Below are 72,089 nucleotides of genomic sequence, written 5' to 3'. Positions count from 1 at the left end.
ACTAAGCAACCTACGGCAAATGAATGAGGTCTCTCTCTCTCTCTCTCTCTCTCTCTCTCTCTCTCTCTCTTTGTTTCTTCATTTATGCATGTAAATGTGTGTGTGTGTGTGCATGCGTGTTTGTATGTGCGTGTGTATGGAGTAGAAGCCATTAGGGAAAAGGGGGGGGGGGGGGGGGGGTTCCAATCACCGAGCAAAAAAAAAAATGAGTGAAGAAAAATCTGCAAATTGATCCAATAGCAACAATGGTGAAAGGCAAAAAAATATGCCATGCCCATTACTTTTACTACCACAAATTTGACACAATCAATCGACAAAAAATGAGATTGTAGAACATTTATGTGAAAATTGAATACTCGAGAGACAAGCAATCTCTTCATACTTGAAACATATATAATTCAATTCCATGTGGCATACCTCCTCTCAAAAATAGCCCACCAAAAATCTGGCACCTAGATTTTGCAAAAATGTCAACACACAATCTTGTAAGCCTACGATGCTATCTGGGAACCTTCTAAAGCCTGAAACAACTCCACTTTTGTAAACAAGCAAAAACAAGTGCCTAAAGAAACAAGCTCTCTCTCTCTCTCTCTCTCTCTCTCTCTCAGCTTTGCAATGCAGTACCCTTGAGCTACCCTCCCTTCCCCTTGTTGGTAGCTCGACACTAAATGCTGGAGGAAATGAGAGCAGCAAGCTGTGGATGCACCCGCTGCAACTGCATTGATGGCATATGCATTGGCAATGATGAAATGATGTGCCCAATGCATGATGAGCTCAAGCATACCCAACTGTCTCATGACCATCTCAACGAGATTCTTGAGGTATGCTTTGTCTAATGCTTTTTACTAGATTTGACCAATACTTAATCCAGGATAAGATTTGCTAAGAACACAAGAGGTCCCATTCTATGAGGCTCATGTAAACTAGGTAGATGTTTAGTTGTTGCTTTGCTGAGTTGTTACAAATTTAATGATAAAATAAAGCTTGAAGAGGTGCCTTGAAGGGACAACCAAAAGGCTGCTTTATCTGATCATTTTGCTTATGGGACCACTTTCCTTGAGGACAATTTCTTGCCTAACAAGCAGAATGCAAGTTCTTCTACACAAGAAAGGCCCAAGTCTCAGGTGCATTTGCCTACTGGATGTAGAGATAAATTCATGAAGCAAAAATATCTTAAAAGATTCTATATTGTGAGTGTTCTCACAGCTGAAAAACGCAAAGGTCATGGCATAGCTAGACTCTTTCATTATCGTACATGTGTACCCCATTCAATTGTAGGTCAAAAATATTTAGGGTGATACAAGCACCAACATGCTTACTCTTCATTACTAGAAGTGGTCTCAACACCTTGAGAGACTTTCCAAGATAGTGTCCACAAAGGGCAAATACTCCATGAACACTACTGTCTTGTCCTTTAATACCCCATCACACATTCTTGTAAACCAAAATGACTTTCCCAATTTCACTATTTGCAACACTACAAGCTCACTATGTACAGTCAGTAAAAGATGGAAGAAATTACACGAAACAAGTGAGAAGATGTGTGTGCATAAACGGCACTAAAGGGATCATCTAGTAGGGAAATGTCTGCATCATTGTACATTGCTCTTGCCAATTAGATCTGTTGTTTCTGCCTTCCACTTAAATTTGTTCCTCTCTCTAAAATTTTGTAAGATCACCATGGCTAAGGCTCTTCATGTCTTCTTCTAGTACACAAGCACGCACCACCCCTTTATATCACAATCCTTCCATTAATTCTCCAAACAAGATGTTGTCACAAATTGACATTGACTGGATCCAAGCATCTTGGGAGACGCTTGCTAGTGTTCTGTAGATGCGCACTTGTAACAAGAACATCCTTGCTTACTAATAAGGCACAAAACACCATGATTAAAATTAGTTCATGCTCCATGTCGTTGAGACACACATCCCAACATATCTAGGCCAACATTGAAAGTACCTTATCTGTGTTGCGGCAAGGCTGTGGAGCCCGTGTTCTCTCTCTCTCTCTCTCTCTCTCTCTCTCTCTGGATAATTTATATATTCCATTGCCTGAAAAGGGATGCGAAGGGGGAGCCAAGCGTGAGTGCAACCAACTATTTGCAAAGGTAGTTTCCAAGCTTGCAAAGCCATAGTGGTAAATGCCATTGCAATGTTTGCTAAGATACACACACATGCAATAGCGACTGTCGTTCGCCCTCCTTGCCATCTCAATCCGTTCAATCCCTTCAAAGTGTCACAAAATTGTCGTCTGGCCTCCTTGCCAACATCCACCCATGAGGCACGCATAGCTCCCTGGTCTGATGTTGCAACCATTCCGCGCCGGTGCGGACTGGTTGTAGCAGCAGATTGGAGAGCTACTGGAGCACGTGGTGCCACAGGCAGAGGAATTAGCGGGCATTTTTGGGTAGGGTCCGAGTTTGAAAAAATCAATTTCACAAACATACTTTAATGTAGATTCGAAGAGGTAATTTATTTTTTGTAGTTTAAGTACTCTATTTTCTAAAAATTTCAAGCGGAATTTTCTCCTTCTCCCCCTCCCTTCAACCCGCTAATTTGGTTTCTCAATAGGCTCAAGGATAAGCTAAGGGCACTTTGCCCGAGGGTCCATTTTTATGAAAAATTTGTCAAATGATATGCATTGTCGCCCACATGCTGTTAAAAAATGGAATTTGGCTAGATTACTTTGACCTTCAAGCTCAAGAAATCATACAGCTTACAAAATTCTTTAATCCAGCTTGCCCGCAAACGACAAGGGAAGCTCTCAAATGCTAGGTACTCTTGACTACTAATTGATTACGTTTCATTCATTAATGCTTAGGCGGCCAGGGCTAGAAAAATACATTGCACCCCAGGTATTTTTCTAACACTCTTAGGCCCTTGGTTGGTGTCAAATGAGTTTATAGATAGAGGCTATGGAAGGATTGAAAAGCTTCAATTTTCTTTTATAATGATATTGTTGATATAGAATCTTCAATATTTAGAGGCGTTTTGAAATTAATTAGTTCTTCATGATTACAAAGCCACTAGCTCAAACAATGTCATGTAGTTGCATTGTGTGATTAAACGTATTTTTTTGTGTGACATAAAGGCGTCCTAATCTAAAATGTTTTTAATGCTATAATAACGCAACTTCACTTTAGTATGTATCTCCTCATAAGAATCAAGATATGCTATTGTTTTGTTATCACAGCTTGCTCATAGCTAGACTTTACCTCATGCTTGGCTTTCAACATAGAATGAGTGTGTTGATTACAATGAGTGTATTGAATACATGATAAATGTGTAAAATACAATTGTCATTAGTGATTGAAGGGGTTGTTTATATTTTTGAAAACTTGGGTGTAGTCCAACAATTAGGAGAGCCTCTCAAAGAAAAGGAAGATGATCTGGGGCTCATGATCCTCTATGTAATGATTAAGTGAGCTCTATGTCATGAGAGTGAAAGCACAGACATTGGCTTGGGGTCATTGAATGAAGCAGCTGCTCACATAGCTAGCCAAGATGCCACCTTGAAATTGGCTGTAATTTCAGTTCCATGGGATTAGTTATCATAAGATTTGAGTTTGGTCGTGGGACTAGTTTTCAACAATGAAAAACCCTCTTGTACTTCTGCAATTCACTCTAAGTAATAAAGAATTTCTGAAGGGACTTGCTCAATTTTTTCGTTGCTCGAAAATACTCGCTCGCCAATTTATATAACCCGGGCGGGGGGGGGGGGGGGAGGTTTGATTACCTTAGGTTGTAGAAAGGTTGCCTGATAGGTTGAGCTTCCAAAGACAAACGCGGTAAACCTCCTTTGATGAAGTCATCACAAACGAACCAACGCTCCTCTTTGAACCAAATGTGTGTGTGTGTGTGTGTGTGTGTGTGTGTGTGTGTGTGTGCGCGTGCGCACGCGTGTGCGCGTGTTGTTGTGTTTGTGGGGGAGGGGGAGAGAGAGAGAGAGAGAGAGAGAGAGAGAGAGAGAGAGAGAGAGAGAGAGAGAGAGAGAGAGAGAGAGAGTGGGAGGTGTAGGAGGGGGGAGGGAGCTTAAGCAGGAGTGATGGCGGAGAGGAAGAAGGCAGGGTATACCGCAAAAACGCGGAATACTTTGCCCTTCTTCTTTTTTTAGGCGCCAAGCACCGTGACTATTACCGCGGATATTACCGCGATCATTATCGCAATTATTACCGCTATCATTTTCGTGCAACGTCATTTCAACAGATACAGATGTATCCGAGGTTGCAAGGGGGGGAGGGGGGGGGGGGTTTACAAACCACCCCCCTCTACCGTTAGAAATCAATAATTTTCTTTTTAGCCTTTTGAGTTGTTTGATGAAAACTTTTAATTTTTTTATGAGTACTTATTTTTTTAGTACTTTTATTTATTTTTTAAGTGCATTTTTAAAGCACTTTTAGATATTTGCGATTAAAAAATTAACCCATTTAGTGCGCATATCGATTGTAGTTTATTTAAAAAAAATAAAGACACTCATTGCACTTTATTCTCTTTGACTATATAGTCATTTTTAAAATATATCTATTTATTAATTAATTGTTTATTTTTAGAACACATATGACTAAATAAAATTTTTTTGTTGTGTGTGGGATGATCGTGGCCCCCCTGGAGGCCCTGAACGCGATCGGTGGCTCAAGGAAAAACTTCCTTATTCTTGCACTAAGTACAAAAGGGCAATCCCTCGCTTGAGACGCATTGCATTGAAACACGTGGAGAACGAAAGGCTTTGGCATCCTTGAAAAAAAGCACTCGGAGAGATGAGAGCACCACTCACCCCTTGCTTGAGGAGGTGCCCCATTAGTCTGTGTTCAGTGGTGGTGCGTCGGCGCGCAAAGCCAAACGACAGAGGTAAGAGCTATTGCATGAATTGGGTGCACCACATGGTGATCCTCCCATTAGCTCTACTTCAACAACTCCTTTTCCCTCTCAGTCGCACTTTGAGGCAGAGGATGAGCACATGTTTGACATGTGTGATGAGTTATTGGCTAATGAACGTGACGTGTGCGAGGAGGATTGCCAGCCATGCACTCAATGGGTAGCGGCAACGGAGAATAGATTGATGACGAGTGCCCGAACACCTCTTTACGGCGGTGCATAGTACTCGGTGCTCTGGACATCATTGGAAGTCCTCAACTTGCAAGTGAAATTTAGTTGGAGCAATGCAAGTGTCGATGCACTCCTTGGGTAAGTTTGAAATATGACTTTTTATACATCTCTCTCGCTTTATGGTATCGCCTACTTGCAATTGTATTAATTCGTATGTTTGTTGTAGTTGATGGGCAAAATGTTGCCATAAGATCACCACATCCCTCTAGATCATGGATGAGCTAGATCGTATGCCACTGCACTTGGAATAGAGTATGAGTGCATTCAGGCATGCGTCAACGATTGCATGCTATACCGTAATGAGCACACACATGCTAGCTCATGTCCCGTTTGCATGGAAGTACGATACAAGACCGACGTGAGCGAGCCGTACCTACCCCACAAGGTATTAAGACATTTTCCTTTAATTCCTTACATTCAACACATGTTTAAAAGCAGGTCTACCATGGAGCTTCTCGCGTGGCACGCCAACCACCACTCAAATGATGGAATGATGTGTGTCCCTTCCGATACACCTGCATGGAGGCACAACGAAACTGAATGGCCAGAGTTTGGGTTGGAGTCAACACTTGAGGCTTTGGTTAGCAAGTGATGGTATAATCCCTTCAGAATTAAGTCTACTTCATGGAGCACTTGACCTGTGGTGATAGTCAATTACAATATTCCACCATGGGAGACAACCAAGAAGGCAAAATACTTCTTTTCTTGCTTGTGCCAGGGAAGTACAAAGTGTGACTCTACCTCGAGCCCCTCATGGAGGAGTTGGAGGAGTTATGGAGAGGCATTCCTGTTGTAGATGCCTCACTTGCAAAGGGGGGGAGAGAAGCCATTGTGAGGGGAATCCTTATGTGGACTATGCATGACTATCTTGGTCTTGAAGAGATTTCTGGTTATCCTTTCTCATCTCTCTTTCCCTATCTCTCTCTCCCTCTAGCCATTCATCTCTCTAATGACATGATATGTATGCAGGGCTGTCCACATCGGATCACAATGCATGTCCTACTTACGGGCCATCATTGGTGATAGAGAGGCCTGATGCCTTGCACAAGGTAATTTATCCAAACAACCATCATTTCTTACCCCAATGTCATAGCAAGCACAAGGCTCCAACAAATGGGAAGACACCTCTAAAGTTCACGATGGAAAATTGGGCAACCATTTGGGAAGAGCACTACAACAACAATCCGGCTCCGTGTGCTCCACCAAAAGGTATGTCAAGGTATTCTATATTTTTAAGGCTTCCATATTGGAAGGACTTAAAAATACACCTCTTGGATCCCATGCACATATTCAAGAATGTAGCCCAAACACTATGGGACCACATTATTGGCAAGAAGGACTCTTTGGGTGCAAGGGAGGATTTGAGGCTTTTGAAATGTCTCCCCATCTCTGCTACTCCACGCCATGTCCCCAATGGAAATATTGTGCTTCCTAAAGCACCATGGATGCTAGCCAAAGAAGAATTAGACAAAGTGAAGGGCACCATTGCTTCTATTCACACACCAACAAGATACATGAGGTCGCTAAAGGGAGATTTCAGAAAATCGAAGAAGAGTGGAATCATTCAATTCTATGGTTGAATTCCCATGATTGGCACAAGATGCTTCTCTCCTTATTCTATCTATAGTTTGTGTGTATGAATTTTTCTCACTTTCCCTTCCCCTAATTTACATTGTAGTTCATTCTGCCGGTGGGTATGTGTATATGTCACGACAAGAAAGTCAGGGATGCTATTTTCAAACTTGGAGAGCTAGTAAGGTACACCACAAGACTCCACTCAACTACACTTTTTTTATGTACACAATAATCTCAAATAGAACTTATTGTATCCTTGTGTGTTTTCTTGCAGATTTGTGAGCTCCAAGGAAATTGAAATAGATGTTATCCCTGTTGATCAAACACTTGCAACAGAAATTGTGTATGTCATTGAGGATGCATTTCCTCGGTCGGTCCTTCTTAGTCAGATCCACTCTTGGTTCATGTGGTGGAGGAGATCACTATATGTGGAGTAGTGCATGTACGATGGATGTTTTGCTTAGAGAGGTTTTTAAAGACTCTCAAAGCTTTACGATCTCAACCAGAGGTATGTATGGCCGTAGGATGGACCCTGCAAGAGGCATTTGTTTACATCTCATAGTATTTTTCACAAGTTGATCCTTCAATGCCTCGCATGTGGTCAAACGAGGAAGATGCAAGGATGACTTTACACTTGCCAAGTGGAAAGGGAAAACTACTTAACATGGATATGAATCTATCCCGAGTGGTCAATAACTTTTGTATTCTCAATGCAAAGGTTATGAACAAGTGGGTGGACTTGTGGACAGTGGCAAAGGCAAGGCATTTGCAAGAGAGAGAAGCATGGAAACAAGCACATGGAGGAAGGAGGGCACCCCTAGTGCCTAGACACCTTGCATGTTTCCCATATCTCATTAGTGTAGAATGGATTCATCAGAGAATGACCGAAGCAAAAGTGCATGGAGAAGACATCACCAACAAAGAATGGGAATATGCACGAGGCTATGTACCAAAGGTAGAGTACTCATATACCTAAACCATATTGTAAATGTTTTTTTTTATTTTATATTTGTATTCGATAAAAGATTTTTTCCTATTTTGTAGTGTCTTTCCTTTAACTCTATGTGGTCAAAGGGTCGTCATTTTTGTACGCGCCACATTGATGAGCGTAGAACCACCATGGATTGTGACATCATGGGCAACTTTGACATAGACGCGGTGATGAAGCCAGGTACTGTGAAACTATTGAAAGGATACTAAAGGTTAGTTTTACCTTTCATACCTCCGTCTTCAAGTGCAAGTGGTTTGCAAATGTGTTTAGACGACATGAGAATGGCCTCTACATGGTGGACTCTAGTGTGCATCACACAGGGAGGTATGACAATTTAGTTTTACTGCACAATTGTGAGCAGGTGAGGGACTACCTTTTTTATTCTTATTTGCTTGTAACATTAATCATACCAATGTTACTCACTTTGAGCTTCTCTTCTACAGGTCATCTATATCCCATCAATCCACCAACCAAAACTTTGGTTCGTAATTCCCATAACACCTCGGGGGAGAACCATTTTTTCCACTAATGAAGTGGAGGCCATCTTCGACCCTCTTCCACCTCCTACTTTGGATGAGGTGGAGACAGAGGACAGGGAGGTCGATGAATCAAGTCCGACGGCGGCAAGTCTTAGTGAGGATGATTGTCATGATGATGAAGATGATGAGATAGAGGATGGCGAATTCAAAGATGATGAAACCAACGCATCCACAAACGACAATTTCGTTTGTCTCTTTATTGATTTAGGAGCCATGGGCTTAGAATTGGATGATGCTTCATGTAGGGATCTTTTGGAAGATGATTCATAAACATTTTGCATACTTTGTAAGTTATGAAGATTTTTGGTCGTGTAATCCATTCATCTCTCTCTCCACCCTCTTCCTCTCTCTAATTTTGTGAACATGCTCAATTATGTTAATCAAGTGACATTGATTAGTTTAGCTGTAACCAAGTGTAATCTTAAATAGCTAGCTATTGTTACATGTTTCCATATCGTTTCTTTTTTAAATTTTAAAGTTTAATATATTATTCTTTAATTTTTATTGAGAGGAGGAAAACACCAAAATTTGAGAAGGGGGGACCGGGGAGGATATTTAACCCAGAATTTGAAAGTTTAGGCGCTACATCTCCTCATGAAAATAAACACGGTAATAATAGCAGCAATAACTGAGGTAATAAATGCGATAATAATAGCAAAAATACTCGCAATAATAGTTAAAATTAAAAAAAACCCAGTCCTCTCTCTTCACTCTCCATCTAAATTTGGACCTTCTCTCTACAAAACGCGGTAAAAGAGTGCGATAAACAATCAGAGATTTTCATAGTGTTCTTTGTCGACCACCAAGTTCTACTTTTTCTCGTCAACAAACCATGTAAGAATAGGAGAATAGTAAGATGATTTATCATCTTACTGAAGTTTGATTCTACGGTGGTCGGTTAAAAGGGCACCATGCATTAGAGAGATAATTACTTATCAAGAACCACCTCAGGGAACCTCCCAAGGAGTTTGATGATGATTTGTCAGATGCATATCTATTCTTAGTCAAGATGATTTCTAGATGGTCAAAAGATCTCGCTACTCTTATGATGATAGCACAATAACCTAATTGTAAGACATAGGGGATTGGACCATGCTAATCTTCACCCAACCATGCCACATATAGGCTCGTAGTCGTCTAAATATTGCACACCCCTTGACCACATGTCCATCCTGGCCGCCTTTGGCCTAACATTACTTCCCCCTTGGAGAAGCGTTTTTGTCCTCAAAAACAAAAGTGGTGATGTCTTTGTAAGAACAATAAGGTTTTCCATAGTGGCATCCCTGACTTGGGCCAACTGACTATTTGACCGATACATGGTTCAGTAGGAGGTTTAATGAAACCAAGAGAAACATCTTGATTGTCCACATTGTTGTCCGTTTGCAACCACTTGTATCCAAAACTAGATGGATATGATAGTGTGTATACTCAATATAACTCACTTAAGTACTTAAAATGAGTTATCACAACTAAGAGGTTTCCTAAATGAATGACCAAGTTGTCAGACTTTTTGAAGATACTGGAACAATGTGCAATAATATTTCTTCTCAACTTTCCATACATGTGACATGTTGATGTAGCTCAGTAGCACCAACCAAGTCCTTGGCTTGCTGTTGTTTCTCATCAGTGAACAACCTCATCAAAACTGACGATCAAGGTTGACCACGTGATAATAACATGCATGGACTAAACTAGTCGTGCAATATGCTTGCATTATGAGAAACAAACTCCAACCTAAAAAGGTAATCATTTTAGTTGTATCGCTTCTTGCTAACATATTCTCTTAGCATATCCTTTAGTGCTTCTCACTAACATATGATCTTAGCATATCCTTTAGCACTAGATTAATACTTACCTACCTATCCCTCTCTAGACGAGTGGTAGTATGTATTACTGTATCTCCCCAATCATTTACAAACAGGCCCAAAAAAGGATTGATAAACGTGAGTTCACAATTACTCACCAAAATGTGGTTGAATCCATATAATCTATATGGTTGGGATGTTAGGACAATGGCAAGGCCGGGCTAGGCAGTGTGGAAAGGGAGTCCAACTAGGGCAAAGGGCTAGGATCCATGCTACATAGTGGGACTCCTAGGTGGACTCCTAGGTTCTAGTTCCCCTTGTCTAACATTGGTATCAAGAGCAAGGTTTCTAATTTTGGGAAGTCACAGTCGTGGTGTTGGAGAGCCACACAACTCCTTGCATGCTTTTTGCATGTCGGGGTCACTGAGGCCGTGGAGCTCACCCCCTATGAGGAGGACGATGAAGTCGGCAGGGTGGGCAACACCTCTTGCGAGGGGAATCAACCGACAGGAGACCTGCACGAAATTGCGTCCTCTCGGGCTTGACGGCATCGCGCAGGTGCGAGGAGCAAATCCCTTGCCTATAGGCAGGCGCCCTTGACCACCATACGAGGTGGGGTGAGCAAACGCTCCCTCCTCGCGCTGTTTGCAAGCCGCCATAGCCGATGAACAACGTTTTTTTCACAGCCGATGGGCGCCCAACCCAATTGGGGTTAGTGGCCACGAATTTTTTTCACAAACTAAGGGACGGTACCCACAGTGGGGCACCCCCCCTCCCTCTTGTGAAGCTTCGGGCGAAGCTAGGCATCCCGACAGGGCCGGCAAGTACATACACCCACACAAATTTTCTGCGTACTATCTGCAGAAAATCAGAGATTTCATAAAGCATCTCAAGGGGAGTCAGAAGTGATGTTATCTCTCAAAATCAATTGCGGTCGAAAGCAATTCTACTCATACTCGATTCAGCTACAATGGGTAAGGATTTCCCTACACGACTGCCATTTGGGATTACTTTCGACTTGGACAATATCGATTTTGCAAGGATTAGCAAGGCTAATTAACCTTTGCAGTGCTCATCAATATCATGTATTTTTTCTGACTATTACTTTCATTGCACTGTATCGCCATGGATTCAGATATCAATATGACTTTTGATTTCGAGAAAAATACGCCTGATCCTGCCCATGATGGCTCGCGGCCGAATGCTCTGATGGAGAGTGTCCGCGATGCTACGGTAGGTGACGACGCCTATAAATTTCTTGACATTCAAGAATTTCATGCACTTCAGACACGCATATCAGTCATGGAAGGAAATTTTAAATCTTTAAATGAAAACGTCACTAAATTATCCACATTAGTGGTCCAATTAATGTAACAGCAGTCCAAGGGTCCTGCTGACACTTACATGCATGAGCATGTTGCTACACAGGGGCAAGGCCCTTCTAATCAAGGACAAGGTCCAACTAGTGATACTTTGCACACTCTCACTGCAAAAGAGGTGGATGAGTTGTTGAAAAACACCAAACCACCAACTTTTAAGGGAGAAGACCGCGATCGCAATAAGGATGCAGTGAATATCTTTCTCAGTAAGTGGGATGGAATTCACGCCTTACGGTGTACTCCGGACACAGGTAGAGCAGTGCAAACAAGCTTAACTCTGGAAGGCAAGGCCTAGAAATGGTGGATGTATCTCAAGGAAAAGAATATCATACCATAGAGTTGGGCCGCTTTTGAAGCTATGTTTCGCAAAGAATTTTTGCCTACAAATGAGGTAAATCAGAAGTGGACGGCTTGGGACACGTGTTCCATGCGCGAATACCCATCATTACTTGAATATATATCTCACTATCGGGATGTTATCCTCAAGTTGGAAGGCTTAGATAACTTTCAGCAAGTACGGGGATTTATACGTGGTTTGACACCAGAACTTAAGAAGCACGTCAAGACCCGAGACCCTAAAACACTTGAGGAAGCCATAGTGAAAGTATATATTCACGATGATCTAGATGAAAAGAAATCACATAATAATCACATGCCTGCTAATACACATGGTAATACACGCACACAATATGGGCATAATAAAAGGAAATTTTATAGTAGCCAAGCATCTAAAAAACCCAAGGGGTCTAGAGGTCCTCTCTCTCCCGAGGACTTTGATAAAGCTAAGAAAGAGAAATTATGTTTTCAATGTTTAGGAAGCGGTCATGGCAAAAAGTATTGTCCCAAGGGAAAATCTGATGCTCATGGTAAGGAGAAAGTAGTGCACATGGTGCAACTGCTGCCTCTTGATTCTTCCTCATGATTCTCTACAGTGGAAGTGACACACACCGAGGTGGTGCATGAATGTTGTCTCACAGCTTCCATGTGGCAACAAACCTTCGGACCACATGAGTTAGTACGTATGCACGGATCTCTGCAAGGGCACAAGGTGTGCATCTTAGTAGATGACGGTGCTACTCACAATTTTATCAATTATGGATTGGTGACAAAACTCAAATTGCCTCAAACTCCGAGTACCCACCGCTACAAGGTAGCAATGATGAATGGACATGATACTGAAATCTGGGATACTCCACATCCTTGGATTTTTAGGTTATGAACATGGAGAGGGCAGACTTGGTCCTTGGTAGGGAATGGTTGGATAGCCTAGGACCATCACTGAAGCTTAGCTATGAGCACAACATCTTGATGTTTGAATCCCATGGTGCACATGTGTTGTTGTTAGGAGAGAAGAATGTACCTTCTTCACCATTGATATGTACAGCTGAGCTTATGGAGCTTGTTTTTATAATGAAATAGATCAAGTTTTCTTGTGTTACTCACTGTCTCATTTTCTCTCTAACATTGAATCTGTTGAACATTCCTCAATACCGCATGATTCTCTCTCATCTCTTCCACCAATGGCTACTTCCAAACAAACAAACGTTGCTAGTGAGTTACAAAAATTATTAAAGGAATTTCAAGATGTTTTTCCTAATGATTTGCCACCAATATTACCGCCGACACGATCGGCGCACCATAGCATCGATGTGGTTGCAGGCAGTAAACCTGTCAATAAACCGTTCTTCCGTATGAGTTACTCTGAAGCTGCTGAGGTGGAATGCCAGCTTGCTGACTACCTTAGCAGAGGGTTTATACAACCCAATTCTTCGCCATGGGCTTCTCCTATCCTATTGGTGAAGAAAAAAGACGGCAGTATGCGCATGTACGTAGACTACCGTGGCTTAAATACGGTTACGGTTAAGAATAAGTACCCATTGCCACGAGTGGATGAGTTGTTCGACAAACTCACTCATGCTCATATTTTTACGAAAATAGACTTGGGGACTTGGGATCACGTTATCACCAAGTCCGTATTCGACTTGCTGATATACCCAAAACTACATTTTGAACAAGGTTTGGACACTACGAGTTCTTGGTGATGCCCTTTGGGTTAACCAATGTGCCCGCAACATTCATGACACTTATGGATAGTGTCTTGAAGCTGTACTTGGGCAAATTTGTCATCGTTTTTCTTGATGACATTCTAGTCTACAGTGTTTCTGAAGAAGAACACTTACAACATCTAAGGTAGGTGTTCGAATTGTTACGAACAAATAAATTATATGCCAAGGAATCTAAGCGTGATTTTTTGAAAGAAGAAATTCACTATTTGGGGCATGTTATTTCAGCTAATGGGCTATATATGGATCAATCCAAAGTGGATACAATCCGGCAATGGTCTTCTTCTAAAAATCTGGGAGAGTTACACATTTTTAAAGGATTTGCAGGTTTTTACCAAAGGTTCGTTAAAAACTGTACTAATATTGTTGTTCCCATGACGTATCAACTGAAAGGCAAAGGCAAAGATTTTCAGTGGGGACCCGCTCAACAACACATTTCACTACGTTCAAGGATGCATTAGCTATAGCTCCCATACTAGCTATTGTAGATCCTTTGAAACCATTTGTTTTGGAAACGGAATCCAGTGACCGTGCTATTGGAGCAGTCCTGTTACAAGCCGGACGGCCAATTGCATTTGAAAGCAAGAAGCTTGATGCAGCTCAACAGAACTACTCTGTTTATGAGTGTGAACTCTATGCAATAGTGTCTGCCTTAAAAACATGGCGGCATTATTTGTATGGTGCTCAATTTGAGATTGTGTTTGACCATGAAAGCATCAAATGGTTTACACAACAAGCAGATTTGAAGGGTCGGAAAGCCAGGTGGGCGGAGATTCTTCAGGAATATGATGCCAAGCTTCGGTATCATAAAGGTCGATACAATGTGGTGGCTGACGCTCTAAGTCGTTGACGAAGGAAATTTGGAATGGCGGCCTCTACACCAAAACAAACTCCATTGCGCCACAAGGGAAATGAGATGAGGGCACCACCTAGTCTTGGAAGCGTGGACTAGGACTGCTACGCAAAGAGAGAGAGAGAGAGAGAGAGAGAGAGAGAGAGAGAGAGAGAGAGAGAGAGAGAGAGAGAGAGAGAGAGCTATCACTATGAATGAAGCATTAACCTCAATGTGTGTACAAGGAATGGATAACTTCAAGCACTCCCAACACCAACAGCATGTAGATTACTAAACAACAATTCAAGATTTAGCCAAAATCACATCAAGCACTCTCACACACACATAAAAGATCTCTCTTAATTAACATAAGTGAGAAGAGGGGGGGTTACTAGCATAAAACAATTTGCACTCTAGAATGTGAAAGAATAGAGTGAATGAATGAGCTTTATGGGCTCATGATGAGTGATACAAAGACTCAATGAGGCTGGGGGAGACTTGAAATTACAAAGGGGGGGGGCTCTTTATATAGGCAAGAGAGTGATTAGGAGTGAGGTTAAGATCCAAGTGCAATTTGTACAAATGAAGCTTGATAAGGGACATTCCACCAATGAAGAAGCTCCTTCCAAGTGATTTGTTGACCAATTTGCAACTAATTGGCTCCATCATCACTTGTGTTGTCTTCACTCCTTCCTCCATAGCTTGAGTCCAAGAGCTTCCTTATTTTAAAATGTAAAGAATCTACATAAAATCAATGCATATCTGGTAATAATAGGAAGGGGTTGAATGACAACTTATGAATTACAACAAGATTAAGCATGATTTGAGAGGTGATTAGAAGAGGAATTTGTGATGGTTTTATAAGCTTGAGAGAGAGGAGAAAGGAGGGGAGGGTGAGGAGACTAATGGCTGATTTTTAGAGAAGGGCTCAATGTGGAAAAGGAAGGGTGTGTGTGTAAAGGTAGAGAGGGTGGTCTCCACCACAGTTGGAAAAACTGGCGTCCACCATTTTTGCCATATTTCCTAGACCGTAGTTGCAAAAATTATTTTAAAAAATGGTCAGAATCTCCAGCTCATAAACTACAACTTTGATGAAGACAACTTTTCTTGGATCGGAGTGGACGTATTTTTAAAAAATCCAACAAAATCATGTGTCTGTTTCCTTCCTTCACCAAGTCTTCTACCTGGGTCCCATCTGTTTGAATCATCATATGGCTCCAAAGCCATGATGATATGAACCCCTCATGACCCTTGAATCATGGGTGCATGGCTCCACAAACACATCATATCTTTTCTTTTCACATTTACATATTTTCCCTTCCCTTTACCACTAGGTACTACCTTTCACCTCCGGTGAACTAGTCAAGGAAAAATTCCCATCCAGTCATTTTTTGAATTTTTCCAAGAGGTTGTTCTCACTCTTTCTTTTATTGTAAATCTCTAGAAGCAAGGAAAACCAAAAAAATATAGTAAATAAAAAATTTGTGATAGGCTCGGATCATCGTATGCCGGAGATCAATTATCTCTTGTTCACGGAACTTCGTAGTGAATTTTTGGATTCTCTCAAAGGCAAATATGAGCATATTCCAAAGTGTGGAGCCATGTACAAATGAGGGATCCTTCTCACTCCAATGATGGTAGTGTAATGTTAACCTCCACACCTAGTTCTCCTCTATCGAGTGATGAACTACAGTGATGGAAGCATTTCACCATCGACAATGGGTACCTACTCCATAAGGGGAGAGTTTGTGTATCGACGGACACGGACATTCGGCGCCAAATTCTTTATGAATGTCATGATAGTCCAAGTACAGGGCACCCGGGTATTAGAAATACTTATGCTCTCGTACGACGATAGTTTAACTAACCAGGTATACATGGCTTTGTTCAAGCTTATGTCTTGCATTGCCAAAAATGTCAAGTTAACAAAGCAGAGCGCCTGAAAGCAGGAGGACTTTTACATCCTTTGGAGATTCCTAATGGAAAATGAGAAAGTATCTCTATGGACTTTATTATGGGTTTACCAACCACTATACGAGGTCATGACTCGGTGTGGGTGGTCGTAGACCGGTTGATTAAACTATGGAAGTTTATTCCAACCAAATCAACGGTTAAGACACCAAAACTAGCCAAGTTATTTATGGACAATCTATACAAGTTGTATGGTTTGCCAAGTAACATCCTCAGTGATCGTGATCCCAAGTTTAACAGTCATTTTTGGAGGGTTGTCTTCAAACGATTGGGTACACAACTAAACCTCAGTACAGCCGATCATCCAAAACGAGTTAACCATGTGCTTAGAGGATATGCTGAGAGCATACGTCAGCAAAAAACAGTCAGACTGGACGAGTTAACCATGTGCTAGAGGATATGCTAAGAGCATACGGCAGCAAAAAACAGTCAGACTGGGAAGAATACTTACCTATTCTCGAGTTTGCCTACAATAGTGCTAAGCATGTCACAACTGGATTTAGTCCTTTCATGCTCATGTACGGGTTTCAACCTAGGTCACCTGTTACGGTGGGGTTGGTAACCAAAAAGCTCCAACAGGTTAAGGATTTTCTCCAAGACCACATGGATATGCGGAAACTCACTCGTCAGAATGTCCGACAAGCGCAGGATCGGTATAAGAAGTATGGTGATGAGAAATGTCGGCAAGTTATCTTCGAGGAAGGGAAGGAAGTATTTTTATGTGTGCCAGAATATTTAGAAAGTCTGAAAATTGGACCAACACCTAAATTATCTCCCCGATATTGTGGGCCTTTCAAAATACTCAAGCGAGTAGGTGATCGTGCCTACAAATTATTGCCTACACATTCTCGTATTCATCCGGTGTTTCATGTAAGCCGTTTACATAAGCGGTTACATGGGGACGACAATGTCATTGACCAACAGATTTTGGTTGATTTCGTTGAACCTCCTACCTTACCGCATGAACCTGAACGTATTCTCGACTATCATGAGTTACGTACATGTCATCATGTACGTCAACAAGCCTTAATCAAGTGGAAAGATCGACCTGAGGAAGGTGCCACTTGGGAAAACATTAGTGTTCTTAAGAAGAAGTCCCCCACTTTTGTTTTTGAGGAAGAAAACTCTTCTTTAAGGGGGGAGTAATGTCAGGACAATGGCAAGGCCGAACTAGACAAGGGCAAGGCCGGGCTAGGCAGTGTGGAAAGGGAGTCCAACTAGGGCAAAGGGCTAGGAGCCATACTATATAGTGGGTGGTTGGGTGGTGGACTCCTAGGTTCTAGTTCCCCTTGCCTAACATGGGATCAAAGAGCTTGATTGGAATCTCGGGGGGTGCACTATATAATCATGTTAATGTATAACATGAGTTTAAAAGGGGGGGTTTTAAAAATGTAAAGATTTTAGGCAATTTAACAGAGATACATAAAAATTAGGGGTTTTTATATTCAGTTTTAAAAAAATTCCTAAAGTAAGGGGTCATTTTATTCATTCAAACATGTTAAAAGAGGAGTTTTTTTAATACCCCACGAACACACGTTATATAGGGTGATACTGAATGGTGAACCCCCTAAGATTGGAATAAACTTACATAGTTTAAACCATTTATCTACAAACACCCATACCAAGTTCTCCCCTCGTATGGTAGTTGGTAGATCCACATAAATGTCATAGAAATATTGCACATGTAGTGCAATATGCTTCCAAAGCTATCATGTCCATGAATTTGTATGTTGGTCCAAACAAAAAACATGTGTTTAAACCTGTGTTAAATACTAAAGCCCATAACACCTAGCGTGCACGCATTCAACACAAACTTATTCGAACTTGCATTTTCATGATGAGACTTTCCATAGTACTTACGTGAAAGCCTTGCAACAAAATCTGGACCATAATAGAATGTGAAAACTCAATCACACCTAAGTTTTAACAATGAAACATTTTCAACAACAAAACATAGCCTTGCTATGTATGTAAACAACCGTCTATCAATGTTGTTTACTGTACTTGCAACTTCGGCAAGTTACCCGGCCCCACTGAAATTGTTCCTGGTATTTTGATGGTCTAACAAAAAAATTTGACCAGCACTTAGGGACTCTATCACAACACATCATTAAGAAACGGGCGCCAATGTCAATCCTAGAGGCTCATATTCTCCACATGTGGAATATGTCTCAAAAAAACAATGTTAGGAAAAGTGACATTTAACAAGTACGAGATTTACTTGTGTTACTTGTGTGTGGAGGTAATTGCAAACACTCAAAAACATGAGTGAGAGGGAACGAACTTCATGAGTTCCTAGGCCATGTTGCACACCGTGTGACTAAAAACATGTGCCAAACAAACCCTACTATATAGGTCTGTAAAATTGTTGCAATAGGGAATGAAACCATGATGATATCCTAATGAATAGTGAAGAGAGAAAGTGATAGGTTGCCAAAGTGGTTCCTAAACTACTTTCCCAAAATGCAATGCTCTTACGTGACCTTGTCATATGGCTGAGAAGAAAATTGGATGAAATCCTTCTAGCTTATGCATCCCTCTTGCAAAGCGTAAGCAAACTTGTGCGAAAATAAACTTGAACCAAAAACATATACTTATGATGAGGTGGAAAATACCTTATACTTACCCGGGGGTCAAGTTCGTATTTCAACATGTAAGGATATGTAATAGAAATGGCCTATGAACTTTGAGAATAGCGGAATTAAGAGAATTAGAGTGAGCAATTTTGTGAGATTACTTTGAGAACATGGAGGGTGAACTTAATGGATGGTAGCAACATAAACATAGTACTTAATTAACTTGGCATGAACAATACTTTTGCAAAAGAGAGAGTATTAGAGAACATGACAATAGTTGAGGACCGGATTTACTTGGAGCCAGTCCCCCCTCCAAAAGGCGTTTGTATTATGGATTCTCCCATCAAGAGAGACTTGTTACAATACAATCTTTGCATTCCTTGTGACCTTGGTGATGCTATGAAGATGGAAAGCTTCATGCATCACGAGCTTAGCATAAACTTTGCAAAAATCATTAACTATCCCAAGCCTCAGTCCTAAGGCCTCAAACACCTTTGAAGGGGAGAGAGCTAGCAGGGAATGAGGGTAGGAAAGAGGAAGAAGAATCATCCATATGAGAAAGAAATAGTTTCTCACTTATCATCACTCTTCTTGCTTAGCATAGCATAATAGCATAGTAATGAAGATGACAAAAATGGCAAGCTTAAGCATTGAAGCATGGCTGTTGGTTGGATTTGCGTTCTTAGCCAAGAGTGTTGGTGTAGGCTCTCCATTTCTCAACAAGCTTGGAGAAGGAGATGGAGCTCTTGCATTTTGCACTCCACACAATGAGAGAATGTGTGTGTGTGTGTGGGAGAATATACCCCCCCTCTCATGCTTGGTCCACCTCTCTCTCTCTCTCTCTCTCGTATTATTTTATTATTTCATTTGGACATGTGTCCTCTTTTTCCTCTTTGAGAGAAAGAACTTAATTATTTATTTTTATGTATCTAAATTCTCATTGGACCCCTTTAAAATCTATCCAATAGCATTCACGCACATCATGAGGGCCACATGTGGAGGATCATTTGAACATGTGTCTTTTATGCTTATTAAGTCATTTGGTTGAATTGGATACTTCAAGGACTTAGTCAATCAAGTATGGAAACGTTGAGGCCTCTTGAGAGTTATCTTGGAATTAAATACTTCAAGACATTTAGTCATTTAAGTGTGTAAGAAACACCTCAAGAATTTTGGGTAAGGTTCCCACCAACACTTAGCAAGCCAACAAGCACCTCATGCTTGGGTAGTATTCTCACCTCAAGGTCAGCCCTAGCTTGCCTAAGGTCAAAGTACTTTTGAACACTAACTTTTAAAGATCTTTAATGTAGCTAACCCTACAGTATTTAAGCTCCATTAGGTAACATTGCTCTTTAACATACCATCTCTCATCTGGACCCCTTTTAACATTGGCCCCGTGTTGAGGTAGATCCATAAGCACATGTCTATATTCTAACCCTTTTTCTCGTTTATTCTCCCACATTAAATGATCAGTTTAATATGAGAAAATCATTGGGTTGGTTAAATAGTAAATTTTATGACATTACCTCTCTCTTGAAATCATAGTCGTCCTCAACTGTGAGGTAGAAGAGATAAAGTCTTAGTCATTAGTCTACGTTTCTTAGCGGGTAAAGGATCCCTTTTCACCCAAAAACATCATTCCAGAATGGATGACTAGTCCATTTGGTGCTTGGGAGACATAGATGCCGCAAGCATGTCTGCTCTTTAGTCCATATCATACTCCCACATTAGAGTGACAAATTCTACTTGGTGTTTGAGTGACATCGTCATCACAAACACGATTCTAAGCATGCATACTATTTAAATTTGTGCACAAAAGAGGATTAGTCTTATAAGACAAAAACATTGTCCAATTAGAAAGCATTTACATTTGCTTACTCTAGTGTAACATTTGTAAGCATTGACAAGGTTCATACTATCCTTAAGCTGCATTCCTTTCATACATCTAGCATCTTCAAATGCATAATTTTTGAACTTAATAATATACCATCGGATAATCTTACCATGCCGTAGTACCTTCTCTTCATGCCAAAGGATAGCTTCGGGTTGTAGCACCTCTTCTTGGTCTTCGATTTCTGGAGGGTCTTCAATAATTGGTTCTATTGGTGGCTCTCCTTTGTAGGGCTTAAGTAGGCTCACGTAAAAAGCATTGTGGACCATAGTATCTTTTTGCTAATTTAGTATAATACTTTTGATGGCCCGAAGGATTTTGCTCGTCGTTTGCCTCAATTGAGCCTTGGGAAACTTAAGTAAGACCCAATCATTTCTTTGAACGTTAAGGCCCTTCTGTGCTTGTAAGCAGCAGCTTTTTGCCTTTGTGGAGAGATGGATATAGCCTCTTTAATTTTTTGCAAAGATTCTTGTAGGTCACGGCTATACTCATCAGCAACGAAGATCTTCCCATGTACTTTAAGTAGCAAGGGACTTTTAGGTCCTCCCTCTATGATTCCAAAAGGTGCTTTTCCTGTAGTAGTATGGACAATATTATTGTACGCATACTCTACAAGGGGTAAGTACTTCTCCCATTGTGATCGTTGATCTACTTCTGTGACAGAAGTCTTTAGTAGATCGAGTATCATAAGATTGGCTGTCTCACTTTGGCCATCCGTTTGTGGGTGGTAGGCTGAAGTGAAATTCATCTTGTACCTAGATTTTTAAAGAGACCTTTCCAAAAATTACTGGTCATTCTAGGATCTCTATCTGACACGATGGATGTTGGTAATCCATGGTGTTTGAAAATCTGAGATATGAAGATGGTTGCCATTTGGTGTGCCTTAATAATCTTTTTGACAGGAATAAAGTATGCTTGATTGCTAAACCTGTCGACTATTGTCCGTATTTCCGTATTCCCATGGATAGACTTGGATAATCCATGGATATACTCTCCCATTGTGAATTAGGGATTGGCAATGGCTGGAGTAATCCAGGTTTCTTTGCTCTATCATACTTAATCTTTTGGCATACCACACATTTTGAAACATACTCTTGTATTTCCACTTTCATGGTAGGCCAATAGAAGTATGTCTCTACTCCTCGAAGAGTAGGTTGAATGCCTCTAGGCCCCGCATAGGGAGGAGCATGGGATTCATACATGGGTTTCTCACGAAGGGAATGGGTAACACATAGCCTTTTTCCATGGAGAAGATAACCATCCTGTAAGGTGAATGGTTCCCCTTTCTTCCCCTTTCTTCCCCAAAGCAAGGGCTGACATTACATCTTTGAAGTCAGGGTCAATAGCATACTCATCTATCATGGAAGATAGATCATTGTGATTTGCTATAGACACGGCATTGACTTTTGGTTGTCGTGACAGTGCATCGGCCACTTGATTGTGCTTACCAGCAATGTGAGCAATATAAAAATTAAATTGCAAAAGAAAATTTTCCCACCTCATTTGCTTGTCGGAAAGCTTTGTTTGCGTCATGAAGTACTTGAGATTTTGATGGTCTCTTTGTAAAAGGAATGGAATCTACAATAAATAGTGCTTCCATGTGTCTAGGGCATGTAGAAAAACTAAAAGATCTTTCTCATAAATGCCCAAGACCTGTTCATCCGTATTGAGCCTTCGGCTCTCATATGCTATGGCATGCCCTTCTTGAAGCAAGACTGCTCCAAGGCAATCACCACAAGCATCACATTGGACCTCAAATGGCTTTGAAAGATCCGAAAGCATGAGGACTAGTTGAGAGGTAAGCTTCTCTTTGAGCTTGTCAAAATCTTTTTGCTCCTTAGCAGTCCATGAATACTTAACGTTCTTCTTTGTTAAGTCATGTCATGGTCCTGCTATTTGAGAATTTTTTGCTATGAAGCGTCTATAGTATGCACACATACCAATAAAGCTTCTTAGCTCATGTAGATTCCTTGGATTAGGCCATGCTATTGATAGCCGTTTTTCGGCTCTTTGTAATTGCCACAGTGAGTTACCTCACCCTACCAAAATCACCCAAACACTGTGGCTATCCCTACCATTTCACTGTACATAGGCGTACGTGAGTCACGGGACTTTTCCCATATCTTCTTAAAAAACCCTCAATTAGCTAGTCATTGGGCTAGTTGAGCCAAAAAAATAAAAAAATAAAATAAAAAATAAGTATATTATGGCCCATGCGTATGAAAATATTTCTTTGTATATAGGGCCTAAATAAAATATTTTTTCATAATTATTTTGATATTTATTTAAATATTTCTACCTAAGTGTGTGTTATTTATGCTCTGTACATTGCCTCACCATTACCACAATTTTTCTTACCATTTTTCATACTCTTTATTCCATATAGAAATATTTTCATGTAAGCTTCTCTTATATTTGGTGTAACTCCACCCCAACAAAAATCCAAAAAAACTACTTTTATTTATGTGTATATTTTTTCACTATTGTGATTTTTTCCTTCCTACATCTATTTTGTTTTTTTCTAAAAAATTAGAACACCAAAAATATTTATCTTTTTATGGTAGCCTCATAATGAGAGAGATTTCTTTTGACCCCTTTATATTTTTTCCACTTATATTATTTATATTTGACATGTACATATTTTTTAGACCCCTCAATATTTGATTTTCTTAGTTGTACTATTCACTTATATCACAATCTCAACAATATCTTCAATTATAAACCTGCCAAATAAGGTCAAGGGTAGGTGGCATGCATACATGCACTATGGAGGGCTCACTCTTGGAGGTATTCAAAAGAATCATCCAAAGAAGGACCCCACAAGGACCTTGTGCAGTGGAAAAAAACGATCGATTTTGTTGAATTTTTAAAGTTCACTTGCTCTCCGAATTTGAAAAGGTGATACAAACAAAAGTTATAGCTCGTGGGCTGAACTTTTGCCTCAAATTTTTTCATATTTTTTTGAGCTACTGAGCTATGATTTTATTAGTGGACCCCAGTTTTCCCATGCTATGCAGCCACACTCTCTCTTCCACTTTATCATTTTCCTCTTTCACACACACTTCTCCACTCATCATCCCCACCTCTCTCACCACTCCTCTCTGCACCCTACTCACCTTCTCCTCAACCTTGAAGAATAAGAGAAACCATGGTGAACTCATACCTCCCACACACAATTCCATTCCAAAATTGACCACCTAGTCTCATTTTTCCTCCTCCAAATTACCCATATCTATAAAAAAACCCACAAATTCAGCCTCTTCTCTTAAAAGACAGCATCATGGTGGTTGATTACTCAGCTTCAATTACCTTGTCTCTCAAGGAAGGTCAAGAGTGGAGAAAAAATGTATCGTCAAAGCTAGTGGACCGTCAACAAGCGTCAAAATTTGCCCTACTCAAGACACTTGGAGCATCAACCTTGTAAGAAATCCACCTTTTCTTACCTCTTAAGAGTTTTTCTTCCTTATTTGTATCCTACATGGATACTCCCATTGTAAATATCCAATTCCATTTGTAAATTAATACTAACTCTACTAACACTAACCCACTATGAAAAGTCCTATCACCTCCATTTCTCTCCTCTCTCTTTCCCCACCAACTTCTTGATAATTCCAAGCAAAAGAAATTAGATAAATTGCTGAAAATCTAACCCAACCATGGTTAAAGGAGTAACCCTAGCCTTCAAAATTGCTATAAAAGGAGGGTGTAGCTAGCACAAAAAGGGAGGAGCCATAAGCAAGAGCACTATGCTATAGCTTGAGAAGCCAAGCTCAACCTCTTTAGAAGGAGCTCTTGAGTGGAAGCTCATTGTCTTATGCATGTGCATGTGTTGTAATAGGGGATTAGCAAGGGAACTCTATGCCATTGTAAGAGAGAGAGTGATCATTCAATTGAGAGTAGGAAATCTATCATTTCTCCTACTAGTGTAAGCCCAACATTCGCTGAATCAAGGAGGGTGGATTTGGACTAAGCTTGGATACTTTGTCTCCCTTCCAACGTGAAGTAATGGACAACAATGATGCGTAAGTGTCTTCGTGTTTTTTGTTAAGTTCATGATAGCTTGTCTCTGGTGTTGTCATCAATCTAGCCATAAATCCCACATACTGTAAGAGGGCGACAGGGTGGAGAGGACTCCCCTGGCCTTAAGACAGTGATTGGGGTGGCTTTTCTTGTGATGTGTTGTGGTGAAATTTACGCAAGCTATGTCTAACAAATACTAATCTCACTTTGATTTGTCGTGACAGATTTGTAAGAAGGTATTAATGCAACAAGCACCCCCTCCCCCTTTCTCTCTCTTTCTTAAATATATAGTTGTGTTTGCTTGATCATTGCCGATACGTTTCAAAGCAGCCCGAGCACTATCTCTCTCTCTCTCTCTCTCTCTCTCTCTCTCTCTCTCTCTCTCTCTCTCTCTCGTGTTTTAGTGTGTGAGAGTGTTCCATTGGTGTTAGGGTTAGTGTAAATTCCTTGCTTGTTTGTGGGTTGATCTAACGATTCTCCTCTTTTGCGTCCTAGTTCGCTCTTAAACTAGGTGGTGCCCCTTGTGTAGTTGGGATTTGGCTGTGGGTTTGTTGTTTTGGTTTGTGTTGTGTTGTGCCTCAGCCCCATTGAGCAGCACGGGAGCCTTGAAGGGTGTCTAGAGGTTGCTCTTCTTGTTGCCCGCCCCGGACCGCCTCACTATTATTACCTAACTTTGATGGATCCATACAGATACCATCTTGAGAGATAATATGACCTAAGTATTGAATCTCTTGAAGGACTTGGATTAGATGATGATATCATCAAAGAAAACTCCAGTGAGCTTGCGGTAGGGTCTAAATATTTCTCCATCAAACGATTGAATGTGGCAGGTACATTGGTCAAACCAAAAGGCATGACTAGATATTCATAAAGACCAAACGTTGTACGAAACACAGTCTTTAGGATATCTTCCTCCACTATCTTTATTTGATGATAGCCACTTTTAAGGTCAATCCTACTGAAGTAGGTAGAGCCTTGTAGCTTATCAAACATATCTTCTACCCGAGGTATGGGAAATCTGTTTTTGATAGTGATATGGTTTAGTGCATGATAGTCCACACACATGTGGTATGTACCATCTTTCTTTTGCACTAAAATGATTGGAGAACAAAAGGGAGAGGAGCTAGGCCTCACCATCCCTTTGTCTACCAATCCTTGTACTTGCCTCATAATCTCCTCTTGTTCTTGGGAAACTCGATAAGGAGGCTTGTTAGGCGGTGAGCTTCCTGATAGGAGCTCAATTCGATGGTCATCATCCCCTCATTTTGGAGCTAAGTCCATAGGGATATCATCAATGAACACATTTTGGAATCCTTGCAAAAAGCTTCAAGCTCTTCATGAGAGAGTTTGTTTTTACCTTTGTAAACTCCCTTCTCCTTGGACCTATTGTTGTTGTTGTAGGAAGTGCCTTGGGAAGAATTTTGGGCATTGGTTTTCCTCTTTGCATCATTTTTTTCTTTGTTTTCCATGGGTTTGATATTCCGTCTATCCCCTTGTTGGAAATTGATGCGGGAAGCAACCATGGTGTGGTGGATTACTTCGGTGATAGAACCAAGCCATTGGGAGTTGACATACTCGGCCATTTCTTCAGGTAATCCCCCACAAATATTTTGCTTTTGCTCGGCGAAGTCTATCTTTTGGAAGATAGTAGCATTGAGATGTAAATCCCAAAACTTGTCCACATATTTGTGAATAGACTATGGGAGAGAAGCTTCAAACTGTGCCATTCGGTAAGTACTTTTTCCTTTGCATCGCTTGCAAGGAATTGCTTCATGATGGAAACTCCTAGAGTTTTCCATGTCTTTGGCGCTTCACCGTTGCCACAAAGGCTAGCGCACCATTGGCGAGCCGTTTTTTGGAAGTGCATAGCTACATGACGTAGCTTGGAGGACACCGTGAAGCCCTCGTCTCCAAAGGCCGCATCAAATTGTTGGATGAAGGCCAATACTTTGTCGGTGTGAAAGGGAGACCTCTTTCTTGACCTTTTCTTCCTTTGTTTCCTCTCTTCCCTTTTGGAGTGACAAGGAGAAGGACTGTGTGTTGACCATTTCCTCTTGGGAGGAGTTGGCGATCGTCTAAACCGCCGTCTTCGTGGAGCCACATCTTTAGAGGAACTTAGGGATTCATTACTTTCTTGTTCTTTGGATTCCTCCTGTCGTATGGGAGAGAGTCTTCTTTTGGGGTCTCATCAAGAGGCCTCCTAAGCTCTCTCTCCTCTTAGAGAGGAAGGAAAATCCCATAAGAAAGAAGTTGTTGAGTAACTTCAGCTTGCAAAGTAGGGTTGCCCATAGCTTGATGCAACCTAGTAACAAGATAATTGATAAACATGGGAGCATCATCATTAGCACCTTCATGTGAAAAATCAAAGTTATCAATGTTCATTGTACTCTCTTGGTTATTGTCAGCCGTGCTAATTAAACTTATGTGTTTACTTATTGTATTCTTTGGCAACTCAAAAACTTCGTTGCTACTCCTCTTAGCCTTTGAAAATAAGCACTTAAGTATCTACACCCACGGCTCGAATTGGTTAATTATAGAGAGTAGTGGGGTGGGTCTAACATAGCAGAATTGCCGAGGGATAGCTCCTTTCAGACTTCTTATGACTCAATAATGGTAAAGCCGTAGGCAAGTCTAAAAAGACCCCATTATTAAGACCAAAGCTCCCGAGGTGTGCACCATATTCCACATAGTGGGCTCAACAAAATCGAGAATAGATCCTAGTCCCACTTACCCTAATATATTTAACAAAATCAACCATTTATAGGCTACTTAAGGAAATCTCTTCTTAAGCAAGAAAAGAGAAACCAAATTCTTTGATACCAGTGTAATGGAAATGGCCTATGAACTTTGAGAATAGCGGAATTAAGAGAATTAGAGTGAGCATTTTTGTGATATTACTTTGAGACCATGGAGGGTGAACTTAATTGATCGTAGCAACATAAACATAGTACTTAATTAACTTGGCATGAACAATACTTTTGCAAGAGAGAGAGTATTAGAGAACATGACTATAGTTGAGGATCGGATTTACGTGGAGCCGGTCTCCCCTCCAAAAGGCGTTTGTATTATAGATTCTCCCCTCAAGAGAGACTTGTTACAATACAATCTTTGTGTTCCTTGTGACCTTGGTGATGCTATGAAGATGGAAAGCTTCATGCACCACAAGCTTAACATAAACTTTGCAAAAAGCATTAACTATCCCAAGCCTCGGTCCCAAGGCCTCAAACACCTTAAAAGGTGGAGAGAGCTAGCAGGGAATGAGGGTAGGAAAGAGGAAGAAGATTCATCCATAGGAGAAAGAAATAGTTCCTCACCTATCATCACTCTTCTTGCTTAGCATAACATAATATCATAGTAAGTAAGATGAAGAAGATGGAAAGCTTAAGCATTGAAGCATGGCTCTTGGTTGGATTTTCATTCCATAGCCAAGAGTGTTGGTGTAGGCTCTCCACTTCTCAACAAGCTTCTAGAAGGAGATGAAGCTCTTGCCTTTGGCATTCCACACAATGAGAGAATATGTGTGTGTGTGTGTGTGTGTGTGTGTGTGTGGAAGAGTATACCCCCCCTCTCATGCTTATTCCACCCCTCTCTCTCTCTCTCTCTCTCTCTCTCTTTCTTATTATTTTATTATTTCCTTTGGACATGTGTCCTCTTTTTTCTCTTTGAGAGAAATACTTAATTATTTATTTTTATGTATCTAAATTCTCATTGGACCCCTTTAAAACCTATCCAATAGCATTCAAACACATCATGAGGGCCACATATGGAGGATCATTTGAGCATGTGTCTTTTATGCTTATTAAGTCATTGTGTTGAATGGAATACTTCAAGGACTTAGTCAATCAAGCATGGAAACGTTCATGCCTCTTGAGAGTTATCTTTGAATTAAATACTTCAAGAACTTTAGTCATTTAAGCATGTGAGAAACACCTCAAGCTTTTGGGTAAGGGGTCTTTAATGAAGCTAACCCTACGGTATTTAAGCTCCATTAGGTAGCCTTGCTCTTTAACATACCATCTCTCATTTGGACCCCTTTTAACCTTGGCCAGGTGTTGAGACAGATCCATAAACACATGTCTATATTCTAACCCATGTTCTTGTTTATTCTCCCACATTAAATGATCAATTTAATATGAGAAAATCGTTTGGGTTGGTTAGATATTAGATTTTATGACATGATCTACACATTTTATATATGAAAAATGTTCCCTAAGAGATGGTTCGGATGAAAGATTCTTGGTAGCTAAGTAGGATACTAGAGATGGATCAAGTGCGTCAAAAATGTTACCATACATATGTCGTAGTGATGTGTGTGAACATACTTAGGCTGCCGGGGCATTTTTTTCCTCACTAGGAGTTTTTTTCCCACGTACACTGTATAAATATCCATCATTCAAGGGTTAATTGATCTTTCAGTTGTGCACTAAGCAATACTAGTTTCTCTATTGTGTGCCTTGAGCTTCTTCATCTTCTCCAAGCTGTGTGTGTTCTCTTGCAACTCTATTTCCAACAATTGGTATTCGAGCAGGTTGCGTCCTCCCAGGTATAGTCGCCAACGTCACCTGCTCACTTTCTCCAATTTGGGTGAGCTTTGGTGAGCGTCAACAGGTCGAAAAATACTTTGGGTAAGCTTGTAGATCTTGGTCTACTCATATTTTTCATTCGGACTCATTTTGGTCTCTGTTTCCACTACATGTAGTACTGTGCAGGCAATTTTGTTCGTTTGTGCAAATTTTTTGTCAGTGCTATTTTTTGCATAACAGGTTCCTTACATTCTTCTTTGGGTTTTTCTATATAGTGTGTGTAAGTTTTGCTTCATTTTTTCTGTTTTTGGGCAGTTTTCACATCAAGTGCAGACACTCGCCACAACTGACAACATCACATATATGTTCAAGATGTTTGCCGCCGCCGCTGAGGATAAATTGGATGGGGACAATTACCCAATGTTTTCTTACATGATGCAACATGTTCTTGTGTCAAAAGGAATTTGGAATGTTGTGCAGGGCAAGGCATTGATGTACGTCCCAATTCTATGGATACAGTCGTTGTTGAGGATGTTGCAAGTTTTGACTGCAAGATTGTTGTTTCTAGAGCTATTTTGCCTATGACTGATCAGGCTCGTTGGGATGTTAGAGATGCACTAGCTCATCTACTAGTTGCATTATCTGTGAAGTGCACTATTACTCCTCACATTCACTCAGCTAAATCAGCTAAACAATCTTGGGATATTTTGGCTGGTCTTTATGCAAGCCACAATGAGGCTAAAATTGCATTTTTGCGTAAAGAGTTGGAGTCAGATTAGGCATGAGGAAGATGACATGGACACTTTTCTTGTTGGTATGAAGGATATTTAATGAGAAAGTCATTTTTGCAAGCAAAGTAATTTATGACAATTCACTTGTGCAGACTGTTCTTGATGCTTTGCAAGATTTTTTCCAGAATTTTGCTAGTACTTGGACTCTCTTGGAGACTTATGACCCAAGGAAATCCCGATGTTGTCAAGTTTGATGCATTATGCAGATTGCTGTTGCAAGAGTCACTTTCAAGAAAGAACATGGCTAAACAGCGTGCAGTTCAACGTGATTTTTTTGCTCAAAGAAAAGATGGTAATAGTAATGTAGTCACTTCTTGTGGTTCTTCAGTGAGTGAAAAATCACCTGTTCCTAATGATTCTGATGGAGCACCTCTTTTGGGAATTCTGGTTAAAAATAGCAAGAAGAAGATGCGCTGCCATTATTGCAAGACCAATAATCACTTGATTAAGGAATGTCCTAAATTAAAGGCAAAAGAGGACAAGAAGAAAGAGATTGGTTATACTACAATAATTGTAAATCTGTGAAAGGAGATTGTGATGCTATGCAGATGCAGAGTGGGCATTTAGTGCAAAAAGTACTTACGATCCTTCTGTCCATGATGCATGTATGTCAGTTTCTACAGAAATTTACATGTGTGGTACTTTGATAGTGGTGCTACAAAGCACATTACCTCACATTGGGACTTGTTTACCTCTCTCAAGACTATCCCTCATGGGAGTACAGTCACGTGCCAACAATGCCTCTTATTCGGTCAAGGGAGTTGGAAAGTGTCAGAATAACTAATATCTAATCTCCTAAATGATTTTCTCATGTTAAACTGATCATTTAATATGGAAAAGAACCAGGGGAGAAAAGGCTAGAATATTGGTAAGGCTAGCAGACTGGTCTCAACAGGGATCCAAAGAAGGGAAAATATAGATCCAAAGAGGGACCATCTGCAAAAGAGAAATGTGCGTCAATGGGCTTTAAAGACCCTAAGGTTCAGCCCATTAAGACTTCCAAAAAGCTTAGGTTCCAAAATTAAATGAAAGGTCCTATGGTCAAACCTTAGGGATGTTTGGATGCTTGTGGGGAGACTCAAAAGTCTTCCCACATCCCTATCAAGGAGGGGGCGAGCCTTTTTTGTAGGGAATGAGAGACAAACACACACACACACACTCTCTGTTCCAAGCTCCCTTTACACAAAGGGCATAGTGGACACATGTCAGGTTCCTAGCCCAGTTGTCCCCAAGGTGCATTCAAATCCTATTAGATGGCCATAGAGGTGGACCAATGAGAATTAGGCTAGAGTAAATTTAGTTTAATCCATTTAAAAATACTTGATAAGAGAACCAATAGAAATTAAGCTCTCTAGAAGACTATTGGACAGTCTACCAAGGGGTTCAATGAGCACTCAACAGCCCAATGGCTTGCCTGATTCCTATTGGCGAGAAGACTAAGAGGTCCAACAAGAGTTTAATTGAATTATTTAAATACCTAATGCTCTCACAAAAGGGGAAGGAGGGACACATGTCAGATGGCATCCAAATGGATCCATCAAAGCTAGAGGTAATAAAAGGATGCCCTAATCCAAGGAATCTACATGAACTAAGAAGCTTTATAGGTATGTTTGCATACTATAGACGCTTCATAGAAAATTTCTCACAAATTGCAAGACCATTACGTGACCTAACAAAGAAAAACGTTAGGTATACATGGTCTGCCAAGGAGAACAATGCTTTCGAAAAGCTTGTCTCTCAACCTGTGCTTACACTGCCAGATCGCTCAAAACCATTTGAGGTCCAATGTGACGCTTGTGGTGATTGACTTGGAGCTATTTTGCTCCAAGAAGGACACGCCATAGCTACAAAATTAGAAGGCTCAACCCTCTTGAGCAAGCTCTAGGCAGTTATGAAAAGGAACTCCTCGCAGTTCTACATGCCTTAGACTCGTGGAAGCACTATTTATTGGGGGGTCCTTTCATTCTGTGGACCAAGCTCTCCGACAAAGAAATGAGGTGGACAAATTTCCTTTCACAATTTCATTTTCATATTGCTCATATACCTGGCAAGCATAATCAAGTAGCCGATGCACTCTCAAGACGACCGAGAGTAAATGCGGTTTCCATAGCAACTCACAATGATCTATCTTCTATGATAGATGATTACGCTATTGATCCCAATTTTAGAGATGTGATTTCAAGCCTTGCACTAGGGAAAAAAGAAGAACCATTTACCTTACAAGATATTTATCTTCTCTATGGCAATAGACTGTGTTACTAACTCAATACATGAGAAAGTATTGTATGACTCTCATGCTCCTCCTTATGCGGTGCATAGAGGGATTCAGTCTACCCTATAAGGGATAGAAACATATTTCTATTGGCTTGCCATGAAAGCAAACATACAAGAGTATGTTTCTAAATGTGTGGTATGCCAAAAGATGAAGTTTGATAGAGGGAAGCAACCTGAATTGCTTCAACATTTTCCAATCTCCAATTCAACATGGGAGAGCATATCCATATATGGATTTTATCTTTGGATTGCCTAAGTCTATCCATAGGAATACGGGAATATGGACGATAGTAGACAGATTCAGCAAACAAGCTCATTTTATACATGTTAAAAATACTATCAAAGCCCATCAAATGGCAATCCTCTTCATATCACAAATATTCAAGTACCATGGCTTTGTGATGTCCATAGTGTCAGATAGAGATCCTAGAATGACCAGTAATTTCTGGAAGGGTCTCTTTGAGAATCTAGGTACAAGGCTAAACTTCTCTTCGGCCTGTCATCCCCGAACGGATGGCCAAAGTGAAATAGCTAACCTAACAATTCTTGATCTAATAAAATCCTATGTAAGAGAAGTAGATCAAAGGGCCCAATGGGAGAAGTACTTATCGTTAGTGGAGTATGTTTACAATAACACTATATATACCTCCACCAAAAAAGCACCTTTTGAGGTAATTGAGGGAAGATCCAAAAGTCCCCTGCTACTTAAGGTACACGGGAAGATCTTCGCTGCAGATGAGTATAGCCGAGACCTACAAGAATCTTTCCAAAAGATTAAGGATGCTATCTCTATCTCACAGCAAAGGCAAAAGGTTGCTGCTGATAAGCATAGAAGAGCTCAAGCCTCAAGCAAAATGACTGGGTCTTGCTTAAGTTTCCCAAGGCTCGATTAAGGCATACAACGGGCAAGAATCTTACGGGACACCAAAAGTACTATGCTAAGTTAGCAAAAATGTACTATGGTCCCTTCTAGATGCTTAGACCAGTCAATGAGATAGCCTATCAATTCAAGTTGCCCACTCATTGGCTCATACACAATGCTTTCCATGTGAGCCTACTAAAGCCTTACAAAGGAGAGCCACCTCAAGAACCAACTATTGAAGACCCACCGGAGATGAGGACCAAGAAGAGGTGTTGCAACCCGAGTCCATTCTCCGGCATGAAGACAAGGTATTGAGAGGCGGTAAGATTATCCGACGGTATCTTATTAAGTTTAAGAATTATCCTTTTGAAGATGCTAGATGGATGCAAGGCATACAATTAAAGGATAACTTAAACCTTGTCAATGCTTACAATGCTTCCCTAGAGTAAGCAAATGTAAAAATGTTTAAATGAGTAAAGTTTTTGTCTTAATTATAAGACTCTCTTTTTCTTTATTGTGCACAAATGTTAAGAAGTATGCATGCTTAGGATCATGTTTGCGGAGATGATGTCTCCCGAACACCAAGTAGAGCTTGTCACTCTACTATGGAAGATTGATACGGATTAACGTACAGACATGCTTGCGGCAGCTAACGCTCTCAAGCACCAAATGGACTAGTCATCCATTCTGGGACTATGTCGTAGGGTAAAATAGGGTTCCTCTACCCGCTAGCAAACGGACTAATGACTAGCCTTTATCGTCTCTACTTCATAGTCAAGGACGACTATGATTTCAAGAGAGAGGTAATGTCATAATAACCAATATCTAATTCTCCTGTATGGTTTTCTCATGTTAAACTGATTATTTAATATGGGGAAGTACCAGGGGAGAAAAAGCTAGAATGTTGGTAAGGCTAGCAGACCGATCTCAGCAGGGATCCAAAGGACAGAAAATAGGGATCCAAAGAGGGACCGTCTGAAAAAGAGCAATGTGCATCAATGGGCTTCAAAGACCCTAAGGTTCAACCCATTAAGACTTCCAAAAAGCTTGGGTTCTAAAATTAAATGAACGGTTCTATGCTCAAACCTTAGAGACATTCGGATGCTTATGGGGAGACTCAAAAGTGTTCCCACATCCCTATCAAGGAGGGGGCAAGCCATTTTTGTAGGAGATGAGAGAGAAACACACACACACACACACTCTTCCAAGCTCCCTTTACACAAAGGGCATAGTGGACACATGTGATGTTTCTAGCCCAGTTTCCCCCAAGGTGCATTCAAATCCTTTTGGATGGCCATAGAGGTGGACCAATGAGAATTAGGCTAGAGTAAATTTAGTTTAATTCATTTAAAAACACTTGATAAAAGAACCAATAGAAATTAAGCTCTCTAGAAGACTATTGGTGGACAGTCTACCAAGGGGTCCAATGAGCATTCAACAGCCCAATGGCTTGCCTAATTCCTATTGGCTAGAAGACTAAGAGGTCCAATGAGAGTTTAATTGAATTATTTAAATAACTAATGCTCTCACAGAAGGGGAGAGGGAGACACATCTCACAAGGCTATCACTTATACTTCTTAATTGTCATTGGCTAAGCTGTGCAGGGGCCAATAGGATGCCAGCATGAGCAAATAGCAAGAGGGGTCGACCAAGAGAGAGAGAGAGAGGGGGCTGATATTTGCAAGGCATTACACACACACACACACACTCACACAAGCTCATGTGTGAAGTAAAGAAGACTATCTCCTTCTCAAGCTTTAATGGAAAGCTCATCATCTACTCCAAGCTTGTGAGAAGGGAGGCCTACACCAACAACTCTTGGCTTTGTGATACAAATCCAACCAAGATCCAAGCTTCAATGCATGCTCATCTCCTCTACCATGCCAATTACTAAGCTATGCTAAGCTATTAAGAGTGATTATGTGAGGAGAAATACTTCTTTCTCATAAGAATACTCCTTCTTCCTCTCGATCTACTCTCGTACCCCGCTAGCTCTCACCATCTTCAAAGGTATGTAAGGTCTTGGGTCTGAGACCGTGAGAGAATGGATGTTGTGTTCAACTGTAAGCTTGGTGCTTGAAGCTCCCATCTTCATTGCACCAGCTAGTTATTTAAGGAACACAAAGTATTGGATTGTAAAATATCTCCCTTGATAGGGGAAATCTATAATACAAAGCCTTTTGGAGGGGAGACCAGCTCCATGTAAATCCGGTCCTCAATTGTTGTCAATAGTTTAATTTCTCTCTTTTTGAAGTATTGTTCATGCCTATCTAACTAGGTGTTATGCTTTTGTTGCTCTCTCCATCCAAGCCCTCTTGCTATGCTCATTAGGAATCTATTCTTAATAAAATGCTCACTATGTCTAAGTTATTTTCCGCTATACACAAGTTACTAGACCATTAAATGTTACAAAAAGATTGTGCTAACTGCTACAAACGGCACTTCTCACACACGTTTTGATACACTTTATATACCTGGGATAAAAAAGAAACTTTTGTTTATATTCGCACTTTTGCAAGACTTGGTCTTGTTGTGAAATTTGTGGATGATAAATGTATAGTTCATGATCTCAATTTTAGTGATGAAATTGCTGCATCTGAAATTTATGTCATGGACTGTATAAGCTCATTTTGTATGACAAATGTGGGCATAATTTTGCAAATGCAGTTGTGGGTTCAAAGACTGTTTGAAATGCAAAACTTTGGTATGCATGTTTTGGATAACTAAATTTTACCAATTTGTTGTATTTGCAAAAATTTGATATGGTTGCTTCTTTGCCGCCTCTTGAAGCATTTTTGTGAAGGCTGTATTTTTGGGTAAGATGGAACATTCAAAGTTCCCAAAGAATGGTTTAGTTAGGGCTACATATAGATTGCAACCTATGCATAGTGATGTTTATGGACCTATGCGAACTCTTTTCTTGGGCAATTACCTTTACTTCGTGACTTTCATTGATGATTACTCCGGACATGCATGGATGTATCCGCTTAAAGCTATGTTTGAAGTGTTTGCTTCAAGCAATTTTTGGTAGAGTTCACTTGTAAAAATGGCATGATGTATGGTCAAGAGTTAACCTTTGCCACATTCGTTTTGGCTCAAGGCTATCATATGCACTACTTATGTACTTAATAGGTGTTTTGCAAAAGCTTTGTAATCTATGACTCCTTATGAAGCATGGCATGATAAGAAGCCATCTATTGATCACATATTTTTTGGTTGTTTGGCTTATGCTTTGGTGCCACAAACGCATCGTAAAAAATTGGATGATAGGCTGCTAAATGCATTTTTGTTGGTTACAATATTGAGAGCAAAGGTTACAGATTATACCATCCACAGACGAAACATATATTTATTTCACGAGATATTATGTTTGTGGAAGATTCTATTCAGCCCTTGTTAGCATTACTAGAGACAGTAATGTAAGCTCACAGGACATTTAAGATAGTTTGTTACCTCTTCTCAATGGTGGAAACTTGAATGTAAATTCCAATGAGGCAAATATACAACATATGGCGGTTTCAAAAAATGCTACAAATTAGCATATTACTGATGCAGATATACATGATGTACTTGATGTGAAAAGGGCTGAGAATTAGCAGGCTAGAGGTATGCCAAAATGAATGGTGCATGCTTTGTGTGATAGTAAATTGGATGCACCTTTATCTAGTCGTACTCGTTCAAGTTTTCGCCATACATCTTATGTATTATATTGTTATGCTTTGGCTCTTTCTAGCTTACGTGATGTAGAGGAACCTTTGTCTTTTGATGAAGCACAAAATCCAAAAGATTGGATGGCTGCCATGCAATCAAAACATGATGCACTTACAGAAAATGACACGACTTTGATTTGCCTCCTGGAAAAAAAGCCATTGGTACGAAGTGGGTTTACAAGTTGAAACTTAAGCCGGATGGTGAGATTGATCCCTACAAGGCTTGACTTGTTGCAAAAGGTTTTTCACAACAGCAAGGCATAGATTATGAAGAGACTTGTGTTCCCACTAGTCGTAAGACTACTGTGTGTTTTATACCTGCATTGGGAGCTCATTTTGGATGGAATGTACACCAATCAAACATTGTTACTGCTTTTTTGAATGGTGATATATTTAGAGGAAGTTTATGTAACACAACCTTGTGAAAATTTCATAAAAGGACAAGAAGATAAATTGTGCAAATGTAAGAAATCTTTGTATGTGTTGAAGCAATGTCCTCGTGCTTGGTATGAGAAAGTTGACACTCATTTGGTTGAACAAGGCTTTCGTAACAGTCCAACAGAAAGCACTTTGTATGTAAAACGTCAAGAGGGTGATATATTTCTCATCATTGTTCTGCATGTGGATGATTTGCTGATCACTGGACCAAATGAGACATATTAATGAATTTAAGATTGATTTAAATACTACTTTCAATATGAAAGACTTGGAACTGTTGCATCAATACTTGGACATACAGTTTAAGCAATGTGATGGTGGTATTGCTTGTGCCAAACAAGCTGCATATGAACATTGCTATGGAAATTTGAACTTGAGGACTGCAAACCTATTACTACTCCCATGGAAACACATTTACAAATTGAGTCTTCATAGATGTTGTGATCCTGTCAATGTCACTCTTTATCAATGCCTTATTTATGTATGCAATACGAGGCCAGATATTCAGTTTGCAGTCTCTCAGGTTAGCAAGTTTATGCCCAAAGTCTTAAGCATTGGCAGGTTGTCAAGAGGATCTTTTGCTACTTGAGTGACACTTTACATCTTGGGTTGTTTTATCCCAAGGGAGATCATTGCTGCCACATTTACATGTTTTTTTCAAACATGGATTGGGCTCGTTGTTATGGCATGAGTGGTTTTTGCTTCATGCTCGACAATTCATGCATATCATGGTTGAGCAAGAAGCAATTTATTGTGGCCACTTTCAATTGCAAGGATGAGTACAGGGCAATCTTCACAGCTATGGTTGATTGTGTATGGATCATACGCCTTATGGATTATTTGGGTGTTGAATACGACACTGTCGTTATCATCTACACTGACAATCAGAGCGCTCAGGGTTGAGTACAAGGCAATCTTCACAGCTACGGTTTATTGTGTATGGATCATACGCCTTTATGGATGATTTGGGTGTTGAATACAACACTGACAATCATAGCACGTTGGTAGTTGTGAGGAACCCAATTTTTCATGCTCACACAAAGCACATTGAGGTGCCTTACCACTATGTCAGAGAGAGACTCTCGGCAAGAAAGATCAGTTCGGCTTATGTGCCGACACAAGACAACCTTGCAAATCTTTTCACAAAAGTAGTGTTTCGTGGGAAGTTTGAAGCTTTCCGCAAAGCTTTGGGCTTACTCCCGTTTGTGGACTGATCATGTAGGACATAGCACTTTCTCATCGGGGATTTGTTACCATAAAAATTATTGGTGTTCTTAGGCTGTCTACGCGCCACTTTTGGGGACGGCAAGCATGTGCTACACACTAGCACTTCTTAGTTTAAGAGAGTGAGGAGTGGGTCAGCTTGTGGCTGCCTATTTTCTTGTACGTTACCCTCTTTTCGCAGCCAATAATTCTTTGCCAACTGACTTCCAAGTCCGCGAGTTCAAAGCTTGGATGGACTGTCTGTAAGCAACTTTACAACACTGTTGTGTTCAAGGGAGAAGGGTAAGGCCCACAAGTCTCAAGTATTTTCCATCTATCGGCAGATCAGGGTCTATCTGAATCTTGACCCACAAGGATAATGGTTAGGGGGTTCTTCAATAGGCGTAAGCAAAGTCATGGGGACGTCACAGCTCGAGTCCGAGTTCAAAGTGCAGCTCCAAGGCACTGCCTTGCATGGAATATGAATGTGTGTGTGTGTGTGTGTGTGTGTGAGAGAGAGAGAGAGAGAGAGAGAGAGAGAGAGAGAGGCCACAAGAAGATTTAGAAATTTTCTCATGTAGGGAAACGGAGTCTTTTCCAGTGTTCATACAATGAATAACATCATGAGCTTTTGCTCGAGAGGCACCGCATACCTAGCTAGGTACGATTGGGGGCAAGGGACCCAGGCCCCCCCCCCACCGGGCCAACGGTCCCCTGCCCCCAACCATACCTAGCTAGGTATGCAGTGCCTCCTTCACAGAAGCTCATGATGTTGAGGTAAGTCACAATGTGGGAATTATTCTGAGAATTTGTCCAAAACTTCTTGTGGGCATAGTTCTCCTCACACAGATGAAATTAACCACAGTTTTGGTATATGATATGCATATGATATGATCACACATGGAAGATCTATATTCAAGATATGATGAGTTCCAGTTAGCAAGGAATAGACTACAATCATGCATTATCTGTATAGTGAATTTGAAAGTTGTCTTAACTTTAACCAGAATGGGCGCATGTGTGGCATTTTAAAGCAATGGTTACCAAACTTCTGAACTGCAACAAATGTACAATTGTCAAAAGCAGCTGGTTTTTGGTAGTGTTTTATCTGTACTTTCATTAGCCTGTGGTTGCTGTATGAAGCAACTAGGCAATAGGGTGTTCGCATTGCTAGGGCTACTAACCTTGTAACATATATTGGAGGGCTTTCTCCTCCTTGAATGCATCACACAAAGAGGATATTATCGCTCGAGATCCTTCCGCCATTCCAGTTTGCACTAGATCATGATAGCCCCAAGGACAATGCCTATATGGCTCTTGCGCCGCTGACCATGAGACCATCGTTGCTACGAGCCCATTAGCTGAAGACAACAGTACCCATACTGGCATAGCAAGTGTAAAAGGTTGTGAACAATACCCAATGCTCATCATCTGCAACTTATAGCATTACAAGCCAACCATAACAATCAATTCAAACCAATCAATAACCTCATCATTTACAGAGGCCACTCTCATGATAGTACCCAATGCTCATCATCTGCAACTTACAGCATAACAATTCAATCAATCAATAGCCCATCATCTACAGAGGCCACTCTCACCGACGTCAGGTGAAACGGAAGATCTGGTTTACATCCAGTACAATTTGCCGCACAGCCGCAACAGTGCCAATAATAGTAAGCACTGAAAAAATCAGAATGATGGCAATATTCACTGTACATAACAAGTGACATTGAGATAATTTCTTCTTAAAAACTGATAAATAGAACACCGAAGGCAGAATGATGCATAATGGCATGAATCCGAATGCACCCATTAGAGCACTAAAATCTGCAAAAGATGGTAGCACGGCAGCAATAAGAATTGCTATTAAGACAAACAGAGAACGGCCAACAAATCGGAGGAGCGCATTGCGAGGAGAGAACCGACCCACATTCACATTTACTACAAGCCCCTCATATTTTGCACACAAAGGCTGCAGATATACCTGTTCAAGGAGGAAAAGTTTAGTGCTCCATTTGCAAAGAACACAAGAAGGTTAGATGTATAGACTTGAGTCTTACCACCGTCATAACAATAAGCTGTAGGCACGCAAAAGCATTGGCGAGGAGAAAAAGCCATTTGGGCACAAGGGACTTCATGTCGTCGAAAACTATTCCCTTCGCAGAGCTTCCAAAGGCCCAGTATCCAGATATGGAGACGGAGAGGAACGTGAGTAGCGACATCGAGTAACAGACCAGCAAGCCTTTGAGCATCTTGCTAGTGGGTGGGGGCACCAATGTTGCCTTTAGAAGACACCATTAAAAAATAAATTAGCTACGTGCATAACAGAAGCGGAGATCCAAGATTCCTGTTATATTGAATGCTATTCTATTCTACATGTAAGATAACATTCAATGCTACAAAAGAGATTGACCACCTTAACAGTGATTAAATTCTTAAACCAGGCTCAAGGATGCACACAATTTGATGTACATACAGCATAAGCAAACTAACAAAAACGTTTTGTGCTCGATAGAAACCTAGATTTACTGTACTCCCACATACAAATTTTGAAATTTACCTCTAAAAATTAAATTTGATGGAGAAAACCTACAAAATTTAAAGAGATCTTGCGTAAGAACTTAAATCTAGTCGATTTTACCTCTAAAAATTTTCCATGTAGTATAGGCTTTGCAAGTTGTTAGAAAAAAAATCATTTCTAGCACTCACAAATCGGCAGCACCCACATAATAATGAATTGAGAGCTTAAAAGCTCTTGAATACTCGGAACATATGATGAGAATTATACCGAGGACACACAAATCTTGCATAAACAACCATCACCTGTATCTCTACAATCATCGGGTTTGCATAGGTCGTTATCATAATGGATATAGCATTAAATGTCCCGAACATCACATTGAGAGGCGAGCCATGTACAGAATAATCTTTGGGGGGTGATTTAGCTGAAAGTCCTGTTAGAAAAAACCATAAAACTTCAAACCTTCATGTCATTCAGCTGTTGGATTGAAATCTATCCATAAGATTGTTATTTAATATCACCTGCAATAATGGAGGCACCAACTGTGCAAATGCTGAAGCCAAGGCACAATAGCATTGACAAGAGATTAAAGAATCGAAGAGAGTGAAAAGATGGTAACTGAGAAAGAACCAGAGCAAAGGCTCCAAATGTGGCAGTATAATAATAGAGTCTGAGATGTCCACCATTGGATAAGGCAGTACCAAACACGCCCTGCCATCAAAACAAACGATAGTTACCATCCCTTCACAAATCTCTCTCTATGAAGGTCGTGCTCGAAAAGTATTAGAGCTCTTAGATCAGCACAAGCTCTATGCCAAAAGAAGTAAATGTACCCCCAGGGGATTCACTCTATATATAAGAAGGAATGCCACCTGCGAGTGGACACTCTAGGAAAACCCCCTATTAGGAATGCCACCTGCGAGTGGACACTCTAGGAAAACCCCCTATTTACGACCTCCTCGCCCCCCGGCCCCAAACATAATAATCATGCCACCCATACTTACATGACCACTTTGTGTGGTAGGCATCAACAAAAAAAAAATGGAAACTTGACAAGATCCATAACCTACCTCCAATGTTCCTCCACCAAGTAGTATCAAAGCTATAACAACTGCGTAGCACATAACATATTGCAAAGGAGCTACGCAATAATGAGCCCATTTAGGTCCTGTGCACAAGAAACAAAAAAGATGGAAATCTCTCTCTCTCTCTCTCTCTCTCTCTCTCTCTCTCTCTCTCTCTCTCTCTCCCCAAAAAAATGGGGCTTGGTACCCTTTTGTATTATGTAATCAAAGTTACAAGCCCGAAGGCATAACATCAGCTCGTAGGCATACACCCACGCGGTTAAATTTCGAGCGCTAGTACCTACGTGGCACTAGCAAAAGGTATCGATTTTACTAACTTGGAATTTTTTAAGGCGAGCGCTTCTGCCACATAGGCAGAAGTGCTCGAAATTTATCATTGCCCCGGCATACACACATAACGGATCTGATAGGGGAAAAAACCCCAGAAATATTCAATGATTACAAACCATAGGGTCAAAAGTACAAGTGATGCAAAGTCACAAAAGATGCGAAAAAGGACCATATACAAGACATATGGGAAAAAGACTGAAAGATCTGATATACAATGAAATCATGGAAAAAATGCCCATACAACCACCAGATACATCAATGAAGTGGTGAAGAAGCTCTCTGGTTGTAAGTATCCTACACAAATCTGCCAAAAGCTCTGTCCACCTCTGGCAGTGTAGCAAAACCACGAAGTCCAGCGCTAGCTACCTCGATGATATAAAATATCCAGTGTAAGAAACCTTCTATAGCATCTCATAGAAGCTAAGGGACCGTAAACCCCGTGTTGTGCCTCCAAAATCAGCTGCATCCATTCTATCATCTCTAGATGCATGTGGTACCCCAAAACAGATGCAGATCTCAGGCACAACCAAACTATAAGAGTAGCTGGCCCCAACCATTTCTGCTCCTACAGGATATCAGAGACACTCTCGCTTGTCCAAGAGATATCATGTAGAACCTATACTCTAAATTGTAGTAGCACAACAAGGGTGCTTGCATTAGTGTAATATCTAATCCTTGTGCCACGTTTCTCATCCACTATGCCGTCGAGCTTGGAGCTTTGAGATTGGATACAACTCGAGCCTTGTCATGGTACGGATGATGCAAAGCATACACAGGCAGTGATTCTTGTGGATTGGCACATTCCTTTTCAGCTTCAAGCCCTTGCCTAAATGCGTGCTTTTACACACCTAGAGCTGTTGATTACTTTCAAGGCATGTACAGTAGATGGAGAAAATGTTTCTTTGAGGTACAGGAGGAGAGGAAACTCTCTCACGTTATACAACGAGTCTTCCTTGACCTCAAATTAAGTGCACTTTTTAACAGATCGGAGTTCTTGCTGCTCCGCAATAGTGGCTCATAGACATAGCACCTGATGAGGCAGACTGAAAGGATTAATGGCTGTGGACCTTTGTGTGTACAGCCTCTTACACATCTATAGTGGAACCTTGGAAAGTGGTTTTGGAGGGACCCCTTAATCCTCATGGACCACCCTAGGATGCCTTTCTTACGGTATATTGCAGGACTTGACAGTCACATTTCCTGGCTAGATCAGAGGCCATACCGGCAGCGAGGCCTTCTAGAGGACATGCAAGGCTTTATAGAGGCCTCTTAGAGCTCGTCAAGATACCAAGTCTCGTCCCTCGACAGACACAAGTGATTGATACAATTTGCTGGTGATTTTCATCATGGTTGTGGGAAGGACATCTCCATTTGCATCATTCTATAACCAACTTAGCTCTATACAGCAAATTGCAATTCCACACAAACTGCTTTCGGAAGGTGTGTGGCATGCCCAGAGTGATTGGCCTTAGTAGGAAAAGCTTTCATAGAGGTTAAAATCATTGCCTCAGTGGTTGAAAGCACCCTTGGGAAGGTCATCAAATGCCTCCTACAGAAGCAAAGAAATAGCTACATTTTCTTTAGTCTAGAATCTATGAAGTGTGGAGTCCAAAATTAATTCAAAATATGAAATTAATTTCTTTGAAAAAAAAACAAGAAATGTTAATAGGTGAGATTCAAAGCTAATGGATTCCAACCCAAAAATGTATGCAATGAACTGCAAATTAGCACATACCCATCACATTAGAGGCGACATCCCAAAATCGGAAACATTGTAATCCTCGAGCATTAAGTTCCTCTGTTGTGATAGATAGCAGGAAGCACTCATACAATGTGACTGCTGCTGCCAGGAGTAGGGTGCAAATACCAGGGCCCCATCCCAGGCTTGACATGGCAAATGGCAATGACAATAGTGGTGGACCCACTGTAGCAGCGGTAAGATGATAGCCAGCATGAAGCCAATTTCCTGCCAAATTAAAGAACAAAACTCCCAATAGATTAAACCATGTTTGCAATCCGCAAATCTGCATTTCTGATACAAATCTACCTCATTTACTATGATACAAATTCAGCTTAAGCAAAATAGCCATTGATACATTTCAATAAAAAAGACCCAACTTCAGCTTAGCTCAATTCTGTCCCCCTGCTGGCGAAGGGAACTCTCTCTCTCTCTCTCTCTCTCTTTCTCTCTCTCTCTCTCTCTCTCTGCCCCCAAAAACCTTGTGACTACTAGCTCGGAAGTACCTTTAGACTCGAGCACCAATGCTTTTCCGGCATCAGCATGGGTTGCTAACACAGGTGGCTGTTGAGTAGGCGCCATTGTCCCTGCAGTACGTAGGGCAACCACATTGTTTTTTCGTTTTAAAACAACCCCAACAGTTTCAGGTTCCACTCGAAGGCCAGTTGTAGTTGCTATTTTCACAAATAGCAACTTTGACCAAGGATCAGATTCACGATCCCTCTTCTCTCGGCGTGCTAGTACACAAGCGCCGTAGCCCCCCCGCCCCCGGCTGGCCCCCCGAAGGTCGGATGGTAGCGTCCTACACTCTCTCTCTCTCTCTCTCTCTCTCTCTCTCTCTCTCTCTCCGCTGGGCATGTGGTCTCCGATAGATGCTCCAGCTGCCTTTGGCTCCTCTGAGAGTTTTTCGTCTTTGCGCGCGTCCTGCTTGCAGATTTTTGCAGCAAGCTAAGGGCTCTCTCTCTCTCTCTCTCTCTCTCTCTCTCTCTCGGCGCGCAAATGCGCGTGCCAGTCCAGTTGTGTGGAAGCTTTTAAAATTGAGCGAGCATGGCAGCTACTGCGACCGGCAGCGACGACGGCGGAGGCATGCGACCGACAGCGTTCTTATAATACTTGAAAGGGAAAATTATCAAAATATCCCTCTAGTTTGTGGAGATTCCCAAAATATCTCTCCAATTTCAAAAATTCCCAAAATACCCTTGTATCTACTTTGGTTGGATTCTTCAAGATTTTTTTTCTTTTTTCTTTTTTGGCAAATCGCACAACTCCCGTGCGAGGTGACAAAGCACGTCCAGAATATCGACGGATCACATGGTCGCATTTGAATCGATGACTTTGGTCACCAAGGATAAATGCTCAAATAACCAAGCTAGCTCCTTTGGACAAAAGAAGCGTGCAACACCAAGACTTTTCCTGAGGTAACCCATCTTAGTATTTTTCTAGCCCAAGCGCGTTTAACTGCGGAGTTCTAATGGGATCCGACGTATTAGCGCTAGTATGACCATACCACCAAGATTTTCTAATCTTTATTCCTTTTTGGCCTGCCCAAAGAGCAAAGGCTATAGAGATGCCTTCTCTTTTTGGTGACTAAAATAGAAAAAATGTTGAGTTGTATTTTCAAGCATTCTTTGAATTTTTTGATAGGCCAAAAATGTTCATTGGTTGAAATAAGATAGTGGGCACTCATTTAGTGTGTAAATGTAATGATGGGCTTCTAAAGCTCACTCAAGAAGGAAAGTACTTTGGGCTTAAAGCAAGAAACGTTACTAATGAAAAATGAGGAGTATTTTTGGTCTGTCCACACGGCTAAAGCCATAGTGATTTGTTTCTTAAAACAACGTGGCTTCCATCGCCAGCAGTGTTGGGAAAGGCTTTTATTTTGGCGCAGACTCTTCATGCCAGTTTGATAGCCACAGCCCGTGAAGCTGTTGACCTGTGAGCTTGATTCGCCACAGCCTCGGCAAGTAATCGCTCTTTCTATTCTTCATGTTCTTTTCACTCTTGCGGGTTGTATTAGAGTTTTAATGGCCTTCAGGTTTAGCTCTTGCAGGTGGAGCGATTGGACTTCACATACTCTGCTTTGAAAGGCTGCGGAGGAGTAGCCATGGAAGCTTGGTGCTGTCAGAGTATCATTGTTAAAGACTCGTTTCGCATTGCCAGAGTAGTGTCTGCCACCCAGTTTGAGGGTTATATGTCTGTGAGTCATTTTTTCCCCATGATCATTCATTTCACTGTATTTTTGTGTGCATGTGATTGCATGCTCACATGCTACATAAAGGTTGTCAGCTTTCCACTAGGCTGTTTATGCTTCCATTATATATGTGCCCTATGACTCTGGCCTTGTTTTTTTGGATATCCCGTTGTTTGGACACTACTTATGCAGAATGCTTATTTGCGTTGATCAATAGGGTGCATCTATGACCCTATGGGACTCTTTGTGTTGCGCTATTACAAGTTTGGAACCATGCTTCTTGCATATTCAAGAAGAAGGGACAAATAAAGTCGTAAGTATAGTGTTGGAGCCCCATTGGTCCAACTGTTGTAATGAGCCCATCTTGTAAAGCATATCAAATTCCCATTTTATGTCAAAGACGTCTTATCATTTTGATCCATTCGTCTTGGTTATATAAAGATTAATCAGTTAGTCAGGACTCAGATTTGTTCCCACTTTGTAATAAGGAGTAAGAGAACCCCATGTACATTTTTGAGCTAAGGTGACTAAAGTATAAAAGTCACCTTAGAACCATTTTTGAATAAGATTTGAATATCAATTCTGTGTCGTACGAGTCTGAGAGAGAGAGAGAGAGAGTGAGTGTGTCTTATCCTCTTCGCTACGCGCTTCTCCCTCACCGGATTCACGACGTGACCACACCATCGCGGTAGTCTCTCCGAAGCTACGCGCCCACGCCACGCATTCACCTTTTCGAGCTGATCGCGATCGATCCTTCCTCGAGCTTGTTTTGCTTGTAAGTAGCACAAACAGTGTCTGTTTTCAATAATCAAGTGCTTTATGGAATGAGAAAGAGATTAGCTACACATAGATACTCATAAACTTAAGTTTCGTCCACTTTTGGATTATGACCTGTTAGTCTATCGCGACTATATTCGAAATAACTAGGGTTCAAATCTGGTGAGATTAGACTTATAGGTAAGTATATCCTAGTGAGAGGATGGTGCCTAGTAAGTTTGATGCGATTCTGAGTTCATTGGAAGTGTAAACGGTGTTGTGAGCGTTTAGGGATAGAGTGGGTTGCATTCTACCAGGGTTAATGATTGATGCATCATAAAAGTGCGTATGTGTAGATTGGTCTCAGCCTGATAAGCTAACAAAATTGCCTACGTGCACCTACGGGTTAGTCGTGTCATCGGATGATAAGTATGTTGTCTGTGTCGTGCTCGTGAGTATGAACAGGGGAGTATTTTGCCCTAAAACATTGGCGCCGTTGCCGGGGACACAAAACCTTAAGTAGGGAGATCTACGTCACTCGTGTGATGGTAAGCTTACTTTAGTTTTGACTAGAGAGAGCTTAAACTTTTAGAACAAGATCCAGGATAGAGTATCATGAGGTCTAGTGGATAGCTAGGAATCCTGTGTCTTGCCGAGGGTCTGCGACTAGTTAGATTTAGTTAAGTAGGATAATGTGGAGTTATGGTTTTTGGTTTTGAATGCTTGTTATATTTGTGAAGAAATAGAGTAGAAAAACGTTGTAAAAACGCAAAAAACAAACAAAAAGAAGAAACAATAAGGCTGTTTGCTTGCCTTGAAAGCAAAACCCACCCCATATACCCTTGAAGGGGGTGAAAAGAGTCGACATTGAAATTTATGATCCAACACTCGAGAAAACATAAAAATTGCGACCAAAACCAACAAAAAAGAAACAGGTGATTGTCATAAGGAAACACTAAGTAAACCTAAAGAGGCCAAGAAGAGATATAACCATTAGCCTAGGGTAAACTGACTGTGTCATGAGGTACGACTGATGTTCAAAAGTTTAAGATGAAGTGTCATCAAATTTGCATCACTTCAAGAGCAATGGAGTTGTGAATTGTGAGAGAAAAGTGAAATTTGTGAAGTGCTTGAGTTTAAGGTCAAGATAAATCCAAACTTCATAAAACTTGGGGGATAGACTTATATGGGCACACGAAACAAGACTATGCAAAAACAGACAAAAAATTAAATCCCCATTGCTCTCTGCCTGGTCTATCGCGATAGACTAATGAAGGTGGTGATTGACTAGCAACAAGGAAAGAACCTTTATACCAAAGGTTTAACACATCAATACAAGGGTACTCACAAAAATTGAGTGAATTTGAACACCATCTTGACCACAAAACTTCAAAACTGGTGTTTAGAGTTTGAATTCAGAGACAAAGGGCAAGAAGTCTTTGACCAAATGTCCAAACAGTGCCAAAATTGGTCAATGCAGTACACAAGGGGAGGCTGAACCAACTGTGGAGAAAACTTGAGAAAAATGCTAAAATTGGAGAAAGTGCCAAGTCTATCGCGATACACCAAGGAAACTGCTGCTGGGGAACTTTTCTTTTAAATTTCCCCCAGGGAGAGCTTTATCAGGGCCTATATAGCAAACACACCAAAATTCAAGGCATTTAGATCTCTGAAGGTCAATCTGAGGGTCAGATAGAGAATCAAGCTCTGACTGAAATACTAAAATGGGACCAAAACCCAACCCAAGTGTCCAAACTTCATAAAACTTGAGGGATAGGCTATAGAGGGTAACTGGAACTCAAGGATAAAGTCACAATTTTGAATTGACTTGTGCTGAGCAAATTGTCAGTCTATCGCGGTAGACTAAGAAAGTAGTGATTCAGACACTTTTTGCAATTTGTGACTATACTGCTCTCTATATAGATCCCAGCCATCATTTCATATTTGAAATTGGACCACCAAAAGACTGACTAAGGGGTTGCTGTATATACTTGAAAGATTTTTTGGTAATTCAGGGAAAACCCTTGTGAACAGACTAACCATCCTTGTGTAGATCCCAGAAGGAGATCATCACAAAGCCACACAGGAAGAAGGAGTCCAGGTAAGCTTTAAGTTTGCAACCCAACTTTCATTCTTATGTATTTAAGGTCAGGAGCCTTTGTTAAATCGGGAGCTAAAAGTGTCAAAAGTCAAGTAAGCACCACGTCCACCGACGAGAGTGTAACTAAGACGAGACTAGACCCATTAGCACCAATCATTGAAGAGAGTAGTGATACTGACACTTCATCGGAAAATTCCTTCTTCATGATGGGGAGTCAACAGCCAGGAGGTTTCAACGGTGAAGGACCAATGCCAGGGGGGATCACCTCCCTACATCCCTTAAACGAAACCAAGTTCACTATAATCTTCTTGGAAGGAACTAACTCGAGGGGAGCCTTAGTTTATTCTGACTATCGGGGACGCAAGTGTATTTGTATTGAAGAAAGACCGGCTCAGAGACTAGAGATAATTCGAGTCTATGATGATGGTGACAGATTCCGAGACGAAAAGGGGAACCACTATCTGATAGTGAGTAACCCTGAGGATTACAACAGATATGGGGATAACGTGGCAAAAGGGAAAATGGTTTCAGAAACCCAAGAACCGCCTCCTAACATTGATCGACCTGGAGCGCTTTTTATGTATGATAAGAAAACAACCAGGGTCCCAACCTATAATGAGAATGTAGGGATTTACAAGCATGAAAGCGAGGGAATAGTCTCTTACTTTCGATGCAAGGAACCATACCCAAACGAATTAAGCAAAGACAAGGTTATTTACTTATTTTCCTATGAAACTGCTATGGGGAAGGATATTGTTTTTGTTGACAGATACGGGTGAGAATACAAACGTATTCTCCCAGAAGAGGTTGAAAAGGCAACAGTTGCGGGAGCATCGACCTATGGCTCCGACGAAGTACCAAGAGCCACCTACACCCCTAGCAAGTCGACAAATCCCTTTTCAGAAGAGTATGACGCTACCTCACATTCTACCCGACAACCAACGTCCAACTACCAGGATGAACCAGCTACTTAGCCATCATTGCAGGCATGGCTTCGACAGAGTGCTACATTAGAACAAGACCGAACCCGAGAGGGTTATCAAACCGCACGAGGGTTAAGGGATTTACAAGAACCACCACTCTATGCACAGTATCAAGGAGAGAGTAAGCCAAAGAATCAGGGGTCAACTGAGCCTGGAAGAACACCCCGAGAACGAGTTCGGAGAGATGAACCATCTCTCGCGAGAACTGTTAGAAATTATGGATTAAAAGCACCATTGGGAGAGAAACCTGGCCACTACAGAAGACTAGAGGAGGTATATCGACTAGGACGGGGAGATCCCATGATGAGATTTGTAGACCATCGTAGAATTAGACCTTCTCAAGTGCAAAAATGGGTAAACAAGAAATATACGGGAAGCAAGGATCCGAGAGATCATGTAGCAGCCTTTGTGCGTGTAATTAGAGTTGAAGAGGTGTTAGACTTTCCTACCCAATTTACAGGATTCGTTTTAACATTAGAGGATGATGCTGCTACATGGTTTGACTCGGTGGAGCGAAGAGACTTTGAGTTAATGGAGGAAGTGTTTAACGAGTTTATCGATGAATTCTCACAAGGAGAATAGCTCATAATACAGTCTCACAAATCCATCAATTCAAACAGAAAGATGGAGAGTCTGTGCGAAAGGCAGCCCTCCGATTAAAAAGATATGTTAAGTTCTGCCCCGTAGAAGAACTGCCAACTTAGTCCAGACTTATGCTTATATTTATCCAAGGACTAAGGAATGCAGATCTTCAAAAGGACTTACATATGAAAAGGAGCACGACGTTGAATGATTTAACCAAGGAAGCTCTATACCTTGTGGACAATTGTGCGGTCTACAAAGAGGGTGAGTTCAAGGATCTTGACGATGATTCTTCCTCTCAACAAAGCGGAAGCAAGTCTGCTAAGATAACACTAAAAGGAGAAGTAGCAGTAAGCCAAGAGCAGCTTGTAGAGGAAGTGCTTAAGAAGATTAACTTGTATTCCAAACCACAATCTAAACAACCAAAATGGTGTGCGATTGAACAAAAATGGACAAACCATGGGACGGAAGAGTGTTATTATAACAAGGGATATGTGAGAGAATGACCATATGCTCCGCAAGCTCAGGCGACATCCCCTCAAGTCCCATCGATGCCTAGATATCAAACATGCAACCTACCAGGACCTGTAGGTGTAGAAAGACCACAACCAGTGTTGGGCCAACGACCACCCCTACCAGGATTACGATCAGCCGGCATAAGATACACACCCACAGTAACTGAGTCGGATGAGAAGGCTTTGGTACCTATACATGCATACTACGACGAGCCCAATGGATATGCGGCGAACTCTGTCTATTATCCACCAGAAGAACCCTCTACACCAGAACCATGGAGCATGATAGAAAATACAGGACCACCAACTGCTGCGCAGGCAGCGGGAGAAGGACGATATAGCCTGGATGAAAGAACACTATTATTCATAGCCAACGGAGGCATGAGCGGGCAAAGAATTGCACACCAACAAAGAGGAGCTCCAGGAGCACCTCAACAACCTAAAGGACCATGCTACAAGTGTGGTGGAGACCATTGGCTGAGGGACTGCCCTTATGACGAAATCATTAGGGTCAACGCATATTGCACGGAGTGTGGAATTACTCACTTGATCCCTGATTGCCCTAAAAACCCGAGCAAAGGAGCAAAAACTACCTTGAATATGCTGGGAGCGCTGCCTTCCAGTGGAGGGTCAGAAAACGAAACTCCAATTCCTGTTAAGGTCTTGACGAGAGCCCAAGCAAGGAAAAATGACAATCAGTCCAAGAGTAACGATGAAAATCAAGAAGAAATCAAAACTAACAAGTCTAGCATCAATCGTGATAATCCTTGGAAAGAACGAAGAGCGAAAATGAAAGCTAAACGTGAGCGAAAACAAAAAGATGTAGAAGCTGAGCTAACGATAGCTCGAGAGCAACTTAAATAGCAAAGAGAGTCCGACTCTCTAAAATCAACGGAGGGACCAAGAAGTGCAAGCTCAGGAGGGTCGATATTGGTAGATAAGATCGATGAACCCTTAGATGCAATCTTGCAAGCATATGAACCAAGATTGAAGAACAGACAGACTCTAGAGCAAAGGTGGATGACATATCCATATCCAGAGATAGAAAAACAGAGACTAGAGATGTGCAAACAGCTGATTGAAACTGCACAAGCTTTACTGGAGCCTCCACCTATGGAAGCGGGAGATAGAGTAATCAAACCACCAAATAATGAAACATCTCACAAAACCGAACAAAGGATACCCGACAAGATAGAAAACATTAAATCCTTGCCGGATGTTGAGGATGCAAAAGACGTGCCTAATAGCACTGATGAATCACTGAAAGATTTTCCACCATATTCCCCTATTGTGGAAGAAAATTGGCCTGAAGAGCTATGGGAAACAATGCGAAAAGCTCAAGAAAAATATGAGACAAAAACAGTCGAGTCGGCGCCTTTCTCGGAGCTGAACTTGAATAAGCCTCCATGGGATTTAGACGTTAAATCATTTCAAGGGGATAATGGTTCAGTTGCATCCGAAGATAGCAGACCAGAATCACTCAGAACTTTGCCATCATATATGGGGAACTATGAGGCAAGGTCAGAAATTCGAAGAGTACCTTCTCAAAGAATAGGCGGGTCAAATCAATTGGACACTAAAATCTTGACAGACTTATTGACCACTCCGGTCAAGTGCACAATCACATTGGCAGAATTGTTAAAAATTAGGCCAAGCATGTGGATGGAAGTGGGCAAATGTCTTGAAAAATTTGGCATAAGGAGACCTCTTAAGTTCTTCGAAACCGAGCTTAATGACACCGAACCGAAGAAAGTCAACACTAGACCAGTGCCACTCAACAAGGTAGGAGAGTATTGTGAAGGTGAAGATGGCAACACAACCCTACCAGTTGAGTATAACGGCATAGAGACTAAGGCAATACTTGATAGTGGAGCTGGCATTGCCATTGCGACCAAAATGCTATGGGAAAAATGGGAAAAACCAGCAATACGAACAACTAGAATGAAATTGCAACTGGCGGATGGGCACATAGAAAGGCCTATAGGATTGCTTGAGGCAATTGTGGTATATTCCTGTGGCATAGAGTACGAACATACCTTTGCCATAGTAGATTTCGGCAAGAAGAACAACTATGAAATTATCCTTGGTAGACCGTTCATGAGGCAACTCAAAATGGTGCAAGACTGGGGGTATGATTATTTGTATCTAAGACATGCTGAAACTACTACACGCGTAAACATGAAAAATCATAGCTACCATGATGTCACGAGAACCCCTGTGGAAGAATTTCACTCAGCCACCATTAGTGGATCAGAAGTCCCAGCGTGGCTTTGTAAACAAAAGGAGATATGGATGTGTGGGGCATCTCAATGTAGTGAATTTGACCACAATGAAAGGACACTAGAGAGGGTCTTGGAAGACGATGCATATATTCGAGAACCTTTTCTTGAAGAAAAGCTCGAACCCCTAGAATGGTCTCAAATATTGGCTACATTGGATGTATGCGTCAAGGAAGTCACTCCCACCAAATTTTGTGATGAGAATGGCTACGATATCATACCATACTACATGTTGAGCAAAATTGTGGAGGAGGACGAGAACGATGGAGATACTGAGAATATGAGGATAAATAAAACAGAAACGAAACTTGAGATTAAGATAGTGGGCTATGTGGACATCCCCACTAAAGAAATCAAGCAGGAGGGAGAAGAATTTTATGATTCTTCTGATCAAAGTGAAAACAAGGATAACGCGGATGACGAGAAGTCAGAAAATACGGAGGGAGACGACAATCAAGATCAAGACAATGACATCTTCTACAATTTCCCAAACCAAAGTGAGAGACGCCAAAAAAGATACAAGAGTAAACGACACCATATCAGTCCACCAACCAGGCTGAGACCCATGCCGGAGTTTAAGGGTAAGACACATTTCCTTATGAACATTCATGCTGTTGATTGTGCTAAGGATAAAGTGTCAGGAAGATTTCTTAAGGTTGTTGAAGACTCGGGATTTAAGTCCAGACTGTTGAAACCTAGGAAAACCAGCAAAGCAAAAAAAAAGAGTTGCAACAGAAAAACTGAATGTCTGTGGTAGTCCAAGTATGACGAAAATTGAATAGAAAACGAGATACAATGAGTTGAAACAAAAAATTAAAAATGTATGGACAATTGAAATGGAAAGTAGCGATGGAACGAACGCTACTGATGGGAGTAAAAAGATAGATGTGCCTCCTCACTATTGTAAGTACACCATTCAGGAAAGAAGATTGGTGGTTCAGCAACCAATGAGGGAGCCTAAATCAAACGAGTCCTACGATGGGCCAGAGAACGCCAAGAAAATAGACTTAGCAGAGCCAAGAGAAAATCCTCGACCTGCTTACATTGCCACATATCTAGGTCGAGAAGAAGAGGACTTACTAATCAAAACACTTAAGGAATTTCGAGATGTATTTGCATGGTCGTACAAAGATTTGAAGGGAGTGGATCCTAACATTTGTGAGCATTCAATCACTCTGAAGTCTGATGCAAAGCCAAGCAAACAATGTCCATACACGTATAATGAGACATTCGTCAAAAGGATAAAAGAGGAGATAGACAAACTTATGGAGGCTGAATTTATTTATGAGATAGAACACACGGATTGGGTGTCCCCGATAGTGGTGGTACCAAAGAAAAACGGGAAATTACGAGTGTGTGTGAATCTCAAGAAGGTAAACGCAGCAACAATAAGGGACAACTACCCTCTTCCTATCACTGAACACGTCCTGGAACGAGTAGCAGGCAAGCAAGCCTATAGATTTATGGACGGATTCTCTGGTTATAACCAATTAGGGGTCAAACTAGAAGATCAATACAAAACAACATTTGCAACAGAATGGGGCATATATACGTTTAGGGTAATGCCATTTGGCTTGACCAATGCTCCAGCCACATTTCAGAGATTAATGACACACGCTTTTAAAGAATACTTGCAAAAATTCTTGGATATTTACATGGACGACTTGTGTGTCTATTCTCTATTGAGAGAAGACCATATAGATCATCTTAGAAAGGTATTCGAGAAATGCAGAACGTATAGGATTTGCCTCAACCCAGAAAAATGTGTATTCATGGTACGACAAGGTAAAATATTAGGCCACATAGTGTCGGCTAATGGAATTACCACTGATGAAGACAAGGTAAAGGTGATCATAGAATTGCCAAGACCAAACACTATACGAGAGGCACAATCATTTATGGGACATTGTGGATACTACCGACGTTTTATCTACATGTACGCTGTAATAGCAAAACCCTTGTATAGTCTAATCACGCTCTTCATTTGGACAAATGAATGTGAGGAGTCATTCCAGAAACTAAAAGATGCACTGGTATCTGCACCAATTCTAAAAGCACCAGATTGGTCAAAAATCTTCCATGTACATGTAGCTGCTTCGACATTTGCAATAGGCTATATATTAGCACAACCCGATGAGGGTAAGATGGATTTTCCAATCAGTTATGCTAGTAGACAACTCAACAGTGCAGAAAAGAATTATACTACCACTGAAAGAGAAGGATTGGGTATGATATATGCGGTAAAGAAATTTCTTCATTACTTACTCGCGAACAAATTCACATTCTTTGTGGATCATCAGGCACTCTTGTACTTAGTAAACAAACCTTGTAACACGGGACGAATTGTAAGATGGTTAATTGTGTTGCTTGAGTTTGATTTTACGGTAGTAGTTAAGAAAGGAAAAACTCATCAAAGAGCAGACCACCTTTCTCGATTACTACATGGGGAAAAAGCACCGGGGTAGATGATGATCTCCCAGACACATACCTGTTTAATTTAGAGATGGTACCAAAATGGTCCGAGCAAATTATTCCGTTGCTGACATATGGAATGAATCTTGACGACAAACACACGGTGGAAGACATTAGACAAGCACGAAATTACACAATGCTTGCGGGAAGAATGTACCATCATGGAAACGATGGGATTCTAAGGTTGTGTATAGGCCCAGAGGAGTACGAAGCGTATCTAGAGGAGGCCCATATACAAACAAGGGGATTCCATAGAGGAAATCAAATGATGTATGAACAATTAAGAAGACTTGGAGTGTATTGGCCAGGAATGGCAGGCGATGTAGCTAATTACATCAAGAAATGCGACTTTTGCACATCCAATACCACTGTGGATTATGCCACATTATACCAAGTGACAGTAGCACCCGCATGGAGTCATGCTATTGTGGAATATTTGACTAATAAGGAGCTGCCAGGAGATTGGTCTAAAGCCAGACAAAAGGCTTTACAAATCGAAGCGAATAGGTATACCCTCATTAGTGACCAATTGTATAAAAGAGGAACTGATGACCAGCTGAGGTTAGTTCCTCATGAAAATGACTACTTTCAATTATTGGAACAAGCTCATGCAGGCATAGCAGGAGGTCATTTTTCAGCAAAGAGAACCGTAAAAATCATTATGGTTGCACGTACATGGTGGCCGACCATGATTCAAGATGCAGCAGAATTCGTGAAAAGGTGTGATGAATGTCAACGCACTAAGGTACCAGTTAAAAGAGACGAAATGCCTTTAAGACCAATGATGAGTGCTCGAGCATTCGCTAAATGGGGATTGGACTTTGTTGGTCCTATCACTCCACCAGCGTATCGTTCACAAGCACAATATATCATAGTGGCCACGGATTACATCACCAAATGGGTGGAATCAAAAGCCACAACGAAAGCAGACGCTAGAACCACGGCACAATTCTTATATGAATATGTGTTTACATGTTATGGCCTTCCAATCGAGCTGGTGAGTGATAGAGGGACACACTTTGTAAATGAAGTTATCCAACATCTCTTAAATGAGTTTATGGTAATTCATCGCAAATCTGCACCCTATCATCCACAAGTCAATGGCCAAGCGGAAGCGACCAACAAAATATTGTGCACAGTTCTTACGAAACTAATTAGTGAAACAAGAACAGATTGGGATCAGATGCTCTATTCGGCATTGTGGGCTTATCGAGTTGCATATAAAACAACACTCAATGCTACACCATTTAATATGGTATATGGGTTAAATGTAATATTGCCTATTGACTTTTTGATCCCCACACTAAGGGTAGCCACACAATTGGAATGGATGAGGCATGAACTTTCAGAACAGTTAGAGGACCTTGAAAAATTAGATGAGTTACGACTCAATGCTGTAGCGGCCATATATGCAAAAAAAAAGACAACAGAAAGAGTTTTTTGACAAACATGTCAAGAACAAGGACTTTAAAACGGGCGACTATGTCTTGGTATACACCCTTAAACAGCATGCCAAAAAGCTAAAGAAAAGGGGACTGGGGCCTTATTTGATCCAAGAAATATCGTCCAGTGGAGCAGTAAAACTATCGACACTAGATGGAAAAGAAATGCCGAACTGGATTAGTGAGTGTCATTTAAAAAAATATCATCTACCTTTAACACCGGAAATGTTGTTTCAACTGCATTATGGAAAAACTTATAGACAGGAACAACAAAGAATTCAGGACCAGGCACAACAAGAAGCAAAGGAACGGATTGCTAAACGAAAGCAATTTCTCAGGACAATAAACATAGTCACCCCAATGATGACTGACGAATATCCTCTTTCAACATCCCAACCAATCGAAGTGGATATACAAAGCGACGAATTAGAAAAGACCATGACAGACCTTAGGGTTCAGGACGATAGCATCATTGACGACTTGGAAGATACTTGGTGTAGTCCTTACATAAAAGCTTATGCAGGCACAAAACAAGTTGAAATCTATGCATTGCTTGACACTGGAGCAAAAATGAGTGTCATCATCTTTGAGCTCTTTCAGAAACTTGGACCAATAAAGACGATCCTAGAGACACACCGGTTGAAAGTAGCATCGGGAGATGAGGTGACCACGTTGTGGTCTATTATAATACCAATCACAGTGCAGGCACACCCGTATACTACCAAATTCCATGTACTGCCACCAAGTAGATCAGCAACGCCGTGTATCTTAACAGTGTCATCGATGAAAGCTTACAGGGTATTCATTGATTTGGATACTAATGAAGCACTGTTCATAAATGAAAAATTTTCAGAACCCTTCTTATCATATAACCAATTCATGTCAAGGAGGAAACAAAAGTCAATACAAACGCAAAGATCTGCCCAACAACAAACAAAGTTTACAAGTCCAACAACGTCTTATCAAAAATCAACAACCATGCAGGGAACCAGGCAAGTTTGGGTACGATGTACAGAGCTGACCGAGGCACAATTACATCAAAAGAGGAAATACAAAGTTTGGATAAGGCACGACAGCCTAATTCCTATAAAAAAGGAGTCATAAGAACAGACAAAACACTGAAAGCCAGCAAAACTTCAAAGAACCATAGTCAATCTGTCGAATACGCAACGGACTATATTGGTATGGCGGCCAAAGTTGCCAATTCAAAACGGGCCAACAACACAAGAAGGGAGGCCAAAGATGACAATCAAGCAGTTATCTACAACTGTCAAGGTCAAGCCACATCATGCAAACAGCACGAAGAAACAAACACAATCAACAACAAAAACTACAAGGATCTATAAGACCCAAGTCATCGAACCAAAAAGAAAGAATGTTCCACCAGATACGACAATATCGACTTCAAAGGAACCACATACGCCAATTCAAAACCAGTGGAAAACAATCAAACAAAGAGCGGCAGATTTACAACTACTCCTTGCAAAGAAAATCTGCCAGCCAACTCAAGCTACCACTGGAAGCCTCAACGACAAATGCCAATAAGTGTATCGCTTATACCTTCCTCTTGCACTGCATAAATTCTTTCTACATGCATTGACCGTACATGCATATAGGGCTATATTACAAGGCCTGCATTAGCACGAGTTCAAACCCATGCACAACACATACCCTTGACGATACCCTGTCGTCCGGGAGGACTCCAACTAGGAGGGGGGGAGGCATTCCAAATGCGGACTCATATCATATATTAGAGGGCAATGTTTGTGAGCAATTTTTCAACCATTTTTGCGTTTTATTGTGTGATTTTGTAAAAAGAATATGCCCTCGTAATTAATTAGAATTGGGGACCAAATCATCATTCATGAGCCCCTAGGGATGTGTATAGACTATAAAGAGAGTCAAATCTGGCAAAAAACTGTCTAAAAACAGCAAAAAAAAAAAGACCAAGGTTGACGATAATGAGCGAGAATGTACATAGACGAGAGAAAAGGGAGCTACAAAGTGTTTTGCCTTTCATTGGTATTTTTCTAGGTTAGAATTGCTATTTTTGGGTTATTTTGGGATTTATTTGCTTTATTTTAGCCATTTTCTAGCAAAAATTATAGAAAAAATTCCGTAATCCAGATGGAAACACAGAAGAAGAGACGCCTGATCGGAGCAAGGTAAAGAAGACACATAAAAAATAGGGATTGCAAAGGTGACAGGGCAAAATGACCACTGTCATGAAGGGACCTCCAACACGAGAAATCTACAAAAATGGTAAAACTGGAGCAACCGAAGTCCAAATCAGGAAATTTGTGAGCCTAAACCGCATCTCACAAAAAGTTATGGCCACAGGTAAAAGATGGGAAAATTTGGTGTCGGAGTCTCGATTACATATAGAGAGGCTAGGCTAGAAATCCCTCATTTGAGTCATTTTCCATAGTGAGAGAGAGAGAGCTCCCTATAGCAGTTGAGACTTCCAGAAGCTCATCCATCGCGCACGGTCACCAGATCGACATCAGATATGAGAGGTATGCTCGTCAACACTGATTCTAAGTTTACTTCAGTTAGTCGCAAAACCTCGCCGGCATCACAATCACAACCTGTGCACACATACGATAGACCGGTTGTTAGGGAGACCTAGGGGCCACCAAATGGAACCAAAATGAAAGGCACAATGCCTATAGCTTAGGGATCGAGCCTATGACCTCGGAAAGCGCGAAGGAAGCCGCTCAGAAAACCCTAATTTCACAGGACCTGCAAAAGGGCAACTAAACCAAGGTGATCGGAAATGAGCCAAAATTCATAGACAGCAAGCCAATAACCTCGACAAACCGACTGAAGGGTTAGACCATGAAAAAGTTCATCAAAACGGAGCCTAAAGTCCCTATCTGACGAAAACCGCACAAAGCGTCACGATACTCTAACGGACCGACCAAGCGACAAAATGACACCAAATGTAACAAGGTACATCCAAAAGAGATCAACTACAAGATGGATAAATCGACTCAGGAAAAAAGCTCTTCCACTAGGGCAAATGCCGGCAACATGCTAGAAAGATGTCCAAATGGTCGTTCTTGGTGTTGTAAACACCAAAACAACAACTGACTGCTTGGATGGAAGGTCAAAAGGAAATAAAAGACAGTCGGAATCATACAATGACCAAAAGAAACGGCGACCATCACCTAAGTGGTCTACTTCGACTCCAGGACCAGCTAAGTGTTGCAAACAGGGAGTACACTCTTCTAAATTGATTAAAACTTGATGTGTGTGTCTAGGAGGGCCTATTAACACCATTGTGGTCAACTAACATCAAAAAAAAAAAAGGTAAAACTCACCAATTACTAGTCTATTGCGATAGACTTGAATTTACAATTAGACAAGTGAAATTTTGACTTTGGCTTCATGAGGGGTGCTAACAAGGAATATTAACCACCATTATCAAATCAAAGTGCAAGAGGGATCTTTTTTGGTCAAATAACCTAGTCTATCGCGATAGACTTGCTACACCAATAATAGGGGGAAAGACTTTTCAAAATTTTAACAAAATAGACTTGGGGAAGCACAAGAAGGCAGTACACCAAATTTGGTGACAGGATGGACTCATATGGCAAGCTGAGAAAGACATGTTGACAACTCAGAGTCAGAACAGGAAATCTCAAGGGCAGACAAGTAAAATTCACATGTGAGGGGTCAAGAAACCTTACATCAACTGGGAGAAGGCAGACAGATGATCACAGAGCCAAAAAATGACAAATTGACACTAAGTACCAGTCTATCGCAATAGACTAAGCAGAGGGATACTGGACCATCTGATCAAAATTTTGAATTAACAGTTGTCTTCAACATGATGCAAGAGGACCACCCACTAAGTTTGAGCCCAAAACAACACAAAATGAAGGAGATAGACCAACATCTCCATGGAAGGAATCTGGAAAAATGGGAGTTGATCCGAAAAGGGGTCACTTGACATTCATTTGAGGTGAAAATGGGATCAGATCATGTGCAAGGTATGGGAAACCAATTGGTGATGGCACAACTGCAAAATAGGTCCCTGAAAAAAAAAAAAGTCTAGTCTATCGCGATAGACAGAGAAAAAGTTGCAAATGAACAGATTTTGAGCTTGGGCTTATAGAGTGACCTTACATGCCTTGTGAACATACACCACACAAAATTTCAAGGCATTTAGACTTGTCCACCTTCACCAACAACACTAATTTGAAGCCGTCAAAGTCGCACAATGGAAGAACTTGTCTATCTACTAACATTTTACCTTAACTAATCTGGGGACTAAGAAGGCTCATCTAGATGCATGATTAAGTGGTAATCAATTTAGAAGAGTAGTACTATGTTTGTGCATTAACTGTTAATTGTGAATACAGGATCCATGGATGCTTCTCCGGGAAAAAGAAAAGGCAAGAACCTGGCAACGGAAGGTGCAGTACCCTATGCACTTCTACCCAATTCCCTAAAGCCAGCAGCCACCTGGATACCTGCAGATGTGCAACAGGCAGCAGCCTTTCAGATCTATCAAGGTTCATATGTGGATGACAAAAGAAACTTAGTGGATACAGTGATGATCCCCAAGGAGGCAGAGAATTACTTGAAAAGATCACCGCAAAGGTCATGGCTCAAAAAAGTTGGCTTGTGGAACTTTGTATCACTACCACCAGTAGGGATAGATTTCAAGAGGGTACAACACCTAATTGAGACTATCTAAGAAGATGGAACTTGCAGAGTGACAGGCATGGATAATGAAGTGATGGAGATCCAGATCACCAAAGAGATCATCAAAGAGGCATTGAAATTGTCAGATCAAGGAGCAAACATGAGAGAAAGAAGGAAAAACCTCACAGTCTACTTGCAAAAGTCTAAACTACCTTCTTTCGAACTCATAGCAAACCCGGAAGTAAGAGAACTGACACAGATCTACAGTCAGTGTTTGTTGAGCTACAGCAAACGACCGCCAAGATACACTACACCACACGGGAGCATCTCAACCACACTGACATGGGCTATGGGAATGACCCATGAGTTCTATATAGATCACGCGTCATATCTGTTTGAAGAAATGACAAAGCTAAGGCAGGACAGACCAAATTACATTGCAGGAGGAGAAGTCCTTACCAGAGTAATATACCAGGCCATAGGCGCGGCAGATCAGTTTCCACCTGCCCCTCATTAGAACGACTGGCTGGTATTAAGAGAGAATATCGAAAACAGATCACAAAGGAAAGTACCTGCCTCTATTAACACCATTGGAGGACGCAGGCTGGAAAGAGTAACAAGAAGTACACAAGAAAAGATGGAAGAAGAAATAAGAACAGAAGAGGAAGATGCCCGACTAAAGAAGAGGAAAGCGGAAATGAAAAACAACACCAGGTTACAGAAGATAGCAAAAATGGAAAGGATGCTAGAAGGATTTTCTCTAGAGAGATCTCTACGAGGCGATGTAGGCGCCACTTGGAAACCTTCTAGTAGCACTTACACACTGAGAATGAAGAATAGAAACAACCCAGCTTTCGAGTTGGATTGGTTTGAGAGGTACATCCAAGAAAGAAATGCTAGGGACGAACCAGAATTGCTACTCGAAGAGGAGGATCTCCAAACTTTGAGAGATCAGTTGAGGCCAACTTCACGAGATCAGGAAACACCGTCGCCATCTCCAAGGCCAAATGCAAGTGAGAGGCAATCTAGCCCACCTGCTGACTCTACTTCGCATTCAGAAAGCTCACATCGTGATGAGAGAGTTCATACACCTCCCAGTGAAGAAGAAGAAGAAGAAAGAACGAATGATCAGAACACTGGAACCATATCACAAAGTGATAAAGGCAAGCAAAAGGAGGTGGATCAGACAAAAGATAAAGCTTCCTCCTCTCAAGAAATTGAGCTGGAAGCTACTATAGATGAATATTTGCAGTCAATGGCGACAATACTAAACCGAACAAGACTGCACAGTCAATGGCTAGCTGATCAGAACAGGTGCAACAAAATGAGGTTACAACAAACCCATGGAGAAGTTCAAAGACTGCAGGAGCAAAGGGAGGACACTCTAAAGCTGATCAGCATCAGAGATGCTGAAATCTTGGGGCTCAAAAGCACAGTGAATCTCCTCAAAGACAATTTACAGGAGTCTGAAGACTTCAATGCCATATGTGAAGATACAATCAACGTATTCTTGGAAGATGTCAGTGACAGAGATGAACACATAAATAAGTTGGAAAAAGAAAAGCAAGATGCGCTGGAGACAGTCAAAAGTTTGCAAGTCATCATCGATGACTTACAAATTGAAATCAAAGATTTGAGAGCAGTAACAGATATACAAGCAAGGGAAATCGAACGAGCAAGGAAGCAAAAAACGCCGTTACCAACAACACCGGTAGTCCACCCAGAAGAAGAAGTGGCTGCACTGAAGAGGGAGCTGGAGTTGGAAAGAAAACAACGCTTAATGATAGCAGAAAGTGCGCTTAGAGAAGAGGATCAACTACAAAGGTAAATTTACGACTTACAAAGTGAACAACAACAAGGACCAGCTCCTGACAGTGAAATGGAAAGATTGTTTCCAAATCACTCAGGGAAGAAAATGAAAACTTGCACATCAGGGTAAAACAGTTAGAGGAGTCTGCAGATCAAAAATAAATGGAATTTCAAGCTCTACAAATCAATAGTAGAACAATGGCTGCGCAAATCGCAAGTCTACAAACTGCAAGGCAACACCAAGGACAGGTACGAGTGCACCTGGAGCAAGCAACAACGAATTTGGCTGGACTCGCCGAAGTATATGGGGGTCAAGAGGAGTACAAGGAAGAATCAGATGAACAGGAGGGCCTAGATACACAGACTGATCAGACTGGCTCCAAAGACCAAGAAATAGAAGAAGATTCAGTCACGAGATTGGAAGAGCAGAGGCTAGCCGAGCAGATGGAAAAACAATCAAAGATGATATTGTACAAGGCAATGCAACTAGAAAAGAAGTTTCTACAAGGGCTCTCCAGATCAGGCAAAACAGCAGCAGAGCTACGGAAGGAATGGAATGCCCCTATGTTACCATATGCTCTGCTGAAATTTGAAACTCTAACACATCAACGGCAGCTCGAAAAAGAAGCACAAGTGCCAGTGTTCGAAGGAGAAGTACAGGATCGAGAACAGCAAAACAGAATAGTAGAGAGCCAGCCAAAGTGGAGGCGTCAATGGCTCTTGGATCATCCTAATAACCTGATCCACTTAGTCAACGCACCGTCTGAGCTGAGGAATGACAGAACTTTTTGCCCAACTACGCGAACATACACCTACAGCCAACATAAAGCACTACAGAGAAGAAATCCGACATGGCTAAATTATCCAGTATTGCCAGGGCCAGCAGAGGGAGAGAGAATATCCGGTTCTTACATGGTGAAAACCCTTCAGGGCGCCATCGCAGAATTCGGAGGCTCTCCCGACCTATCCTGCAAGATGCTATGTAAAATAGCTCGAACCTTTTTGGCGTGTCTCACAGTCTTCTCACAAAGCTGGACGTCAGAGTATATGAATACCGAAAGAAGCATCTCAAAGCTGTCATACGATCTAAGTGGACCACCTACAGAGCCAGTATTGTATGCCTATTTCAGACGGCTAATGTTTCTGCCAAGCTACCATCTACAAACCTTCGAAGAAGCATTTTACACAGGCTTCTTCATGTACAAGTCAAAAAATTTTGGCCCATTAATGGCAAGCGAGTCTATGCGATATGATGCGTTTCTACATCAAATCAACCAAGAAAGACGACAACAACAATGAAGACAAAGACGATCATGTCGTGGTAGACATGAATTAGGAGGGGGGGAGTGTTGGAGCCCCATTGGTCCAACTGTTGTAATGAGCCCATCTTGTAAAGCATATCAAATTCCCATTTTATGTCAAAAACGTCTTATCATTTTGATCCATTCGTCTGGGTTATGTAAAGATTAATCAGTTAGTCAGGACTCGGATTTGTTCCCACTTTGTAATAAGGAGTAAGAGAACCCCATGTACATTTTTGAGCTAAGGTGACTAAAGTATAAAAGTCACCTTAGAACCATTTTTGAATAACATTTGAATATTAATTCTGTGTCGTACAAGTCTGAGAGAGAGAGAGAGAGAGTGAGTGTGTCTTATCCTCTTCGCTACGCGCTTCTCCCTCACCGGATTCACGACGTGACCACACCATCGCGGTAGTCTCTCCGAGAGCTACGCGCCCACGCCACGCATTCACCATTTCGTGCTGATCGCGATCGATCCTTCCTCGAGCTTGTTTTGCTTGTAAGTAGCACAAACAGTGTCTGTTTTCAGTAATCAAGTGCTTTATGGAATGAGAAAGAGATTAGCTACACATAGATACTCATAAACTTAAGTTTCGCCCACTTTTGGATTATGACCTGTTAGTCTATCGCGACTGTATTCGAGATAACTAGGGTTCAAATCTGGTGAGATTAGACTTATAGGTAAGTATATCCTAGTGAGAGGATGGTGCCTAGTAAGTTTGATGCGATTCCGAGTTCATTGGAAGTGTAAACGGTGTTGTGAGCGTTTAGGGATAGAGTGGGCCAGGGTTAATGATTGATGCATCATAAAAGTGCGTATGTGTAGATTGGTCTCAGCCTGACAAGCTAACGAGATTGCCTACGTGCACCTACAGGTTAGTCGTGTCATCGTATGATAACTATGTTGTCTGTGTCGTGCTCGTGAGTATGAACAGGGGAGTAGTTTTGCCCTAAAACATATAGCGTCTTACAATGCATTGAGCCTATGAACAACATCTTTCCAATGGTAATTTTCTTTCTATCTAGGCTGGAAGACATTGAAGGTCTTGATAATCTTCGATGGGACGATCAGCAAAAAGTTCGTGCTTATATTGAAAATTCAGCCCCAAGTGATGGTGGAGATTCTGCAAAGGGAGTTGCAGATGCCGCGAAGAGCTCACGAGCAGCATGCAAGAGTTGCAATGAGAAGATTGAGAAAGGGCAGGTAAAATGGGAGCTGATAAGCATATATGGACCACAACATTAGCTAAATGAATCTTCCATTATTATTTGGAATTTTAATTTACAATGGCTATTGTTCTGTCTTTTTAGCCATGTGGGGAATAGTAAGTAGCTATAATATAAAAAAGGCATACCATTGTTAGCATTAACTTTCTGTTTCTAATGAAAAAAGAGAAATTGTTTTTAAAAAATGTATTGTTTTTTGATTGATTGGTTGTAAAGCATACACTCATTAAAAAGATCTATAAAGATACAGCTTTGCATACCCTCATTATTATCTTCTCAATTTTTGAGGTAGTGGGCTATTGAGTGTGGTTAAAAATGTTACCAATAGTAGAAGTGTGGCTTTATGTGCTGAATCTTCTTTTAATAATTCAGCTCATCTTTCTTGCAACCTCTAGGGAATTACAGGTGTTCTCTCTCCCCCTCTGATGTGCTCGACATGGTCGACCTTGTCTGTAGCTAACCACTCTCTCTCTCTCTCTCTCTCTCTCTCTCTCTCTCTCTCTCTCTCTCTCTCTCTCTCTCTCTCTCTCTCTCTCTCTCTCTCTCTCTCTCTCTCTCTCGGCGGGGTGGGATTGAGCAATGTCTTCTCTGCATGTGCAAAGCAAGGCAACAAGTTTCCCTTTTGAGAAATGTAGTATGATGTTAAGCATGGTGTCTATGATATAGTGCCCGACGGGCAATAGCCAGATGTGTCATACGTCTCAGACACGATCAGCAATGTAGCCTTGGAAAGCGGGAGCCTTGATGTGCTAGGCACTGGGCGGAGAGAGTTGAGCCTGTCTGTGAATGTGCCCTCGGTTCCTCCTTCAGATATGGAGGCTCTTTCGGAGTTGAAAGCTCATATTACCATGGCATATATCATTTATCAGAGGTTATGATGAGGTCTTCTCAAAGAGGCAGGAGATTCAGGGTGGAGTGCAAAGGGTAGAAGCACAAGATCAGGGTGTCGTACAGACACAGGGAGGATGATGGTTATGAGCATGCTAGGAATGACACCATTTCCTAAGGAATCTGAACGCTGAAGGAAATGAATAATAGGTCATGTAAACCATGTGTGTGCTATTGCTCAGCTTGGAGGTAATTGGGGCGCAGAAGCTGTCAATGCGCACGTTGAGGACTTGTAGAACTTTCAGGTTTGCAAAAGAGCCTGATAGGTACCTGCATGCCCTGAGGTGATTGGAGAAGAGAGAGAGGTCTCTCAATTGTGTGCAATTTCTGAATGCACGAGGTAGTGTGTACGAGAGGTTATAAACATCAGACACTTGACAGACATATTTGATTTCTCATCGTAGTCAATTTTGAGTGAGGAACAAGGTCCTCACCTTCATGCTTTTTTGTATGATCTTTTGAGTGTAACGGAGTGCCGCATCGCCTCGGCTGAAGTGGTCAGATTGTTGACTGCAGCTAGTTTCAAGTGGTACATTAAACTGGGGTTTACATGTGCTCTGAACGGCGAACTGTGTGTGTGTGTGTGTGTGTGTGTGTGTGTGTGTGTGAGAGAGAGAGAGAGAGAGAGAGAGAGAGAGAGAGAGAGAGAGAGAGAGAGAGAGAGAGAGAGAGAGAGAGAGATGTCCATTTAAGAGCGGGGTACAATTTACAAGAGATGGAGGCAGGGTGCCACTAAAACTTTCAACCAGAGCAAGATGTTGTTAAGGTCGGGTAGGTCATTGAGGGTAGGCGGGATGGTGTCGGTGAGGTTCTAGGAAACATTGACCTCTTCAAGTTGTGAGCAGTTCAAGAGCTGAGGAGGGAGAGAGCCATGGAGCCTGGTCGAGGGTGAGCTCCTGGACACTCAGGAGGGGGTGGGCTGTGGATATAGTTCTGGGTGGGGATGAGGAATTGCAGGCGACGAGGTGATTGAGGTGGAATTTCATCGATCAATAGACTGGGAGAGGTTGAGGTAACGAAGGGAGATGAGGTTGGAGAGAGTAGGGGAGATGGAGCCTTCCAAGTGCAAGCCAGAGAGGCTCAAGCCCAATACTCGGTTGTGACCATGGCGAGTGCAGTACGACCCGCCTTTCTTCCTGGATCCAAGGAGCTCACATTTTGGACTCTCTCTCTCTCTCTCTCTCTCTCTCTCTCTCTCTCTCTCTCTCTCTCTCTCTCTCTCTCTCTCAAGCACACAGTAGAAGCTGCATCAATTTATTGCAGCACGTGCTCTCAAGTTGGAAAACGGACGTTCATCCCTCGTCTGCATATAGCTTGGTCTCATCACCTTTGCACTCACTTTGATTTACAGCAGCCACTCTGTTGCTTTGCACATCCTCACAACTGTATCTATCTCATATCAATCGTTACTTGATAGTGTTGATCTCAGGTTGTGGGAGGGGGGGGGGGGGAGAGAGAGAGAGAGAGAGAGAGAGAGAGAGAGAGAGAGAGAGAGAGAGAGAGAGAGAGAGAGAGAGAGAGAGAGAGAGAGTTGCTATCTGCAGCCATCACCATCATGTTTCAAGCAACTACACAGCTTATGTGCAAAAACTTGTGTTCTTAATATCTGTATGCAAGGCCCTTGTCACATTGGGACGCCCGCCCAAGTGTGATTTGCAAGTGTGGCCAGCCCAAGCGTGATTTGCTTTGACATCCTCTCATGGCCAACTTTCTCTTTTTGCAACGACGAATGAGTGCACGCCAAATCAACCTGGGCTTCACTTGCCTGCCCTAGTGCATGACATGCACCTGACTCTCGAAAAATTGTCACTTTTGTCTTGTGTCAGAATGAGATAGAGAAAGAGGTCCTGCAGCTATTTTACAAGGGTATAACAAGGTGGAGTTGTCACAGTCATGCGAGCCAAGAATATATAATGGCAAACAAACAAGGTTATGACACAAGTCTTTTGCTCATTTCCCTTCAACTTCATGCAGTAGGTTGTAGCACGGCATGAGCATTGTTTTCTGGGGTCAATTTCTCGACAAAGGGCTCTATAATCAAAGAGTTCAATTATTGTCTGCATTAGTAGGCAACTTTGTTGAGAGAGAGAGAGAGAGAGAGAGAGAGAGAGAGAGAGAGAGAGAGAGAGAGCATATGCAGTGGCTTCTCTTGGCCAGAAAGTGCTTTGAGACCACCATAGTCCCCCCACGCCCCTACACCTAGCCACAATGACTCACCATCGGCATCAAAACGTCACCCCAATTGCCTTAATAGTCACACATGGTGAGAGCCTGTTAAGTATGGAGCCTGATTTACCCTTGTAATTTTCTGTGGTAAAAGCGCACATTTGTAAGGCCCCCATTATGAGGAGAAGCCATCGTGCGTGAAGGAAAATGACTCAGCGGAAACCAAAATTTTCACGGACAAGAATCAGGGGCAACTTTAAAGGCCTCGGGGGCGGAGGCCCCCGAGACTTTTTTTTTCACCGGAATATTCTTTTTCGCCGGAATATTATGGCCGGACGGCGGCCGGTAGTCAATGGCCGATGGCCGGTGGTCGGAAGTCAATGGCCGGTGGCCTTTGGTCGAATTCAATGGCCGGTGGCCGAATTCAAAAGCGGACTTGTCTTCTCAAGGGCGGCCACACATGGGCGGATTGGAGGGTCCGATTTGGACTTATTCGCACAAGGGCGGCTACACATGGCTGTCTCTCATAAGAGAGGGTAGCCCTTTTGGCCTATAAAAGGAGGCCATTTCTACACACATTTCATAGTGTGAAGTTGATGCAACAAGGTGAGTGTGAGGTGGTGAGAGTGAAGCAAGGCGGGAGCTCCATTAAGGGTATAATCCCTTTGTAAATTACTTCTTGTTTTGAAGTACTAAAGCCATTGAGTGGCTGCTTTCCCGTGGACGTAGCCCACATTGGGTGAACCACGTATATCGTGTGTACTCTCTCTCTCTCTCTCTCTCTCTCTACTCTATAATCTCGTGTATGTAAATCTGTCTCTCTCCATTAAGTAATCTGCTCAATTATCTATTTAGCTACGTCTTATTTCCTAACAACTGGTATCAGAGCAAGGTTTGCTCGTAGCTAAATTATCTCAAGGAAAGAATTCCTTGAATTGAGTGGGAGTTATGGCGGAGGAAGGGAAGCTCAAGATTGAGAAGTTCAACGGCAAAAACTACCAACATTGGAAGATGCAGATTGAAGACTATCTCTACCAGAAGGACCTCTATTTGCCACTAGGCGGTATTGCGAAGAAGCCCGCAACAATGGCAGATGAAGCATGGATTGTCCTTGATCGAAAGGCACTGGGAACAATCCGGTTAAGCTTGGCGTCAACGGTGGCCTTCAATGTTTCGGAGATGAAGACCACGGAGGACTTGATGAAGTCACTTGACGACTTCTACGAGAAACCATCGGCATCCAATAAGGTATTTCTTATGAAGCGCTTGTTCAATCTAAAGATGGCAGAGAATGGTTCAGTTGCAGAACACCTAAATGACTTTAACACAAACATAAGTTAACTTCGATCAGTGAAAATCAATTTCGATGACAAAGTGCGAGCTCTCCTTTTACTATCATCTCTACCGGATAGTTGGGACAGCCTTGTGATGGCTGTAAGTAATTCTATCTCTGGCACAAATACTGTTAAGTTTGATGATGTTGTGGGTGTTCTCCTAAGCGAGGAAATGCGAAGGAGAAGCACAGGAGAATCATCAAGTGCTGGACTATTAGTGGAAACAAGAGGAAGGCCTAAGGAGAGGTTCAAAAACCAAAAGGGTCGTGATCGCTCAAGGCGGAGCAAGTCACGCACAAAGTCAGTTCTTGAATGTTGGAACTGCGGCAAGAAAGGCCACGTCAAGAAGGATTGCTGGTCCAAGAAGAAGAAGGAGACAGAGTCTCAAGACAACAAGCCAACATCGGAGGCCAATGTGGCAGGTAAAGTAGAGCAAGATGCTCTAATTCTCTCATTAGACAATGTGTCTAATTCCTGGATAGTAGATTCCGGGGCTTCATTCCATGCGACACCACACAAGCAACATTTCCAAGACTACACCAAAGGTAATTTTGGGTATGTATACTTGGGAGATGATAAAGCTTGTGAGATTGTCGGCAAAGGTACAGTTTCTGTCAAAACTGCTAACGGAAATGAATGGAAGCTTAAAGATGTTAGGCATGTTCCTTCTCTTCACAAAAATTTGATCTCTACAGGACAATTGGACGATGAAGGTCACAACATTGCATTCGGAAACAAACGGTGGAAGATCTCAAAGGGATCTTTGGTGGTTGCCAAGGGTGAAAAAGTCGGTACACTTTACTTGTGTACTGTTAGAACGCAACCTTCAGCTTGTGCAGCAACTACAGAAGTTGACAGTGCGGTGTGGCACTACCGACTTGGGCATATGAGTGCCAAAGGAATGCAAATCCTTCAAACAAAGAAGCTTCTACCAGGTTTGAAAGAAGTGGACTTAGAGTTCTGTGAAGATTGTGTTTATGGTAAACAAAAGAGGGTAAAATTTCAAAAATCAGGAAATGAAAGAAAAAATAAAAAACTTGAGTTGGTTCATTCTAATGTTTGGGGTCCTGCAAGTACACCATCACTTGGTGGCTCATTGTACTATGTAACATTCATAGACGATGCGACTAGAAAAACATGGGTTTATGTCATGAAGAATAAATC

The 72,089-nt window shown here is 41.5% G+C and overlaps 1 protein-coding gene and 1 pseudogene across 1 annotated transcript; one reads left to right on the top strand and one right to left on the bottom strand.

Moving 5' to 3' along the window:
• Positions 1 to 39,386: 39,386 nt before the first annotated feature.
• On the bottom strand, positions 39,387 to 45,316 carry LOC147425409 (GABA transporter 1-like). The gene is made up of 7 exons (XM_086500612.1): positions 44,733 to 45,316; positions 44,224 to 44,454; positions 42,144 to 42,241; positions 41,595 to 41,784; positions 41,376 to 41,506; positions 40,613 to 40,834; positions 39,387 to 40,536 (listed from the first exon to the last, which is right to left on the bottom strand). The coding sequence occupies exons 1-7, from the start codon at positions 45,082 to 45,084 to the stop codon at positions 40,156 to 40,158; spliced, it is 1,605 nt and encodes a 534-aa protein (XP_086356738.1). The 5' UTR covers positions 45,085 to 45,316; the 3' UTR covers positions 39,387 to 40,155.
• A 19,257-nt stretch (positions 45,317 to 64,573) lies between these two features.
• On the top strand, positions 64,574 to 67,465 carry LOC147425408 (uncharacterized; annotated as a pseudogene).
• The last annotated feature ends 4,624 nt before the right edge of the window (positions 67,466 to 72,089 follow it).

The sequence above is a fragment of the Adiantum capillus-veneris genome, chromosome 25 (assembly GCF_014529385.1).
Source record: "Adiantum capillus-veneris isolate H3 chromosome 25, ASM1452938v2, whole genome shotgun sequence".
NCBI lineage: Eukaryota > Viridiplantae > Streptophyta > Polypodiopsida > Polypodiales > Pteridaceae > Adiantum > Adiantum capillus-veneris.
Note: the sequence above shows the minus strand (reverse complement) of the source record. Positions and strands in the feature narration are given on the sequence as shown.

What these genes read in the sequence shown, in the direction of transcription:
- LOC147425409 (XM_086500612.1), bottom strand. Translation starts at nt 45,084, where the DNA reads ATGCCCAGCGGAGAGAGAGAGAGAGAGAGAGAGAGAGAGAGAGAGAGA. An exon ending in ATTGGTGCTCGAGTCTAAAG is followed by an intron (nt 44,455 to 44,732) that starts GTACTTCCGAGC and finishes TTAATTTGGCAG; the next exon opens with GAAATTGGCTTCATGCTGGC. An exon ending in TGTCGCCTCTAATGTGATGG is followed by an intron (nt 42,242 to 44,223) that starts GTATGTGCTAAT and finishes TCTTGTGCACAG; the next exon opens with GACCTAAATGGGCTCATTAT.